Here is a 72,089-nt window from a genome sequence, read left to right as displayed (position 1 = left end):
AAATGAATTCCTAGATCAGATAGGTAAAGAGAAGAAGATAACAACGTTAGTAATAAGACTTGAAGAATCATCATGAATTTGATGAATCAAGATCAAGAATGGTAGAAATTATGAAATATTATTGAAAAAAAGTGAGCGGTGATTAACACTAATGTTTGATACATAACAAGGGTCATTTGTCCGATTCTTGTTTCAGTTAAAAAAATATATAAATTAGTCCTCAAAATATTACTTTCTATTTAAATAAGGTATTAAACTTATTATACTAACTAATTATCTTTAAACTTCATAATCTGCATAAATTAACTCAAAAATTAGTTAGTATAAAATTATAAATAACAAATTATAATACTTATCTTAATACTCCCCCCTTCAAGATGAACATCTTGGAGCAATAGCTTGGATCGAAGATAATTAAACATCGGAAAATCCAAAGTTTTAGTTAATATATTTGTAATTTGATTCTTGGTAGAAACATATGTCAGTTTGATAAAACCTGCTAGATAATGATTTCTAACAATATGTCAGTCAATGTCAAGATGCTTTGTACTTCATAAAATACTATATTTTCAGAAATATGAATTGCAACTTGATTATCGCAATATAATGTGACTGTAATTGGCATTTTAATTTGAAAATCTGTAAATAGATATGAAATCCATTTAATTTCACAAGATGTAGCTATCAAACAACGATACTCAGCCTCAGCTGATGATCTTGATGATCTAGAAACTATTGATTGTTTCTTGGTTTTCCAAGAGATAATAGAATTCTCAAGATAAATACAATAACATGTGAGTGATTTTCGAGTAAGAGGGAAAGATCCCCAATCTGAATATGCATAAGCCTGTAACTTAATTTCATTATCAAATGGATAGAATGTCCCAATAGAAGTAGTACCTTTTAAATATCTTACCACATGAAGAGAAACTTCCCAATGACAAATATATGGTTCATTCATGAACTGAGATAGTTGTTTCACAGCATATGTAATATAATGTCAAGTATAATTTAAGTAAAATAATCTTCCGACCAGTCTCCTGAACCTGTTTGGTTCAGGTATAGATTTATGCAGTTCTTCATGTAATTTGATACCCCTGATCATGGGGGTTTTAGTTGGTTTACAGCCAATTATACCAACATCATTTATTAGATATAGTATATACTTTCTTTGATTCACATGAATTCCATTGGCAACACGTATAATTTCTAGACTAAGATTTTTTTTCAATTCCAAGTTCTTTAATTTTGAATCAATTGATTTTTTAAGTATATAAATTTGATCAATATCATTTTCAGCTATCAATATATCGTCGACATAGATAAGTAGGGAAATAATATACTGATCACAATATTTAATATATAAGAATGATCATATTCTGATTTTTTAAAACCCATTTCATTCCAAATAAAGGATATTTCTGAATTCCATTGTGTGGAAGCTTGTTTGAGTTCATACAAGACTCTTATTTAGCTTACAAATAATGTTTTTAGAGTTAGATTGAAGACCATATAGAATTTTCATATAAATTTCTTCTTCAAGTGATCCATGAAGAAAAACATTATCAACATCAATTTGGTGTAAAAACCATCTTTTAGAAGTTGTTAAGACAATAATGAGTCTAACAGTAATATTTTTTACAACCGGTGTAAAACAATGATTAAAATCAATTTCACTCTTTTGATTGTAGCTTTTAGCGACAATTCTTGCTTTGCACTTGTAATTTAATATGTCATTATCATTCAATTTAGTTTTAAAAACTCACCTACATCCAATTGCTTTCTTTCTTTTAGGTAATTCTGTTAATTCTCAAGTTCTATTAACTCTTAAAGCTTCTAATTCATTATGCATAACTTTTACCCAATCTGGATTTTGTTAGGCTTGTAAATAAGTTTGAGGTGTTGAAGTATGATTAATGTTTGATAAAAGTTAATGTATTGATCATCTTTTAAAAAAGAATAAAAAGGGTAAGTGTTTGGTGTATATTTACTAGATTAATTGTGTGAAGTCTCAACTTGATTAACTATAAAATCATTCATCCAAGTTGGAGTGTGTTTGTGTCGATGACTTCTTCTACAATTTAGTTTAGAAACATTGTGATTTTGTGCAGTTTCTGTTTGAAAAATATTATGATCTACTTTAGTGATGTGTTCTTGCGAAGGTAATTCAAAAATACATTTACTAGTGTTTGATTTGGTTTTTCAGATTCATCTTCTGATGAGGAGATAGACATTTGATCTTCATTTAGAGGTATATTATTTTAAATTATTGGTTCCTCTTAAAAAGGAAAAATTTCTTCATTAAAAGTAACATCTCGAGATGTAGTGATTTCTCCCGAATAAAGTTGATAAACAAGATATCCTTTTTGGTTTGAAGGATATCCAATAAAAACACACTTTATGCCTCTATCTTGAAATTTTGACTTGATTGGTAGAGGATTTGTAATATAACAAAGACTACCAAAAACGTTTAGATTGTTATAGTCAAATTCAGTTTGAGTGAGCATATAAAAAAGGTGTTTTCCATTCTAAAACAGATATATGCATTATGTTTATCAAATATGTAACAGTAAGTAGAGATAATGACAAAAAACTAATGGGCACACTAGAATGTTTCAGTAAGGATTTTGTAACTTGTGTTAAATGTTTGTGTTTACGCTCCACAACTCCATTTTATTGTGGAGTATAAACACAGGTCTTTTGATGAATTATTCTTATATAATTAAAAAGTTCAAAACATTTAGCATTAACAAATTCTACTCCATTGTCACTTTAATTGTTTAAACACTCTATTATAATGATTTCAACCATGAGAAGAATATTTCTTATCTTATAAAAACAAGTGTTTTGTCTTTAAAAAAAAAGTTCATGTACATCTTGAAAAATCATCTACTATTGTAAGCATATAAGTTGTGTTTGTCAAAACTCTTCTTTATAAGGACCTGATAGATCAATGTGTATAAGATCAAACCTGTCTTTTGAAAAGGACAAATTGTTTTGAAAAGACATTCTATGAAAATTTGTAATTAGACAAGTTGAACAATGAGACATTTTATTCTAAAAAGATAAATATAATTTTCAAGACTTTATTAGATGGATGCCCACATCTTTGGTGCACCATCGCAAACTCACTAACATTGAAGGAATTTTCAGAAACAATGTGTACTCTTTCTTTATCGAAATTATTTAAAGTAGAAAATAAAACAAATATTTCCAACTCTTTTTCCAATTTCATAGATTTAATTTTGATAATGGTCCTGCAATACACAATTATTTTCCGAAAAAATGCAGGTTATCTTCTTATTATCTTGTATTAATTTTCTACTGAAATGAGGTTATATTTGAAATCTAGTGCAATAAGTACTTCTTTCAGGTTAAAATTCTCATTTAACCTTAAATCTCCAAATTCACTAATTAATTTGGAAAATCCATCTGCAAAATATAAAGATTTTTTTTGCTCCAACTTATGTATTTGTGTAAAAAGATTCCTATTATTGCATATGTGATTGCTAGCACCTGAGTCTATCAGCCACATATTCTTTCCTTTCTCTAAATGATTTAGGATCATTCTTAATTTAATAGCTATTAAAACATAAGAGTTAGTAGACTTACCTGCTTCAAAGTTTATGCTCTTTCCTTTTAAATTTCCTGCTCCATTTACATTCATCTTCATTTCTTTAAGGAGCCTCTGAATTGTTTTAAATTCTCCTTTAGAGATTTCAACTGGTGCATCTTCATCATTAGAAAATGGAGTGTTTGCGGCATATACTGCATTTCTTTTCCTTGGATTTTCCCACCATTTAGGATAGCCCAAAATTTTAAAACATTGTTTTTGTTAGGATTTGTATCTCCCAAATCCGACCTGTTTGAAAACAATCTGTAAAAATACAAGAAAGAAGAACACAAGAACACACAGATTTATAGTGGTTCACTCAAATTGAGCTACATCCACTTCAGCCACCACCAGATTTACTATGAAGAAGAAGAAGGAATACAGAGTTTTTGCCTCACACTTTATCTCTCTAGAATTCTGTCTTAAAAATGTAAACCCTTAATAATCACATATTTATAGGGTAAACATTCAGGTAATAAACCTAAATAACTTTGGTCAGGCCCAAGCCCAAAACCAAAAAGAAAACCCAATAAACTCTAATTAACAATGTAGAGTTTATTATAAGTGTAGGCTCCATAACTCAACAATCTCCCACTTGGAGACTAACTTCATCATCTCACGATCAGTAGTGGCTTTCCATTCGGTGTCTTAACGAAGAAGACCAACTGAAGTTGCACACAACTTCAGTTTCTCATTTGTCATAGTTTTCGTCAACATATCAGCTAGATTCTCACTCCCGGGAATCTTCTCAAGAGCTAATACTCCATCTTCTAAAGCTGACCGGATGAAATGATAACGAACCTGTATATGCTTCGTCCTGCCATGATAAACAGGATTCTTTGCCAAATGAATGGCACTCTAACTGTCGCATTGCAGCACACTTCCCTCGTAGTCTTGACCCAATTCTCGCAAAAAAGGTTGTAACCACATCATCTCCTTAGCAGCTTCTGTCACAGCAACATACTCTGCCTCACAACTAGAAATAGCAACAATCTTCTGCAATTTTGAAACTCAACTGATTGCAGTACCTCCTAGAGTATAAATATACCCTGTTGTACTCTTCCTACTATCAACATCACCACCATTGTCAGCATCAACATATCCTTCCAAACTCATATTAGACTTTCGAAAACACAAAGCGAGACTCGTACTTCCTCTTAAGTATCGTAGTATCCACATTACTGCTTCCCAATGTTGTCTACCCAGGTTGCTCATGAATCTGCTAACAACTCCCACTGCATGTGCTATGTCTGGTCTTGTGCAAACCATCGCATACATAATACAACCAATGGCAGAGGCATATGGAACAGTGGCCATGTAATTTTTCTCCTCCTCTGTTGAAGGTAACTGATCTTTAGATAGTCTAAAGTGACTAGCTAAGGGGGTAGTAACTGGTTTTGCATCATACAAGTTGAACCTGTTAAGAACTTTCTTCACATATTCTTCTTGTGAAAGCTTGAGAACTTCTTCATCCCTGAAAATTCTCATCCCAAGGATTTGTTTAGCAGCACCCAAATCCTTCATTGCAAACTTTTCAGACAACTCTTTCTTCTTGTTAATCTAATACAAACTTGCTCCAACAATCAACATGTCATCAACATAGAGGAGCAGAATAATGTACGATTTATCAAACCTCTTAATATAGCATCAATGATCAGCTTCACACCTTAGAAAATTGTTACTTTTCATGAAGCTATCGAACTTCTTGTACCATTGCCTTGGAGCCTGTTTCAAACCATACAGACTCTTCTGAAGCTTACACACAAGCTCATGTTTCCTTTGATTTCAAATCCTTCTGGTTGTCGCATGTAAATCTCTTCATCTAAATCACCATGAAGAAAAGCCGTTTTGACATCCATTTGTTGAAGATGAAGGTCTTCTTTCACAACCAAACTCAAAATAGTTCTGATTGTCATCAATTTAAATACTGGAGAGAAGATCTCATTGTAGTCAATACCTTCTTTCTGTTGAAATCCTTTCACAACTAATCTTGCCTTGTACCTCATGGTTTTATCATGTTCTTCTTTAATCCTGAAGATCCATTTGTTGTGAAGTGCTTTCTTTCCATTTGGTAGCTCAGTGAGCTCCCAAGTCTGATTCAACATCAAAGAGTCCATCTCATCTTTCATAGAAGACTCCCACTTAATCGATTCATCAGATTGTATTGCTTCCTCATAACATTCAGGTTCACCTCTATCTGTCAACAAGATATAGTTTAGAGATGGAGACCACCCCTCAACTGGTTTTCGATTCCTTGATGATCTTCTCAACTGTATAACCGGTGTTTACTGATTTACCTCTAAGGCCACGTTCTCAATGATTTCATCTTCAACAACACATTGTTCTTCTTCGACAACCGGTATATATATTCAGTTGAAAATTGTCTCAAATCGACTGTACTAGTCTCTTCCAACTTGGAATCACCATCTGATGTCTTCCCAACACAATCTTTGTAGAGAACTTGTTCATTGAAGATAACATTTCTGCTACGAATGATCTTGCAATTTTGATTATCCCAGAAACGATAACCAAACTCGATATCACCATAACCAATGAAAAAACATTTATTAGACTTTGGATCAAGCTTGCTCCTATCCAACATATGACAAACATCCAAACACTTTCAAATAAGAAATGTTTACCTTTTTATTGCTCCAAGCTTCTTCAGGAATTCTGAATTCAAGAGGAACAGAGGGTCCCCTGTTTATCAAATAGGCAACAGTATTTATAGCTTCTACCCAGAAGGTTTTAGGCAGCCCTGCATGCAATCTCATGCTTCTAGCACGCTCGTTCAATGTTCGATTCATTCTTTCAGCTACTCCATTCTCTTGAGGCGTTCGGGGAACAGTCTTCACCATACTGATCTCATTCTCAGCACAATACTCTTTGAAATCTGAATTAATATATTCACCTCCGTTGTCGGATCTCAAGCACTTAACTTTCTGATTTGTTTCATTTTCAACCAAAGCCTTCCACTTCTTGAAAATAACAAATACTTCAGACTTGTGCTTCATAAAGTAAACTCATACTTTTCTTGTTGAATCATCTATAAAAGTCACATAGTAGTATGATCCGCCAATAGAAGAAATAGGTGCAGGTCCCCACACATCAGTGTGTACCAACTCTAGTCTTTCTTTCTTGAGCTCCTTCCCAGTTTTTAAGAAACTCACCCGTTTTTGTTTTCCAAGAATGCAGTTTTCGCATAACTGATGTTCAACAGACTTCAGTTCTGGAATCTGTCCAATCTTCAAAAGAATTTTCATCCTTTTTTCACTCATATGGCCCAACCTGCAATGCCACAACTCACTGTTCTTCGAGTCATCAACTACAACAGCAATTGTTTCTCTGCAAGTTGAAGTCGTGTATAACGTTCCAGTTTTGTGACCTCGAGCAACAACAATTTCTCCTTTAGTCACCTTCCACGCACCATTTCCACAACTGAAATTGTGACATTCTTCATCAAATTGTGTAACAGAAATTAGATTGCGCATTAAACTTGGAATGTGTCTCACCTTAGTAATCTTCCAAACAGAACCATTTGCCATCTTCAATTTGATTTCACCAATGCCAACAATATCCAGTGGCTCACCATCTGCGAGATAAACTTTCCCACAGTTTCCAGCCACATAGTTCTCCATTAATTCTTTGTGAGCAGTGGTGTGGAAAGACGCTCCTGAGTCCAAAACCCATGAATCTATCGGGCTATCAACAAACAGAAGTAATGCATCAGTGACAGATTCTATAACAACGTTGGCTGCATCATTTTTATTATCACCATTTTTCTTCGGTGCTTTGTAGTTCCTCTTTAAATGACCCTGTTTACCACAATTCCAGCACTCAAATGTCCGCCCAGACTTGGACTGACTCCTCCTGCTCCTTGACATAGATCTGCTCTTACCTCAGTTGAAATTTTTATCATTACCTCTTCCCCTGTTTTCCACATTCAGAGCAGAACCTTTGAATGTTTCACCAGAATCAATTTTACGAACCTCTTCAGCAAGAATACGATCTCTAACTTCAACAAATTTCAGTTTAGCATTTCCAACTGAATTACTAATTGTTGCCCTCATAGGTTCCCAACTATTTGGTAGAGATGCTAACAAAATCAGGGCACTAACTTCATCCCCAAAATCAATCTCAACAGATAGCAATTGATTCACAATTGTAATGAATTCATTCAAATGAGTAGTGACAGAAGTATCATCAACCATTCTTAAGTAAAAGAGTCTTTTCATTAAGTGTACCTTGTTGTTAGCAGATGGTTTCTCATACATATCAGAAAGAGCTTTCATCGGACCCATGGTGGTCTTCTACTTTGCTACATTGTGAGCAACTATCTTGGCTAGCGTCAATCGGACAACTCCCAAAACCTGTCTATCAAGGAGTTTCCATTCAGCTTCATCCATCTTCTCTGGTTTCTCACTCAAAGGAACATGAAGCTTCTTTCCATAGAGATAATCTTCAATGTGCATTCTCCAGAAGGCATAATCTGTCCCATCAAATCTTCCAATCCCATGTCCTATACTGTTCTCACTTGCCATTGTTTCCAATACTCAGATCTAGCCTAGCTGCTCTGATACCAGCTGTTAAGATTTGTATCTCCTAAATCCGACCTGTTTGAAAACAATCTGTAAAAACACAAGAAAGAAGAACACAAGAACACACAGATTTATAGTGGTTCACTCAAATTGAGCTACATCCACTTCAGCCACCACCAGATTTACTATGAAGAAGAAGAAGAAATACAAAGTTTTTGCCTCACACTTTATCTCTTTAGAATTCTATCTTAAAAATGTAAACCCTTAATAATCACATATTTATAGGGTAAACATTCAGGTAATAAACCTAAATAACTTTGGTCAGGCCCAAGCCCAAAACCAAAAAGAAAACCCAATAAACACTAATTAACAATGTAGAGTTTATTATAAGTGTAGGCTCCATAACTCAACAGTTCTTTGGTATGCCCTCTCATCCTATAGTGATTACACATTGTGTTCTTGTTATTCTACCTTCCATCATCAGGTCTTTTTGTCTTCTTCATAAGTCCTCCATTTGAATTCACGAACATGGTCGAATGATGCTAATGGTTTTGAATATTAATCTGTCTTTTCTTCTCAACATTGAGTAGCATGGTGAAGGCTTTGTAAATATTTGGTAGAGGGGTACATCATGAGTATATAATTCTTGATGTTTACAAAAGAATTATCAAGGCCTAATAAGAACAAGTATAAATTGTTATTTTTATAATTCATTATCACTTATTTTTCTAGTTTACATCCAACACATGTGTCTATGTTACTTCTATCACAAGTGTAGTTTTTGTGTGGTTGTAAGTGCAGAAGTTCATCCCAGTAAAGCCTAGTTTTCGAATAGTACTCTTCTAGGTTTAAGTTACATTGTTGAATTGTGTAGATGTTCTTCCTCAATTGATACTGTGTTGGCCCATTGTTTCCTTCATAGTGTGCTTTGATTTCGTCCCATAATTGTTGTGAAGTAAGAGTGCTCTGAAAATGGACTTCATAATCCAAGTTCTTACAGTTGCGTCTCCAAAGTATAGCTTCTTTATTATCACTCAGCATCTTATAAGAACCATCTATAAAACATGTCTTCATCTTGGCCAGAAGTCCTAATTGAACGCTCGTGCTCCACTCAAAGTAGTTGAGCTTTGTAAGAATCGTCGATGTAAGAAGGTTGAAGAAGATTCTCCTCCATGTAGATATAAAGGATCAGTACAATCACGCTTTTTTTCTTAGAATTAGGGCTCAGATCTTCTTTCGGTTCGTCTAAAAGATCGTCGTTATCATAATCAAACGGATCGTAGATTAGTAAATCTTTTGTAGATTGTTTCCCCTTGTGCTTTGATACCATAATAAGATTTGAAGAATCAACATGAATTTGATAAATCAAGATCAAGAATGGTAGAAAGTCTGAAATATTATTGAAGAAAAGTGAGTTGTGATTAGCACCAATGTTTGATACATAAGAAGGGTCATTTTTCCGATTCTTGTTTAAGTTACAATAAAATATAAATTAGTCCTTAAAATATTACCTCCTATTTAAGTAAGGTATTAAACTTATTATACTAACTAATTATCTTTAAACTTTATAATCTGCACAAATTAATTCACAAATTAATTAGAATAAAATTATAGATAATAATTTAATACTTATCTAATAGTTAGTGCAGGGCACTTCAAGTTTGACTCATCCAAAACCACCATAGAAGAGTCAAACCGAACTGAGTGTAGATAAAAATATTTTTGAACTTCCTCATCAGGATTTGACCTGTACACAGATGAGGGAAAAGAAGAGCACGATGTATGACCAAATTTGGACTGGTAGGCTTAAACTACCCAAAACGGATGATGAAGGCTCGAATTGATAGTAAGAAGATTCATATTTATGGCAATAAGGGAGGATGCAATTAGTAAGAGTGTGAAAAAGAATTTTGGTTTACTCAAATTGGAATATCGATCTTGGTCATTTTGTTAGTGGAGAAAGAGTGGAATTTGATCCTAAAAAGATAGAATGCATTTCAAAATGGTCTATTCCAAAGTTAGTGCTTTCTTAGGTTAGATGGTTATTATAAGAGGTTTGTCTATAATTTTGGACTCATAAAATATTTGATGGATGAATCCATTTTACTTATCAATAACCTTTACATAAATTGTTAAAGAAAGGGGGTCAATTGGACAAGCGAAGTAGAGGAAGCATTCGTTAATTTGAAATTCACTTCCCCACTTAGGGCGACACTTCCTTTCAAATTCACTATTCCTTCATTTTTTTTAATCTGTCGAAACAAACCAATACAAACAAACAACATTAATAAATAGATATAAATTTATTTTAAGAAAATTATAAATATATGGTTTAAAATGTGAATGTCTATGGTAATTATTTTTTTTTTTAATTAATTTGTAAAAAACATTTTAATTCTTCCTCTTTTTTTATTGTCTCAATCTCTTTTTTTCTCACAATTCACACATATTTAAAAGGCACTTAAATACTGATTTTTTTAAAAAAAAATTAAAATATATATATACGTCAACAAAAATTATCTGTTTCGAAATTTTCAAATATTTCTTCACGCCACATCATTTTTCGACAATTTAAATTGTATAAATTTCGAATAAAATACTTAATTTACTACGTTCAAACCATATATAAATATTCATTCGTTTATTTATATATATATATATATATATATATATATATATATATATATATATATATATATATATTTGACAAAGTAAAATAAATTATATAAAATAAGAAAATATATTTTTTAATTAAAATTATAATAAATGACCTTATTTAGAGTTCAAGAATAATTGGATGAAAATGGCATATATTTTAGACGAGGAATTGAGATATTAAAAAGTGATTAGATTTAGATTGATGGGATTGGATATAATACTTTTGAGTTCGATGAGATTAATATTAAAAAAAAAATATTAAGAGAAGAAATTTAGAAGAGAGAAAGAGTAAAAAAAACACATGAGAGCTGTCTCATTAATTTGAAAAAATAATATAAAAAAGTTTTCTATTATTTTTCTTATATTTTTTCTTTTTTTCATCATGTAATTATCTCAATCATTTTCTCCATAATTGTTTTTTAAATAATATACTTAATGAAAGAATAAATTATATTTATTATTTAAATAATCTAAACTTATATATTTAAATAAATAATCCAAATAATTTACATCAAATTAAGCTAAGGAGACTAGCCTAATCATGACCAGTAACCTACATATTTATATTTATTGTCAATTTGTCAACTATGTAATGATCTTTTTGGAGGAATCTAACTAACTTTAGTGAATTTTTAGGGTATAAATTATTTAAATTAGAAAGAAATATTATAAACTTGTACATATATATATATTATTGTTCTTTAATTTAATTAATAAGAAATATAATCACTATATTCGAGGAGACCCATTAATGGTCACATGCACCACTCAGATACTATATCTGTAATTGTTCGTCTTTAATATTTAATATATTAAGGATTTACAAAATTAGAATAAAACCATATATATTTCATTATAGAGAATGAAATAATGATTTTAATTATTTTAGAATATTTTGTTATAGTCAAATTTAAAATTAGGCGAAAAGTAAAGAGTAAATAACTGATTTTTTTGTTTACTTTTTTTTAATATGTTGTTAAACATTTTTTAAACCCAAATTTGAACAGATATAAGAGTCGCTCTAGATGAATAACCCTATAAAAAAACGATATATTACATGACAATTGAATCGGCCTTAAGTTGCATCTCTAATGAACTATTATTCACTTAAAAACATTAATTCATAGTCTATCTCATTGCAAACTATTGTTACAAAAATCCATACTTGAAGTCTTCAACCATCATTACAACCATTGTTAAAAAAAAAACATTTCAATTGATATTTTTATCATTCTAATTTAAATAAAAATAATTCACCTCTAAAAAAGAAAAAGAAAAAGAAAATTCATGAAGAACTCCCTCCTTCACACACTTAAAAAAAACTTCATAAAAGAGAATCCTTCAATGTTGGAAAGCTAATATGACAACTAATGTTTTTCCTAAAAACATATTTTCTTGCATAATATAGATTAATCAAGAGTTTTCGAAATTCAAAGAATATCTAGTCAAATCGGGAAATTCGATCAAATGACCCTCAAAAGAGGGTCATTCTTAAAAGTAACTTCAAGGATTTCATTTTGTTGTATTTAACCTTTTTCTAAAATTTGGACAGTTTTACCTTTACTATTTTTTTATTTTTTTAATCCGGCAACCCCATTTTCCCAAATTTTTCACTTTTCTTTCCCTCTTTTTTTCCCCGCAACCGATACACTTTCCCCAAGCCCTAAACAATTTTTTAAGAGTCGCTCTAGGTGAGTAACCCTATAAAAATGAATATATTACATGACAATTGAATCGGCCTTGAGTTGCATCTCTAATGAACTATTATTCACTCAAAAACATTGACTCATAGTCCATATCAACAATTTTTTAAGAGTCGCTCTAGGTGAGTAACCCTATAAAAAAAATGAATATATTACATAACAATTGAATCGGCCTTGAGTTGCATTTCTAATGAACTATTATTCATTCAAAGACATAGTCTATCTCATTACAAACTATTGTTACAAAAATCATACTTGAAGTCTTCAACAATCATTACAACCATTTACAAAAAAAAACATTTCAATTGATATTTATGTCATTCTAATTTAAATAAAAATGATTCACCTCTAAAAAAGAAAAAGAAAAGGAAAATTCATGAAGAACTCCCTCCTTCACACACTTAAAAAACTTCATAAAAGAGAATCCTTTAATGTTGGAAAGCTAATATGACAACTAATATTTTTCCTAAAAACTTATTTTCTCGCATAATATAGATTAATCAATGAGTTTTCGAAATTAAAGAATACCTAGTCAAATCGGGAAATTTGATCAAATGACCCTCAAAAGAGGGTTATTCTCAAAAGTAACTTCAAAGATTTCATTTTTTATATTTAACCTTTTTTAAAATTTGGACAGTTTTACCCTTACTATATTTTTATTTTTTTATTTTTTTTATTTTTTTATTTTTTTAATCCGGCAACCTCATTTTCCCCAAATTTCTCACTTTTCTTTCCCTCTTTTTCCCCGTGACCGATACTCTTTCCCCAAGCCCTAAACAATTTTTACGAGTCGCTCTAGGTGAGTAACCCTATAAAAATGAATATATTACATGACAATTGAATCGGCCTTGAGTTGCATCTCTAATGAACTATTATTCACTCAAAGACATTGACTCATAGTCCATCTCAACAATTTTTTAAGAGTCGCTCTAAGTGAGTAACCCTATAAAAAAATGAATATATTACATAACAATTGAATCGGCCTTGAGTTGCATTTCTAATGAACTATTATTTACTCAAAGACATTGACTCATAGTCATCTCATTGCAAACTATTGTTACAAAAATTTATACTTGAAGTCTTCAACCATCATTACCACCATTGTTACAAAAAAAACATTTCAATTGATATTTATGTCATTTTAATTTAAATAAAAATAATTCACCTCTAAAAAAGAAAAAGAAAAAGAAAATTCATGAAGAACTCCCTCCTTCACACACTTAAAAAACTTCATAAAAGAGAATCCTTCAATGTTGGAAAGCTAATAAGACAACTAATGTTTTTCCTAAAACTTATTTTCTCGCATAATATAGATTAATCAATGAGTTTTCGAAATTCAAAGAATACCTAGTCAAATCGGGAAATTTGATCAAATGACTCTCAAAAGAGGGTCATTCTCAAAAGTAACTTCAAAGATTTCATTTTTTATATTTAACCTTTTTTTTTAAATTTGGACAATTTTACCCTTACTATTTTTTTTTTAATCCGGCAACCCCCATTTTCCTAAATTTCTCACTTTTCTTTCCCTCTTTCTTCCCCCCGCGAACGAATACCTTCCCCCCAAGCCCTCCCTCCAGACTCCCACGCCCAAGCCTGGACTCCCCCAACTACACCATCCCCGACTCCCCCCGACGTTCGCAATAGGACGATGCGCAACCCCTCGAGCACGACTACTACCCGACGATCGCCAAGACGCTTCCAGCCCAACTCCTCGACGATCGCCAAGCCTGGACGCTTCTAGCACGACTCCCCGACGTTCGCCCAGCATATCTCAAGTTAGTTCGACTACTCATCCCTCTCTTGCATGTTGAGTATGAAAGGTTTTAGGGTTTTAGTTTAGGTTTTAGGGTTTGAAATGCTGAGAATGGTATAGTTTGAAATGCTGAGAAATGTTTGTGAATATTTGGTATATTTTTTGCTTATTCTGAATGGTTTGTGAATTTGTTTCAATTGCATGGCCATTGCGTGGCCAATTGCGTGGCACGCCAAGTCAATTGCGTGGTACGTCAAGTCAATTGCGTGGCACGCCAGCAAACTCAATTGTGTGGCACGCCAAATGAATTGCGTGGTATGCAAATGCAATTTTCCTAGTTTTTGTCTGATATTGTGTATATGATATTAATCAACCCAACTGTTTCTTTGCAGATGACACCAACCGAAACCATTATTAATGATTTTACTGGCCGTGTTTCATGGAAATCTATCGGCCTCAGCTTGACAAAGATAAATGAGAGGTTTACTCACCATGATCTTTTGGATAGTGCTTTGCAGACCCAATTCCAGTATATATTCAAAGCCCCGACAAGTGTGGATTTGCATGGGTGTGGGCGTGGGGCTCAAGTGTGGTGCGTGGAGTTGACGTGGGGCGTGGGTGTGGGGCGCGTGGCGTGGCGTGGGCTTGGGCGTGGGGCGCAAGGTTGGTGCGTGGAGCGCAAGGGTGGTGCGTGGGGCGCAAATCCAAAGATAACAAATATTTATTGTATATTTATTCATAACAAATATTGATTATATATCTATTCATAACAAAATCAAAAATTGATTGTATAGATAACAAAACTTGATTGTATATATCTATTCAATTTAGATTAGGGGTCTACAATTTGGTGGAATAACCTTACTGTCCATTTCTTTCTCCAAAAATTAATTTGTTTGATGACCACATTTGATACATCCAATGAGGCAGTAAGGTATTCCAAATGCATAATAGTAAAAGAGTAATGATAGGGGGAGCGAAAAATATGTAGCGAATGGGGCAGCGAACTATGTGGAGTGCTGATTAGACATGCTGACTCATTATTTATTTATTTCTCTTTTATATTTATTAATAATATTCTCTCTCTTCTTATTAATTACATTTTCTCTCCCTCTCTTAAATAAGACGCATTCAATAAAAATATTAATTTTTTATTATTAAAAAACACTTAATAATTTATCTCTTTAATATTTATTATTATAAATATTCTTTTTTTTAATTATTGTAAATGTCACTATAAACAAGCATTTTAATTATTTTTCTGTCTCAATAATTTGTTTTCTTTTATTTATTGAAAAATATAAATTTTATTTTTAATAATAAAAATGACTCAAATTAAAATAAATAATAATTAATTGTGTTATATTTAATTAAAAATATTTACTTGAGTTAATTTACTATTTTATATTAATAAATTATCAAATCTAATTAAAAAGTATCAATAAAATAAACTTACCAAAAAAACATGGTCCAAAATATATCATAATATCTCCTTTTAGAAAATCAAACAACATAATATAATCGATAAATTGTCTTTAATCATCATGCAATAGTAGTTTTCACGAGTCTTCTATCGTCAACATATTGACATCGTCGAAAACTTCATTTCTACAAGACAAATGAGAAACAATATATAATTTAAAATAAAATTAATATAATTTAATACTAAAAATAATTGTCTAAAACATAATAAATCAAACCTTTTTTCGAGCCTTTGTAATCGATTTCTTCACAATTTGTTCAATAACAAATTGTTTTCTCTTTGTGGGTGGACGACCTGCTCGTACTTTTAGTGGAGAGTGTATTGTTTTTACACTAGATATTGTCACTCCTTTACACTAGATATTGTCACTCCTTTAAACTTTTAGTGGACCATGTTTTTTTGGTAAGTTTATTTTATTGATACTTTTTAATTAGATTTGGTAATTTATTAATATAAAATAGTAAATTAACTTAAGTAAATATTTTTAATTAAATATAACACAATTAATTATTATTTATTTTAATTTGAGTCATTTTTATTATTGAAAATAAAATTTATATTTTTCAATAAATAAAAGAAAACAAATTATTGAGAGAGAAAAATAATTAAAATGCGTGTTTATAGTGACATTTACAATAATTAAAAAAAAGAATATTTATAATAATAAATATTAAAGAGATAAATTATTAAGTGTTTTTTAATAATAAAAAAACAATATTTTTATTGAATGCGTCTTATTTAAGAGAGATGGAGAGAAAATGTAATTAATAAGAAGAGAGAATATTATTAATAAATATAAAAGAGAAATAAATAAATAATGAGTCAGCATGTCTAATCAGCACTCCACGTAGTTCGCTGCCCCATTCGCTACATATTTTTCGCTCCCCCTATCATTATAATAGTAAAAACACCATAGTCCCCAGTTTTGGTTGTCTTTGGAACTGTTGGTTGTGGTATTATAGAATATGACATCTTCTCCAAGTTGAACCGCAAAAACCTGGCCTTTTCGATAAAAGTGAATCAATGAAACACGATTAGTAAAATCATTAATAATGGTTTCGGTTGAAGTCATCTGCAAAGAAACAGTTGGGTTGATTAATATCATATACACAATGTCAGACAAAAACCAGGAAAATTGCATTTGCAAACCACGCAATTCAATTGCGTACCACACAATTCATTTGGCGTGCCACTTAGTTGAGTTGGATGGCGTGCCACACAGTTGAGTTGGCGTGCCACGCAGTTGAGTTGGCGTGCCACGCAGTTGACTTGGCGTGCCACGCAGTTGACTTGGCGTGCCACGAAATTAAAACAAATTCACAAATTATTCAGAATAAATAAAAATATACCAAATATTCACAAACATTTCTCAGCATTTCAAACTATACCATTCTCACTATTTCAAACCCTAAACCTAAACTAAAACCCTAAAACTCTAAAACCTTTCATACTCAACATGCAAGAGAGGAAGGAGTAGTCGAACTAACCTGACATATGCTGGGCGAACGTCGGGCTGGAAGCGTCCGGGGCTTGACGATCGTCGGGTAGTAGTCGTGCTCGAGGGGTTGCGCATCGTCCTATTGCGAACGTCGGGGATGGTGTAGTTGGGGGAGTCTGGGCTTGGGGGGAAGAGTATCGGTCGCGGAGGGAAAGAAAAGTGAGAAATGGGGGGAAAATGGTGGTTTCCGGATTAAAAAAAAATAAAAAAATTAATAAGGGTAAAACTGTTCAAATTTTAAAAAATGAAAATTTTGAAGTTTTTTTGAGAATGACAGATCAACATATATGAAAAAAAAGAGATATTTGATCAAATGTTATATTAATTATATATATAATGTTACATTATTATATACTTATGATAATCTTATTATTATTATTATTATGACAATATTAAGTTGTAATGAAAAGAAAGAAAAAGTCACTCTCTTTTCCTTCTATAATGCAAAAAAGACATGATAATTTATCATTTCCTCTCTTTAACTCCGGTCTCTTTGAAGTCTGACCGAAGAAAGAAGACCCATCACGCGCAAAACGCACTTTGACGTTACCAAGAACCGCATCAAATCCCTCCTATTTTCTCTCTCTCTCTCTTCAGATTCATAAACTCAAATCCTCAGTATCTATCATTCCCTAGAACCCTATTTCTCAAATCCATCAAAACCCATGAACCAAATCTCTCAAATGGTTCGATTTACGATATCCTTTGACTCCTTTAACTAAAGCTTCTTCATTTGCTTTATTTTGAACCACTGCACATTCTATGCCGCAGCTTTACACAGTATTAGGGTTTTGAGTTTTCACCAATGGGTCAATCATCCTCCACAAATCAACCCAAATCGATTACCCACCTAATGGACGTCGCCCGTTCTAACATCGCCCAGTCGACTCGGCGTTCAGATGCAGACACAGATGCCGACTTATTAGGTGATGACTTCATTTCAAATCTTCCCGACGAGTGTTTAGCGTTAATATTCCAGTATATTTCTTCCGGCGATCGGAAAAGTTGTTCTCTTGTTTGCCGTCGGTGGCTTCTGGTTGAAGGTCAGAGCCGACAGCGTTTATCATTAAACGCTACCACAGATCTACTCACTAACATCACATCTCTCTTCAACCGATTCGATTCCGTTACCAAACTAGCTTTACGATGTGACCGCCGATCGATCAGTCTAGACGATAACGCGCTAACCCAAATCTCTCTCCGGTGCCGGAACCTCACCCGTCTCAAGCTCCGTGGCTGCCGGGAGATCACCGACGTGGGTATGACCTCCTTTGCGCAGAATTGCAAGGGTTTGAAGAAATTCTCTTGTGGGTCGTGTACTTTCGGTGTAAAAGGTATCAATGCTGTTCTTAAACATTGTCTTTCTCTAGAGGAACTATCCGTTAAGCGCCTTCGTGGCATTGGAGATGGAGCCAGTGAGCCAATTGGCTGCAGTTTGGCATCTTCTTCACTTAGATCCATTTATCTTAAGGAACTCTATAATGGGCAATGCTTTGCTCCTCTCATAACAGGCGCTAAGAATCTAAGAACCCTAAAATTGATTCGATGTCTAGGGGATTGGGATTCACCTTTCGAAATGATAGGTTCTAGAAAGAACACTCTAGTTGAGATTCATCTAGAGAAGCTTCAACTAAGTGATGGAGGGTTAGCTTCCATAGCAAACTGTTTAGATCTCGAAATTCTTCATTTGGTGAAGACACCTGAATGCACGAACGTCGGCATTGTATCGGTTGCAGAGAAATGTAAGTTATTAAGGAAGCTTCATATTGATGGATGGAGAACTAATCGAATAGGTAACGAAGGTCTCATGGCGATTGCTAAGCATTCTTTGAATCTTCAAGAATTGGTTCTTATAGGAGTGAATCCGAATTCCACTAGCCTAGACTCGATAGCTAGTAACTGCACGAAATTGGAAAGATTGGCCCTTTGTGGAAGCGAAACAATTGGGGATGCGGAAGTTTCTTGTATAGCTACGAAATGTAAATCGCTTAAGAAGTTTTGCATTAAGGGTTGTCCTATAACCGACGATGGGATTGAGGCTTTTGCTTGGGGTTGCCCTAATTTGGTAAAGATTAAGGTGAAGAAGTGTAGGGGAGTTACGGGTGGAGTGGCGGAGAGGCTTAGGGTTAGGAGGGGATCTTTGGTTGTTAATATGGATGCTGAGGAAGCAGAAGTTGAAGGATTGGATGCAAGTGCGAGCGATAGTGGAGCTCCGGAGGAGGGTCCTCATGAGCTCACGCAAATTGTGAATCGAGTTGATACAACCACTATTGCTCCGATCGTCATTCCAGGTAGTAATTTTGGCAGATCATCATCGTCGTCATTCAAATCAAGGTTTAGCTTTTTCACCTGTACTTTTAGAAGGTGATGTCAAAGAAATGTTATGATTTTTCAAATTGTGTGGACTTGTTGTTTGTTTATCTTGATGGTTTTATTTTAGTGTTGATTTTACTCAAAATGATCAAAGGGAGAGATTTGATGTATTCACTTTGTTCTTTTGTGTCTAGTTGTTGCCAATGTTTGTAAACAAATTGATTATCAAGATTTGGTCTTTTAGATTGCACTCTCTTTCTCTTGAAAATGTCTTCTTTGATATCTTCATTATAATATTGGAACATTTTGGAAGTTTTATTCTCTTTAAATTTGGACACTTGGTATACCTGTTTACAAAGAACTTCATGTGTAGGTCTTCAATTGGATTCTCATTCTTTATAGAAACTAATATTTTATCATAGTTACAATTACTTGTTTGAATTTGGTACAAAAATTTTGATTGGATTAAATTAAATATTTTCAAGTAAAAATTTGATGAAAATTATCATTTTCAAAAATTTTGAACTTGGGTAATGGGTGAGTTTATCCTAATTCTAATCCAAACAATTTGGATTGGGTTGCATCACAAAATTTCACCCATCCCTACTGCTCCACCTGCTTCAATGCTCCATTATCATAAGAGATTGGTTTTGAGAATGATTTAATTTTTTAGTTTATTTGAGAAAAGGTTAAGAATCATTTTTTTATTTTATTTTACACATTTATGGAATGGTCTAAACTTTATTTTGGAAAAATGCATTATTAATTTTTTTAGTTTATATATTTAATTTTGGTGTTAAAAACATGTCAAGAGAGTCAAATTTGATCAAGTCAAAACATGTTAACAAATCAAAATGAAGTCAAATGTGATCCAAGTTGAACAATAAAATAAAAAAATAAAAAATAAAAAAAATAAAAAAAAGTATAAAACGGGTTAAATGAGTTAAAATACTTGTTAAACGAGTTAAAAATAGGTTAAACAATTTAAAGACATAAAAAAAGGTAAAACGAGTCAAATACATGTTAAGCGGACTAAAAATGTGTTAAACAAGTTAAAAACGAGTTAAACTGATAAGAGACGTGTTAAACGAGGTATAATGAGTCAAATTTGTTAAACGAGGTAAAAACGTGTTAATCGAGACAAAAATGTATCAAACGGATCAAAACGTGTTAAACGAGTCAAATACGTGTTCAACGGAACAAGAAAAAATAAAAATAAAAATTAGTTTTAGATACTCAATCCATACCCAACCCAAACCGTATTAGGGAATAATATAGGCTGATAGCGAGAATTTGGTGTCATAATTGATGTCGGAAATGTGTGACAACATGTGATTGGACTTGAAAAATGAAATTTATCTCTCCTATTAGATTTAAGTTCAATCACGTGTTGGCATATCATTTCTGACATCATTCCCGACACTAAATTTCGGCTCCCTCGTTACTTAATGATGGTAAAAAAATGATAAAACTTTTCTTAAAAATTTGACTTTACCAAATTATATTTGTTCATGATATAAAGACAAAAGAAAGGAGTAACTCTAAACCCCACTAAAGATTAATTGAAAGACCAATGATCTCCATTTGATAGTTCAAATGGAACAAATCTCAACTAAGAGCTCTGAATGAGGCTAAAAAAAGGAAAGCCACTCTGCATTTTCTCTTTTCTTGAAGAAAAAATAAATATTTGATTCACAAATATACAATTCTCCCTAAAGGCATCATTTGAAAACACAAACATATTTGATATCATTGTGAGATCACTTTCGAAAACATAGTCTATAGGAACTTGTCTTATCCATATTCAGATCTAGATGGTGTCCGATTGTGCTCGAAGGAGACTATATAAGAAATAGCATCGAAAAGATTTCCAGCTAGATACAACTTTCATTCGAATTGTAACTGGATCTGGATTATATCCTTGACGATTTCTTAGCTGGATTTATACAATAGATAGGACCGACCGTTAATGTAAAAACAAGAAACTTGTTTCATGAAAATTTCATTCCTTTTATTTTTCTTACAAGCATTGTGAGTAGTTAACAAATTCATATCACAAATTCTATACTAATCTATGGCTCACAATTGCCATGTATAAAATGTTTTGATGTTTCAATCTATGAACATAACACCAAGAAGGATTTGATGATGACATTCAAGTGGAAATTTTTAAACTTTTCTTTTTATATGAACAACATGTCTTAAAAAATGCAAAATAATCCCATGATTGGCCAAGAACACAAGAGTTTTTACTTTACTTCTCACCTGGATGCCTTTGTTCGACACGTGTGTTTGTTGTTTTCGCTTCACGCTTATGCTTGATTCTCGAGCTCCGTCTCAGTTTGTGCGATCGATTTTTCGAAGCTGATTTCTCCTTGTTCTCCTCAATATCAACAGCAAGTTCAGGTGGGGCATCTGGCCATGGTGTGTGTTTTGCCATCACTGTGATTTCTAATGGAGGATCAATAATCCAACTGCATCAAGTTTAAATTCAATCTTAGCTCATTCATTAGATTGCCCCCAAATGGAAATCACCAATGAACTCATTCAATCTTATCCATAGCTACTACTATCACAAATGACAAATCACATGGGAATAACAAGACATAACAACTAACCTTGCAGGAAACTTGCTGTCTGCGCGAGCTTCAACTCGAAGCCACCATAGAAAAATCTTACGCCCGCAGCTCCCAAGAGGCTCCACCATAGATTGATCCTTTACCAAAGACAAGGGACTCTCCAAGACCTTGCCATTCTCAGCTATGTCATCTAGATCATTGATCCAATTTGGTTTATCTTGTGCTTCATTCCAAATCAATCTTGAATTTAGAACAAAGCCTGACCATTCCAGCTTCCTAGGAAGTACAACTCCCCTTCCACCGATATAATTCGCGGTTCTTGTATAAGGGAGTGAATTAAGGGTATGCCATCCCACTAAAGATTCAGATGAGTTACAAGCCGGACCCTGTACAGGCATATGACGATTTCCTTCCTCCTCCTCATTCACTTTCGGAGTTGGATCGTCTGGATCACTCGAATGTAGAAGAATGCCAACAGAAACAGCACCAATCCATTTAACCTTTTGGATCTCATCAAAAAGTTCCAAACTATGCATATTACTATCATCAGCAAACATCAAAATCCCATCTAGTCTTTCTCGTTTCACAATTCTGCTCAATAACAAACATTCTAGATTAAATCCAAATAGAGAAAATTAACAGGTCAAACTTAACACTCACCTCAGGGCATGAACTCGCATATCCGCTTCCGTATTATGCCGTTCCTCCCACGAAATCGGCATCTTCATGTCGAATCCAACATGAATAATCCGAAGTCCTGACTTGCCAATCAGCGAAGCAGTCTCGTTTGTAGTTCCACCAGCTTCAACAACGATCCATATAACATCATACGGTACATTCATCAAGGAATGCATTACGCCAGTCAAATGTAAAGCCTGGAACGTCCTAACGTATGTAGGAGTAATAGCAATGATAGTCCTAGGGTATTTTACACCAAATTGAAGTCTCTGCTCTCTCTGAACTCTCTCAATTATACGATGAGCCTTCATAACTTCAACTGGATCTGGATGCGGCCATGGCCTGATCAAAATTCCATGTCTCCCAACCACAACTCTACTACTAGGAATAACCGTTTTGTTAGCTAGAGATCCTGTATTAGTCTGAATCGTTAATGCTCTAGCGATCTCGGAAGCTGTTCGGAATGGAGAATTGTAGAGATTGTTGATTGAAGAAGTGGAGAAGAGAAGGAAAAATACAAGACGAGAGAATCTGTATCCAAGGATTAGACTAATGAGGCAACATATACCATGAAGGATTAACCAGAAAATTGCGACAGGAGATTTGATTGATCCGTCAGATGAAGAATCAAGCGGAGTAGAAGCTCTTAAACTGTTGATTCTTCGTGGATTGAGGTAATTTTGCTGTAACGCCGACAGTTTCATTGTTTCTCTTTAGGTACTACTCCGATGATTTGTATCGTCGGAGAAGATTGAGAGAGAGATTTGTCGACGAAAATGGAGATTGTGAGTGCATTTGGAAGTCTGAGATGTGACCTAGCTATGGCTTCTGTAGAGAGAGAGAAGAGGCGGAAGATGGTGGCAACTGGCAGGTGGCCGGTGGGTGGGGTTTAGGTGATGAAGTTGGTTTTACGAATCATTCTTTTTTTTATTTGAAACTTCTTTTTTAAGGAAAAAAAATCATCATTTGAAATTATAAAATGATCGGGATGGGATTGAAAATGAAATTAAGGTCACGAATTTCACGTTATCTCATCTTTGTAGGAAGAAATAAAGAAAACATTTCTGAACTTGACATTTTTTTTAAAACCTTTTCTTTTTTAACTGCACGTGAATATGTTCGGGACAAAATTCTCCTGAACATAGTCATTTTAAAAAAAAAAAAAAATTCTTTGTCATGTTCGGAATAAAAATCTCTCGAATATATCAATTTTCCCGAAGAGAAAAAAATTGTTTATCTCTCCTCCATAATAGGACTATTTTTCTCGATTTTTTTCCTCTCATGTAAATGTTACAGCTAATGATGACAATTTGAAACTGCATCGCGGTAACCGAACCGAATTGTCCCGTTTGAGCGGTTTTCCTCAAAATTGAACGGGAATGGTATTTGTGTTATTGCCTCGACCTACGCCTCATCTCACAATGATTCTGCCTCGAACACTATAAGCATAATTAAATATATAAAATCACAAATATATTTATTTATTCACTATATTTTATAAGAATTATAAGTTTATTTTCTTATAATAATATAAAATTTTAATATATTACGATATATATTATATTAAAAAAATCGGTTATATAATTTTATTGTATAATTTTTTAATTTTTTTTTAATTTTATAAACAGTGCCTAGCGAGAATTCCTCAAAACCCAATAGAATAAGAATAATATTTATAAAATTTCCAAAATAAAAACAAGACGAAAATGATAAATGCATCCCGCCCTGAACCATCCTATTTCCCTCCCTTGAGCTCATTATTGCACAAAATAATCTCTTATAAATTTCATATTCATAAAACGGCTAAAGGGTGATAATAAGGTCACTATCTTGTTTGGTTTGATAAGTTAGTACTAAGTTTTAATCATAATTATTTTCTTAATGTTCAAATTTGATATTCTAACCACCATGTTTTATTATTATTTTTATATATAGATATTATATGAGTTTAATTATTGTCATTTTTTATTCAAAAGTCAAAATCAGTAGTTTGTTAGAAAAAGATTGTTTTTTATAACTTAATTTAAAATTTTATCAAAAGATTCATATTTTTTATTCACTTTTCACCTTAAAAAAAGTTTTACCTAATTTAATTATATATTTAGTAAAAATAAAATTAATCTCACTTTTTAACAAATTTTAAATATAGTTATGATGATAATAATAACAAATAATTAATTTTCAAATAATCTTAATTGAAACATGATAATTTATTTGAATAATTATTGGAAATAATTTATATTTGTATTTCTCAACTCATGATATTTGAAAAGAAGTCAATTGTAAAATTTCGGACATTTTTTAAATCTTACAATTTGGAACTTTTTATCGTTAAATTATTAATTTTTATTAAAATTCAATAATTAAATTAATGATATTGATATTTAATTTATTTATTTATAAATACAATTTAAATAATAAGTTAACTGTAACCGTTTTTTATATAATTTTAACAATAAAAAATTTAAATTATGAAATTTGAAAGAATAAATTCGAAATTACAATTACCTCAGCTATCAATTTAAAAAATAATCTTAATAACGCATTATAATTATAATATTTATAATATAATATTAAACCGAATACATCTTACTTTAAATCGTCATATAATAAATAATTTAATACTAACCAAAAAAACTTTCAATTTAATTTTAACAAATTTTAATTAAATGGTAACTATAAATTTGTAACAAAAATTGCTCAAGAATTGGGTAAAATAGGATTCATGTGATCATGATGGAACCTCAATCCCTGAAATTTACTAATAATATTGTACAGACAATTATTAAAATTGACCTAACAATAAACTATAATATTTGTTCAACAAATTTAAACATTAAATATTATTTGACTCACTATCATAATTATTTTATCCCAAACTAACTGGAATCCTTTTTATATATTTTATAATGTAGTCTTTATATAATAAAATAATATTACTAGTTCAATGTATACAATATAAACACATTAAAAAAAATTATTTCATAATGCGATCGAAAATAATATGACATTTGAGTGAACTTAAAATTTAATAGGAGAGAAATTTTAGATTTCAAGTTGGCATATCATTCATACCACCATTCATTAAATCAGATTCGAATCTAACACTAAAAACGCAAATTCGAATCTAACACTAAAAACGAAAGCATTTCCAAAATAGATCAATATGTGAAGACTTTTCAAAGGATGGCAAATAAAACATTATTGTAGGGTTTAAAGACCCATGTCATCGTTTTAAATTAGCAAATTCAATATGAGAATGACACCCTAAGTTTCCAAACACATAATTGCAAATAAGATATATGTTTATAAATTGATCCATCACAAAGCAATGTGAAAAGAAAAGTTAAATCCCCTACTCCAGTGCAAAAAGGATGAACACATACTATAAATCAAGTAGCTCTACAAAATAAAATACTGTTTTACAAGGATGAATCCCATCATAAAACTTTGAAATTACAATCTGCTTATCTAGTCTACATTCTGAAAACCTGGTAGAAGGGAAGTGATGAAACCAAAAACAATCATCTGGATTTCCTTAACAATGCCCCACCACCGATTGTTGTTTCCACCATTCTCGTCTTCATCAGCTTCTACAACCTGCGGCTGCTGCTCATTCTCACTTGCGGGTACAGCTGCCGCTCCCTCTGAAACATAGTAATTTTGAAGAATAAGATGAATATATGCAAATTAATATACATAAAAAAGAGTAAAAAGTAAATTAAGTTATTCAAACACTTGCCAACTCCATTGACAATCTCAGAACATTATCTCGTCAAAATCAACATTTAAATGAGATACTTAGACAAAGAAAAGTGTTTTCAAGAAAATTTATTGACATTTTCTCGTCCAAACCCAAATTCAGCTACAGAAAGTGTTTACAAAGAAACCCTAGTATTACAATCATGCCAATTGCTAAATTGTAGGAGCACTAACTTTCTGCCGATTTCTCATATGAATCTAGATTAAGATGAGATCACATTTGAAAATTGAATTTAGTCGTACACAAATTCCAAAGTTTATTAGTGGTATCATCTGAATCTTGATCCAGATATTCCAAATAGGCCCAATTTATTCCCTGTGGAATTATCAAACTTGGCTCTTTCCAAGTATCCTTTGTCTTACCAAGAATGTGGTTGTTTGCTTTCCCAACCAAAATGGATTTATGTTTATCTAAGCAGTTGTTTTATCATTAATTACCACCTTTCTAATTTTTTCTATAAATTGTAGTATACTTTCTAATAGTTTCATCGATCCAAAATATATGAAATCTCATTTCACTTCAAATTCTACATTCCCCAAGATTTGATAAGCGAAGCATTTGTTAGTGGTTTTAGGGTTTTACAACTGATTTAGCCTACCCATGTGAACTAATTAAAAAGATTTTTTATAGGAAGTGAATACAATGCATATGTATCTAATAAGTCAAATCAGAAGACGAAAATGAAATTTTCTATCAAACTTATAAAGATCTCCATGTTTACCTTAAAATATCTAATATACTGGTAAAGAATATACAAACATAGAACACACCTGGAAGAACAACATTCTCATTCCCCAGTCCTGCAGCAAGTGGTGCAACTTCAGCCCTAGCAGCTGGCCTTGGTGGTGCTGCCGCTCTCTGCATTCCTTGTGAAAGCCACCGTATGAATGGAGAAAGTGCACCTGTTTGATATCTAGAGAATACAAGGGCTAAAGTTCAGGTTCAAAACTTTGTAGATTTGAAAATCTACATTTGTTATGTTTGTCGAACTTAAAAGAGTAACTTATCATGATCCAAAAATAATCGAGAAAATATATATACTATAATTTGAATCATGAATAAAATAATTTGTATGACAAATGAAGCAACAAAAATTACACTATAATCAGGATGATGATAAAAAAAATGATCATGATCCAAAAAAAGTCTTATATCAAACAAAAAAAATTAATTTCAGTTTTAACTTTGGAGATTCTCCAGCAGATTGTGACAAAATCGCCAGTCCCAAAATGTATAGAAGAGTAAAAGAATCACACATATCCCAAAACACACTTAATGTGTTGTTTTAACACCATTGAGTCTACACTGAAAGGGCATTGTAGTCATATTAGACTAAAACAAATTAAAATCAATCATCTTAAATTAAAATCAATCATACATTTTGGTAATGTAAGAACACTAATGTTTTATGGCTGAAAGACAAAACAGTAATATATTTAAAAGGAAACAGATGAGTCATAGAGACTTACAAATAAACAAGGGAAGCAAGAAACACAAGGAGAGCAAGCCTTTGTCTTGACCCATCTTGGTTGAAGAGAAATATGACAGCTGCCAATTTCAGAATAAGTAACAGGTCGAGATGGATAGCAATTTGGATTCTCCTGACAACAACTTGCCTTTGAGGCACTGCCTGTTGCTGCTGCTGTCCCTCTCCTGCTTGACGATGCTCGTCACTCACCGTTGGATTGCTCGAGCTTCGCCTTCTGTTGACGGGCAAGCCCCCAGAGGATTATATTAGCATGACAAATTATAGCCACTATTTGAACAGACTCTGTTAGAATTCTTCGCAATAAAATGAGAAACTGCTATTTTTTCTTCTCTTTTGTGGTCATTAGACATGTATTTGTAGACAGTGAGTTCCAAGAAAGAACATAATTTCTCATAGACAAGAATAAGGCCTTGTTTAAGGTGGGTTATATGAAATTAATTCAATGTAATCCACTATCCAATCAACAATGTATTCATCAACCAAAATACCATTATATATTTATACCCTAATGTATTTTTACCCAAATAACCAAATTTTCAATAACCTGCATCAAACAGGGCTATTTGAAAATAACCACTTGGTTATTCAAAAGATCAAACAAGGCCCAAAGGTAATTTTCTATCCTTTCAGAACAATTCATTGTGCTTATTTTGACCTTCAACTCCGTGTAAGGAGCATGTAAGCAGATTTGCTTTATCTGCAAATTGTATGAAACCTTTCCTCGCACCAAACACTATATGCATGAATGCTTCACTTGTTATGCACTTGAACTAAAGACCTATTCGCCAGAATGCAGAACAGAATTCTCCACCAAACAGCAAACTTTTGGAGAGCATGCCATTTCACTATCAAAAGACTATCTAATGAAGTAACATAATGACCGAGAAAGAAATAAGATGACAACAAATATTGGAAGTTAAAACAACAAATGCCAATATAAGTCGTAATGATATATGAAGTAGAAGTACCTACTGGACTCAGTCGAATAACCTGAAAACTTCCAACGTAATAGAAAAGTTGCAAAAGTTCATGACTACAAGGTCATGGATTCGATCCTTCATGACCATTTTAAAGAAGAAAGTTCCTTAACTCTCCAAAACCTATAGCCTTGACAACAACTTACATTGGTACACTGTACGTAAGAGGGATAAGATTGTTGGGCAGAACTCCTCCTATAGGTCCCGAAAATGGAAGAACAGGAACAGCATAAAGTCCTGCTCCTCGGTTTACCTGTTCATCATTCTGAACATGGAACAACCCTGGAACAAGTACAGGGTAAATTACTGGTAACATCTGTATATTACCATTTGGTAGATGTTCAAGCCCATGACGTGCTGGAATCTGCAAGAAAACAAAGTTATGAAGGCCCTTGAAACTTATAATATATTTGTAATGCGCATCTATTGTATGCAGGATAAAGCAAAGAGAAAAGATAGATTTGTTTAGATAATAGTAACCTTGCCAGTGTTTCAAAAATTTAAAATATGGGGGCCAAGTAAAGGTACACAATTATATAGTAAAGAGAGTGACTAGTATTATATATTCCCAACAAGAGTTATGATACATATTGAACTTTCTTCCTCATTTCTAGAGGGTAGCATAGACAGCTAGTCATGCTAGAGTGTAGCATAACAAGCGAAAAGAAGTTATTATATTATCCACATGCTTTAAATACAAGTAAAGTATTCTAGGATAACTCAAACTTCATTGCAACTAGGAACCTCAACGAGGTATATAGGGATAAGTATTAGATTTACAATAACTTAACCTTATAACAAGATAATTATTCATAAATTCAATATCATCATATACATTCCCTCTTAAGGTTGGTTGTACATGTTGTACAATCTTAACTTGTTGTTAACTTCTTCAAATTTGGCTTAGGCATTCCTTTGGTAAGAATATATGCATGTTTACTCAATGTTTGTGTGTTTTTCCTTCTTGTGATGAATTGTGTTCATCACCATACTTATTGCACATTGATTATCACATAGAACTTTGACGGGTAGTTCCCTCGGGACTTCTCATTCTTCCAGTAATTTTTTAAGCCAACAAACAACCTTGACACATACTCGACTCTTTACTACTTTTTCATACTCCTCTAAGTTACTAAATTTCCCCAAACATAGGAGCAATAGAGAGTAAGATTAATCTTGTGTAGAATGTTAGTGGCATGATATGCATTAGTGTAGAGATCAATTCCATTTTCTTGGCTTTTGCCGACGATAAACCTTACCTGTTGCAAATTTTAGGTATCTCAATATCCTTTATATTGCTTCCATATGTTCCTCAATTGGTTTGTTCATAAACTGGATAACATAACCTACTACAAAACAAGTATATGTCGTTTGTGAGATAGATAGATACATCTTCCCATCCATTTATCAACTAGTGGGCTGTCAAGACTAGCTCCCAACTTCCTGATAACTCCCTTTTTCAACTAGTGGGCTGTCAAGATCAGCGTCCAACTTTTTGTTGGGACCCATATGAGTATTAGAAGATCTACAGTGTACTTTCTTTCAGTTACAACAATTCTTCTTTTGATTAACAATCTCTATACAATGAAGGTACTTTAAATTTCCTAAATCTTTGATTTTGAATTCCTCTTATAGTCTCTACTTCAAAACTTGCCTCACTGTCTCAAAGTTGCTTGTATGAATTATATCATCCACATAAACAATTAGAAAAACTAGTTAATGCACTTTAGATCTCTTTATGAATAATATATGGTCTGAGTGTCCCTGTTTTATCCACGTTTAGTCAAAAATTTAGAACTTATTAGATCATGTTTAGTCTGAGGCTATATAGAGATTTCTCTAGTTTTCAAACCTGATTATTTGAGTTTTCTCCATTATCACCACTAGGGCTTATTTAATACTTATGCCATAACCCCCTAACCTAATTCGTAACAGCTACACCTCTTGTCTTAAGTTTATGAGTAATCCCTTAAGCTTTAATAAGTGTGTTATGTTTCCTGTGAAATTTTGTGAAACTAAACTTATTGAAGCTGATAACAACACTGCATAAAGAAGAATATGCTATCCTTATCAGATCATTCCAGAATGCATCCTTATACAACTTGAATGAACATCTTAACTTGATTGCTTTTCTAGATAAAACCCTATAACCATATTACAAGGGCCATCTGGGTAAACTCTAGAGAAAATTGGACTTATATATACAATGAAGAATTGGGGAACTATATATACCAAAAATGGATCTTATAAAGAATACTGTAGCTGGGTTTACTGGGGATAAAGTTTGTGTCAGCTCAGTTTCAAATGAATTGAAATCAAAGCAATTCCAAGAAAGCAAATGAGGTAATAACACCCAATACATGCTAATACTCCACATTTTGAGACAAGTTAGCTAACTATCTTGAAAAGGAGACGATCGAATTGTTGAATGGAGAAGTTACCTGATCAGCTGGAACTGCTTCCGACATGGGTTAGACAGAGAGAAAGATGGTTCCCAACTTGTGATCGCCGAAGCCTCGATAATGGTAACCAAAAAAAGCGGAAACTTGGGTGAAATCCCAGCAAGCGATCGCCGAAATCTCGAAGACTCGAAACCAGTAAAATCTATAGAAAGGAAATTCAGACCAATAGAAATGGAAAATATTTGTCGGTTTTTATTAAGGATTCATTGTCAAATCTATCCCTTAACTTATATATGATATTCATCTATACCCTCAAACTGAAAAATTGTTTAGTCTTATGAGAAGAGAAATTGGGGGAATCGATAAGAAAATGACGTGGTGTAGCTGAATTTTTTTTTTTTTTAAATTTTCTCATATTTATTACTTTTTCATCCAACAATAAAAATGACACGTCATTCTTCCTATCATTCTCATCCCCAATTTCTTTTTCTATCACTCTTTCTTTTACTAAAAACTAATACCATTAAATTGTGTTTTGATTAATAATAGAACTAAAAAAATATTTTATTATAATTATTTGTCTGAAATTGCTCAATTTATATATACATTTTAAAATGGTTTGATATAAATACTTTTTAGTTGGAATCAAAGGTTTGATGCACACCCATTCAACCAGCCTATAGGACAGCAATGTTTAGTATTGGTATGGTCTTAGTATGCATTGGCAGGTCGCAATAAATTGCAATTCATCACCATCTGCCTTTTATTTTAATTATTTAAAAATAATTTTGTTGATTTCGTTGGAAGGCAGGTTTTTGTTGACTTCGTTGAGAGGCTCGAGTAGTTATTACGACAACTCCAAACAACTCCAAAAGGATAAATTGCATTGGAAATAATAAAGTAGTGGAGGCGTAATTGATGTCAGTGTGAGCAAACGGGTAAAACCGATCAGTTTTATCCGATCCGAATTAAATCCAAATTAAATTAATCCAATCCGTAATCCAAACTATACGTCATATGGATTGAATATGGTTTGGAAATCCAAACTAATATATTATATTATTTTATTTTATTATTTTTTTAGATGTGAACTTGAAATTGTTTAATAATATTTATTTATAATTTATTTATTTATTTTATTTGTATTTAATGAAAAAAATGAAAAAGTGAATTAAGTATATTATATATTTTAATTATTTTATTTTGGATTAATTAAATTATTCAAAGTTAAGTTAATCTCCTTTAATATTTTCTTATTTAATTACTTAATTTTGATTATTTATATTAAAATTTTAGTGTTATAATTAAAATTGACTAAGTTATGCGAAAATAAGTTAAAAATATATTATATTAAATTGAAATTTATAGAAAAACATATTAAAAAATATATTTTTATTTAAATTGTTTGGATAATTTGAATAATTCTAATCCAATCCGAATTTAATCCAATTCAAACTCAATTCGAATTAGTATTTTTAATTCGGATTAATACACCCATTCGGATTGGATTGTTTCAGATTCGGTAACCGATAGAATTACTTAAATATATTTTAAATTTAAATATCTTTTACTTTTGAGCTTTTTAATTTATTTTAATTTTTCTATTAAAAAATAAAATCACTAAGGATCAATTGAGAGTACCAATTACTCCCTTTTATATTATAACACCCCTACTTTTGTTTACAGTATTGAAAACATTACTATTAATTCTTTGAAAATGAAATAAGACTTGAAACAAATGGTTAAGAATCATAGGAATTTTGATTTTAAAACAGTTTAAGAGAAATGAATGCAACATTTCTAGAATCTGCCTTAAAACACATTTACACAAGAAAAAAAAAGACTCAAATGGTAACTGCAAATTCAAGGGTCAGATATAAGTATTTTATCATCAGTTTCCACTAATCAACAAATGGGCTAATAATATAACAATCACATTCAATTCAAATGTCACAATATTTATGATTATCAATCACAATAAAGATATTTATATTTAGTTGAATCACGAAAAATTGCGATTTGTTCTAGAGATTTGACAACATCACTTTTCAAATTGGTTCGAATAATATCAAATCACACCTCATGAACTGGAAATCTGTCTTTATTAATAAGAAAGAAGCAAAAGGAATAAATAATAATACAACATATCCAATAGTTCAACGCTATCAAGAAAGAAGGATATGCTAGAGCGATTAAAAACTTTTACAAACTACACCTAGCCTGGCTTATTATCAAGAAAAACAAACAGTGTTCAAATCGATCTCATGAAAATGAAAACCAACCAAATTTTGTTGTCGAAAGACAAATTCCAGTTTTATATTGTTCAACCGACAAAGAGCAAAAGTGTTCATGTCAGCATGTGAAACACATAGCCATCAGATTCATGTCATCTATCTTACTGTACAAAAGGCATTTCTGTGCTTGAGAAGCTCTTTCCGCATATTTGAAGTATCTACAAGATGAAGCTGTCTGCAAACTGCATTTCAAGAGAGAATAAGAAACATAAGAGAAAAATCATCTCCTAATAACCAGCCCCTCCTACAAACTAAAAGAAATAAAGATTGAGAGTTAAGATCTGATTTCAGCTATCATCTATATTCAGAAGAAATGCAAGATGTAAGCCATATCAGATGCACACTTTAGACATTCAAATAAGGCATTGTTTCATGAAAAATAACCTCTTATCTCATCATCAATCTAAAACATCAACTCAATTACCCTTTATATTTCAAAACATTTTAATCGTTTAACCCAAAAAAATCCGACTATTTTAAACGAAGAAAACTACCAAGCTCTAAGAGAGGATGAACATGCAAGTGAGATTTTTTTTTTAATTAGATAGAGGAATCATATAAATGGGTTTTATATTGAAAAATTGAAGAATAGTTGATAGAGATTCAGCCAATTGCATCCATAGGGACTGACTTTATATTGAAAGCTAACCTTGTTAATCTTAGGCTTGCGAAGAGAATAATCGATAATGTCTTCCACATAAAGATTCTAAGTTCGCATAGATATCGCAGATTCATTTTGCTCTATCGTACAAGACTCGTTTTGATTACTCAACTTGTGCCAAGCTTGTTTTACTTATGTACTTCTAAAAATGGCTCAAATTACTTCACACCGTCATTTCTTGGTTAACTCCGTTATGTTCTTATATCATCTCTATACAATTCATACAATTCCTTCCTTAATCTCTTTCTTGACTAGAATATTATTTTCTAAGGTCCATATCAAGACATCAACGGAGTTAAAAGTGAAATAACGAACCTACCGCAAATTGAGGCAGCAAAACGAGCTTTTTGATGCAGGTTCAAGAGGCAAAATGAACTTCTTTCATAAAAATAAAACAATAAATCATATAGACAGCTGTCAAAAAGGCCCCTATGTTTGTTACCAGTTAGATATCTAAGATAAATAATGTTGGATCAGCAAGCTGAGATAACAAACAAGACAAAAACCAAAATAAGCTTAGTTGATGAAAGAGATCCATGAGCTCACCCTAGAAACAATTTCAGTAGACATACATCTTAATCTTCTTCATCAGTATGCTTAGATGCAACTTCCTGAACATTCACTTCCACATCAACCTCCAAAACAGGATGTGTTGGAGTACTAGCTGTAATCAACAAAAAAAAAGAAAAATAAATAAAAATAATGTGGGGTCTTAAAGTATTTACATAGATACATATATGCATTTGACTTGTAAACATTCTGGTTTCTTAACAAATAATTTAAGAGGTATCTTCACTTAATGTCAATGAGAAGATAAAACATTGGATATTCCAAGTAAGGTTTAATTACATTATATTAGAAATATTCTTCAACTATAGAAACTTAAACGATGTGTGGGCTGTTTTGGTATACCTATTTTACATCTTAATCGTGATCCAAAAAAATCTACACTAATATAATTTGATTCTGATCTACGAAATAATTTATATACCAAATAAAACAACAAAATTACCTTATCCAATATAATGATCCAGAAAAAAATCCTTTATCAAATGAAAAAAAAAAAATCACTTCCAGTTTTAACTGATGATTTTCTAATGCGATTATGATTGTAACCAGAGATCAAGACAGTACAAATTTCTAGCTCATACTCCCCTCCATGACCACATGTATTTGGGCCAGGTGAAAAGTATAACTGCTCAACATACAACCCAGTAAAGAAAGAAAAATATTCCTATCAGGCCAACCATTCTCCCCCCTCTTTCACCCTAGTCCACCAGTTGAACAAAATTGAGGTTAAAATCCTTTTTCTTCATTATTATTATTTTTTTTTGAAGTGGTGGAGAGGTGGGGAGAAGAGAAGGGTATTGGGAGATGTTAAATACAACTCACTTATAGAATTTGCTCTTGTGTGGATGCACACTGCTCTTGCTACCTGGATTTATTCTTCAATATTTTTGTTGTTTTTCTTATCTTCAAGAGTGGAGTGGGAACAATTTTCTTCTTGAACTTGGTACATTTTCGATTTAAATGTTAGTGGTTAACATTTGTTATGTTTACAAAAAATCAGAATGATCTAGAAAATAATTTGTTTAACAATGTAAAATAACCTGATCATGATTCAGAAAAAAAATCTCTACACCAAATAATACAAAAATTTACACTATAATTTGGATCATGATTTGTATACCAAATCAAACAACAAAAATTACAGTCTAATTTGGATCATATATATGATCCAAATAATAATATGAATCATGATCCAGAAAAATACATATAGCAATCGAAAAAAATAAATCACATCCAATTTTAACTTTGACGACGATTTTCAAAGATAAAATAATAGTTTACAAATAGGCTCGTTGTGTAACTTGTGTTCTTCAAAATTAATTCAACTAAATCAGTTTCACATGGAGTTCCACATCTGTTTAGACTGACAGTGGAAGTCAGCTAATTCATTCCCTGCATGTCTAAAAGTACATTATACTGTCCTTTGATTATCGTTCCCTGACTCTATACTTGTTTAAATTTAAATTATATATTCTTATTCAGTTGGGATAAAAAATGAGATGGAGTGTCCTAATAGCAACCAAGCGGTAACAACAAGAGCAATTTTCTCTGAAATATTAGAACTTGAATATATAACCAAGTTATTATCAATGTCATAATTCATCGTTAGCAAGTAAAGTAATGTCCCAAAAATTCACCAGATAAGAATCAACTAAGACCCCCCCTAATCCCTAAAAATACACAACATCAAGTAGAAGATGAAATCATCAACTCAACCATGCACAGACAAAATCTACTAACAAAATGCACAACAAGTCACACTATCAGTCCTGGAGAATCAGAATCACCAACTAATCAAAACATCAAGGTTCTTGTAGTCATTCATATCCACAACCAAATTGATCTATTTAATTTTCTTCAGCGTAAGTGCATTTCCATTATTGAGAATTTCAGATATCAGTTTGGTTTCTCTATATGTACATGAATTATACAAGAACATTAACAATTCTTTTCTTGTTTCATCTCATTATGAAGGCTATTCAGATTAAAAGATATGAGTCCGAGTAATGGCAGCTTGTATGCCCTCAAGGTCCAAAAACTGAAGAAGGTAGTTCAATCTTGGCATTTAATGTTGTGGGTTTAATATTATGACATGCTAAACGTTGGCTATTCTCATCCATTAAGATATGACTTTGAGAATATAGGACTTCCTGAAAGAGATAATGGAAGGTCTAGTGCATCATTGAAAAAGGCATTTGAGAGGTCCAAGAGATACTCTACGAATGGATAAAAGGTCTTATTTATCAGATTCTATGAGTGTTGGAACATGATGAATGTACAACAGTGAGGGCACAAAGATGAATGACTTTTCTTTTTTTTTGAGACCAGGGTTTTTTTTTTCTATAGGAGGTTAGCACAACATCCCACCTCAATCAATGTGCTTTCAGTTTCTTTTCTACTAATGGTCAAATTAAACATAGGTATTTTCAGACACTTGTAGCTCATGAACTATTGTCTGCAAGTCATCTAAGACAGTGCTTTAATGAACACACCATAGTTGAGTCCCCAACTCTCTTTTCTTCTAAATATACCCCAGGTCTTATAAAGGCTTAGGCCATTCTCATCTCATCTATACTTCTTCTACAAACCCTTGATCTGTAGGCTGGTATGTAACAGTTTATTTTATCTTGCACCAAATACTTGGTAGTTCATTGGGAATAAACATTTATCATTTTCTGATCCTACAAAGTATATTGGTGATACACTCTCTCCTTAATGAATTAGTGTATGCTTTCAGGCTATGCATGTTTTTGGGAAATTGGGTTGTTTCAATGGGCTAAAGAATTGCAAAGAAAGGTTAATGGCATATCCCTGCTGAAAGAAGGCATGTGACTCTCAACAACTTCCTCAGATTCCAATTCTCATGTTTCTTTAAAGGGTTTAATCCTATACATTTGAAAATATAACCCAATTTTACTTCAAACAAAACAAACAGATGAAAATGAAAAACATCAAAATTTTACCTTCAATGAAGTAAGTGGAGGAAGGCCAACCTCGTGAGGAGCTGAGAGACATGGACTCGTCGTCAGTGAGGGGATTCGTCAGTCTCCTGATAATTTCAACAATACCAGAAGGGCGATGAATGGGAGGGACCCAGTAGGAATAGCCTGGCATGAATGGGAGCCAGTCGGGTGCCGCCCGTTTGACGATAATTCCATGGATAACATCATCAAGCCTACGCATATCCATTGCCTCGACATCTCCATCAGACTCTAGGTCTACCTCGACCAATTGGGCTTTCTCAGATCGATTGGATCGGCTTCTATGGGTCGTGAGGCGATGAGATAAAAGAAAAGGAACCGCGAAAGAAGAAGGGCTGGATGCACAAGGACATAGAGTAAGGGAGGATAGTACTCTTGGAAGGAGACGCGCCATGAAAATAACAAGCAGAGAGAAAGAGAGAGAATGGGTACGAGAGAGAAGAGAAGGAAGATCGAAAACCAAGACACCGCCTTTTACTGTCCGGTCCTATCCATTCCAGCTTATAGCTTTCTTTTCTTTTTGGCTAAGAAAGACCCTTTTTTTCAATTTCTCTTTCAAAAAAAATATCTTATCTTGTAAAGATTTTATTGTCATTTTCAAACATACACATATGTTAAAAGAGATATTTTTCTTATCATTAAACATATGTTTGAAACATGTTATATACTATGGATAGACTCTCATCTTCAATTATTGAAACTCAACTTTTAATTGAAGTGGAGTTATTAATATGGACATAAAATTTAATCCTAAGTTGAAATGAGGATCGTTATTATTGGCAGGACCAGACCATCTAAAGCCACCCAATTAGGGACGGACCCAGAAAATAGGATTGGGGTGGACTTAAAAAAATTTAACCTAAAAAATTTTTAGTGTTAAGCTTAAAAATATAACGAGAAAATTCAGAATAAAACTAACGAATAAAACTAACGAATAAAAGTAAGTTTTACATTAAAGTATATTGAAAATTTTGAAGAAATTAGCGGGTGTAGTCAAATTTGAGCCGTCAATTTTTTTATTTATTTTTGGTGGACTTCAACCCACCCGAGCCCCTACATAAATTCGTCCCTGCACCCAACCCCTTTTCATGAAACTTTTATATTAGTGTTAGTTTGTTTAGAGTACACAATTAGGGATCATTTATCATTTAGCCCCACTACTTCAGAGATATTTTTTACTATCATTCTCGTCCTGTTCGGTTTCGGAGAATTCTCGCGGTGCAATATTATACCTAGGGGCGTATCTATGTTAGGGTTTGAGTGAGCTGAATCCACCCTAAAAAACATTTTATTTTTACGGTTAAATTATTACCTGACCTCCTAATTTTTTAATTTACTTCATTATTTCCTTATCTAATTATTAAAAAATTGACCAAATCTAATTAATTCACTCATTTTATCTCTAATTTTTCTGTTATTTTCTTAAACACACCCCAAGTATTTTTAAGCTCACCTCAACTCAAATTTCTGGATCCGTCATTTGTTATACTATATCTTCTAAAAAAAATCAAAATATGCATTTTATAAAATTATATAAACGAATTTTTTAATATTATATATATTGAAAATTTATATTATTATAAAAAACTAGGAAAATTCTCAATCGACCTCTATTTCTTTACCTTATTTTCAATTCGACTAATAAAAAATTATCTCATTCCAATTTATCCACCAATCACAACTCTCGAAGACTTTACTTTCACTTCATTAAACAACTCATCTTCTCACATATTTTATAATATAGAACCCGACATCATATTCTTACTTCGGCTAACTATACATCTCATTCAGAGACGGATCCAATAATTAAAATTGGTTTAAATTTAATTTTTTTTGAATGGGATTGAATAATATAATGAGAAAATTATAGATTTAACGATGTATGAATATGGGTTTAGTCTTTTTTTTTTAGATTTATAAAAGAAAATACTAAAAAAAGAAAATAAAAAAATGAAGGAGCCATATTTCTTTTCTACTATAAAATAATATTATTTTTATAATGGCCTAAATCTCGATACTCTGAGAGTGAATCATTCTTATATAGAAGAGAATATTAAAAAAATATATATTATGAAATTGAAATAAATTTAATAAAGTAAAATTTTAATTAAATTTTTATATAATTAAATATAATAAAATATAATAAAATATTTCAAATTTAATTTGTAACAGGTAAATAATAATAAAAAACTTTTCAACCATTAAGGTGGACTTATAAAAAATAAAAAATAATATTTTGAACCAAAAATATTAAAAAATAAATAATATGTAACTGAAAAAATCCTAAGATATAATTTAGAAAAAAAAGTGAAAGTAACTAAATAATAATAATATTATTATTTTTGAAAGATTAGAATATACTACTTTAATATTAATTATTTAAATAAAATGTTTATTTATTATAAAATATAATTTTAATATAAAGAAAATAAATAAATTTGAAAGATAAAAAGTATCCACAAATTGTAAAATACTAAAAAATTGTATAAACAAATTTTAAAACATAATTAAAATTCAAATTGTTAAGTTAAAGTATTTAATCAATTTATAGTGTATAAATAAAAACTGAGTTGTGTTAAATTAACTTTGTGCAGATTGAAAAAAACTGGAAAGAAAAGTTGTCCGGTAATTGATCAAACTTCGGTTTCTACAAAGAGACGCTACCGGTTTTATATCCAATTCGATATTTCTCCAAATCGGTATTATATGAGATCGGTGCTATATCAAGAAGAGTTTTTGGTTTTATATAAGTTTGTTATTATGCAAAGGAACACGTCCGGTATTTTATATAACATCGGTTTTATATTGGAGCGCGTCTAGTATTTCACAAGATCGGTTTTATAAAGACGCGTCCGGTATTTTACAAGATCGATTTTATGTTAACACGCGTTCGATATTATATGAGATCGGTTTTATAAAGAATCGTTTCCGTTTTTATATGACTTCGGTATTTTATGGAGCGTGTCCGGTTCTTATATATGAGATCGGTATTTTATAAAGAGGTGCGTCCGATAGTTTATTCAAATCGGTTTTTGGATAAACGTCTCCGGTATTTTACTAACATGATTTTATACTAAGCGTCCCCGACATTTTATCACTTTAGTTCTACACAAGACGTGTCCGGTATTTTACAAGATCGGTATTCTAGATAAACGTTTTTCTGTACCTAATCAATTTTAGCTCCTGGTTAAGAATTCGTTATGGGAAGTCTGATACGGCAATAGAATCAGACCTATAAAAGACTGCTATGAACCAAGACAAGTCAAACCCTCTGAGTTATACGTTCCTCATACATCGTAATCCCATTAATGAAAATTTAGCTTTCTATCATATAGTACAAACAAGATCAAAGGAGGATCCTCTCTGATGTTCTATTTTGGAACTCAGTCAATCAAATTAGGACTGATGTCCTCTGAAGCAAATATGTCCGTTATGTGTCCGTTGCAGTTTGCCTACTTAAGAAGACAGAGGACAATTTGCTTCATAACCTTGGAAAATCTTTGAATACACCTTTAACATATCAGTTGAAACCGGTTCATACTTGCACTAATCAGTTATTAACTTTCCTTTGACGGTTCTTACACCGGCATTTTCACTACTCTATCAAGTTCTCAAGTCCTAAGAGCTTACAAGTTTTCTAGAGTGTTAAAGTTGTATTACATACTGCTTATTCTGCGTGAGTATTCAGTGTTGTAAGTTGACATAATTTGTTTCTGTTCAACAGAGTGTTTGTGTGGTAGGAGTTCAAAAACATGCAGTGTCTAAGTCCTTGTTGTCCGACTGAGTTTGTACAAGTGTTGTATTCAAACCAAATCTTCTAGTGAATATCCTTCTCAAGGTTGAGAAGAAGGGATGACATAAGAGTTTTTTACTCTGAACATCCATAAAATCTCTTGTGTCTTGTGTTCTTTTCTTTCAATTCCATCTATTTGTTGCTTCAAGTCTAAACAAACAGTTTCGCACTTGAACTCCGTTCAAGAGTTTATGACGACTTATGAAGAATATAAACGGATATTAATTTCTAATAGAGTTAATATCAAACAAAGTGTGTAAGCGTTCAACGTAGTTAGATCCCGTCTCTATCGTTGATTCCGATTCTAACAATCATTCAAATAAAATAAAAATAAAATAAATATAACCTCTTCTTTCTTTCTCTCTCTCAAACAATGCTTAAATAAAATAAAAAATTATGAATGAGCTAGGGGTGGGCTTAAGCCCACCTCACCCCTTGCTTTTGCTTTATCCGTCCCTAATCTCATTACACATTTATTCATTCCAATTGATCTCTCATCTCGTTATCATATTTTCACTTTGACTAATTACTCATCTTATTCCACATTTATCCATCAATTCACAATCGACCTCTCATTTCGAGACTTTGTTTTCACTTCGTCAAACAACTAATCTCCTAACATATTTTACAATATACAACCCGATATTCTTTATCCTCAATTCGGCTAACCATTCATCTCATTCCACATTTATCCACCCCAATAATCGACCTCTCATATGTGACATTACCTTTTCACTTCGGTCAAATCAACCATCTCCAACATCATAAATCTTTTTTACTCTTCACTTTAGTTACCAATCCCAACTAACCTCTTATCTCGTGACCCATCTCCTCACATATTTTACAATATACAACATGCCTTTTTTATCCTCACTTTTGATAACTATCCATCTTGTTCCATATTTATCCACACCCTAATCAACCTCTCATATTGTGTGACTTTGCACAATTTCATTTCGGTCAAATCAACCATCTCCAACGTTATAAATCTCTTTTACTCTCACTTTGACCCATCAATCCCCCAATCGACCTCTCATAGCGTAACCTTACTTACTTCGATTAACCAAAACTTATATTGTTAAAAATGTTCCACGTTTATTAAATTTGGTGTTGAATTTAAAATATAAAGTCTTATTAGCCTAGTTGGTTAAATGTTTGTACTTGTTTGTTAGTTTGTAAGTTTGAAAGATACATATAACATTTTTAATTTTATTTTTAACCATTTTAAGTTTATAGGCGGGTCAACCCACAATCCAACCCAAATATCAATTTACTCTCACATATATATCAAAATTAACCACAACTCTTCGACCCGATAATCCAAACACTTTGAAATTAAACATTATTATTATATATATATATTAGGCTTAAAACTCTTATAAATATGAAGAATAAGTAAATAGATTGGCGATGTTATATATTTAATTGTATTTATTAGTGTTCGAGGGTATACTTAGAGTGAGATCGGGACGGAGTCGAGACGGGGACACAGATATCATCTCCACCTTATCCTAGTCAACTACCGATCAAACCGGGGAAAAACCGTTATAATGAGACAATTCGAATGGAAAATCGCAGGAAGAATTATAATTCTTATCCCTAATCACAATTGTCCTTGTCTTGGTTGGTATTAAGTTTGTTAAAGAATAGTGTTAGCTTGGTTTCAAACTCATGTCATATTTATGTTATCTTTATTGAATATATTATTAATTTTCTTGTTATTGTTTGTGTTGGATGTTACCGATTTTTTTTTTTAATTTGTGCTCGTTTACTGGGAAATTTGATGAAATAACCCTAATGACCATTTTTTGGAAAATGACGCAGACTTGATAAAGTTTGCAAAAATGACATATTTGGCTTGTCTAAAGACGAAAATATTCCTTCATGTCATGCGACGATGGTGTTCGTGACGCGAAGGGGTGCGTCACATCATGTGAGGTCATTTTTGCAAATATTATCAGGTCATCTCTCCGCGTTGCGTGACGCGAAGGAATATTTTCGTCCGAAAAAGTCATTTTTACACTTTATTATGCCGAACCATTTTCAAAATAATGTCATTATTAGTCCTTCTAATAATACTTTTTGAGTGTTTTTTTAGAAGAAAACGAAAGTTGTTCTACACTTTAAACATCAAAATCAATACATATTCCTTTATTTAAAAAAATGAGAGAAGAAGTTGTGTTATTTTTTTTATAGGGAATCATTAAACCCATAAAAAGGAAAAAAAATTCTAAAACTCCTTTGATGCAACATGTAAGATTAAGGTAATTTTGAATGTAAATTAAGGTAATATGGAACAAGTCAGTCAAAATAAAGAAACTATTTATCAAATAAAAAAATAAAATCGATAATTTAAAATTAAAGTAATTTATAAACTAAGTAAACTTGTAATTAAATAATAAGAATTTAATTATTTAAAATAATTTATTTAAACGTAACTTGTTAACCTCTTTTAGAGTTATAAAATTATAAAAATTAATTCAAAATTTTATGTAGATTAATTCAAAATAATATAATTTTATTATGATTTACTTAAAGAAAACAATTAAAAAATTATGACTGTTTTAATAATTTTAAATATTACAAATAATAGAGTGAGAATAATATTATTTTTAATTAATAATTTGAATACTTGAATTACTAGATTGAGAAAATAACAAAAGATGAGAATTTTTTTTTTTTGAAAATAGTCTCAATAAGTTATTTTAGTATTAAATTATTTGAAAATAGTAAAACTTCACTTAAAAAATTAGATTTACTCAATTTGTTTTTATAGGATAGAAGATCTATTTGATAGCTTTGATCAATTTAGACATAATATACCAAAATTTCAATAAAAAAACTACTCAAAACAAATTATAACTAAATAAATTTAATAAACTAATTTAAGGAATAATTTAGTATAACTAGTTTTTCAATTTTAATAGTTAGAAGTATATAAAATAATTATAATAATATACTCACTAGTGTGACATTAAAGATGTATAAGATTATATTTCATTGTAAATTCATTAAGATATAGTAAAGATAAAAAAATCTCTCCCCAAGTCTATTTGCAAACCAATTTCATAAAAAAGTTCAATAATCATCAAAACTATAAAGGGGATCAAAATGTTCAAAACTATTTATTGTAATATAGTCTGCATTTTATGTAAAGTGTCTATTGTAAAATACACATTGAGATATGAAAAGGGGTGGCTAACTCAATACACCATACATAGGGCATCTTTCAAACTCTTACAAACCAATGATACATTGATTGATTGATTGTTATACACCTTAGACTAACCAGACCCAATCGAACGACACCTTTTGAAAGGCGTATCTGGATCTAAGCCGGATTAAAATTTCAGATGTACTATGTTTTCAAATGGAATGTCATCCCGATCAACATCTAGATGAAAAAAAACAAGATGAAATGTTAAATGAAACCAATGTACTAACATATCAAACTTGATTTCTCATTTTTAAACTAAACAAATGATCATTAGTAAATCTTTCAGCTAGTTCAAACAATTTATGTCAAATATACCATGCTAATTATTTCTTTTTCTGACCCGAATTTATTCCCGGGGTGGCTAGCATGACCCCTTCAATTCAGAATCTAGAAGAGAAACAACCAATAAATCCTAGATCAGTCCAAATGACTAAGTTTTTCAACATTGTCTATACCTTGATCAAAAACACAAATAAAAAGTGTTTTCAAGAATGAGGATTGTCTTGGTCAAATAAAAATGTCAAAACAACTCCGTTTTTAGCCAGCCATAATAAATACTAAACTGAATAATTTATATAGTAAAAGAAAACTGTGAATATACAACAAAAAAAGAAAAAGTAATTCATCTATGCATAATTTTAGTAAATACTAAATACTCTGAATACACCAAATAGTTATTAACATAATAATAATAAAGCCTTTGAACTCTATTTCCTAAAAACTGAAGAAGAATTAGGAAATAGGATTACTTAACTGGCAAGAGATGTTTGAAGAGATCAATCCTTCTCCTTTAGCTCAGTTACAGGCAAGTAGATAATATTGTGTTGTTTTTCCTTCGATACTTGAGCTTTGTCTGAAGTAATAAGATATGGCATTCCAAATAAAACCTGCTCTAATGCCTCCACTTTGCCTTTCATTTTACATACCCTCTCCAGCTGAGCTTCAGCATCCTCCTGTTCTTTGCAATTAACGTTAGTGTCTATTTTCTTCTTCCCTTTCGAGAATGATTTCAAAGGTTTCAAACTAACATCATTGCCAATGTTTACGTCAACCTGAAAAATGTCAACAATCACGGTTAGTAAAGAATCTCTGAGTGTCCGTGGGATTAATTTTTCATTGGCTTACCTTGGTTTCATCAGTTATTGACATTGAACTATTTTTATCACCCTTACTCTTCGGAGAGTCAGTCGGGGAGTGAATGCAAATGGAATGGACGGCAGTTGCAGATGGAATATCACAAATGACCAATGGATGGTTAGTTTTGTCTTCTTCTTCAGTTCGGCATCTGTAGTCCTCATTCAATTCAGGATTACTTTTCTGTAATTCGTCGGTTTGGTCACACTGCCCAAACAAGAAGGCAAATGATTACACTAGCTAAATAAGTAAAAATAAACGTTGATTATTGAATTGTAAATAGAGAATTAAGGGAAGAACAAGTCAAGAAACTGTATAGGGCATGAGATTAGTAATGGAGTACACTACAACATAAGAACACCAACTTAAGGAGGAATGCATATCTCACATTTCTAGATTTAAGTGCCATGTATCGTGCATTCTTGAACCATTTATTTACCTGGGCAACAAACATTAAAGAATGAGAATATGTAAAGATTCAAAGTAGGAACATACTGAATTTTTTTCTTAAATGTAAAGCAAGCAGATATGCATTTTTTTCATCTCAATATTGATTTGAGAAAATTTACATTTGCTAAAAATCACAAGGACCTAAAATATTCAAAGAAAATAATCTAACTCTAAGCTCTAATCCTTAAAAAATATTATATACCAAATGAAGTAAAAAATCACACTATAATTTGGATCATGATCCAAAAGATGATATTTATACAAAATGAAGCAAAAAACCACAATATCTTGATTATGATCCAAAAAATCTTATATATAAAAAAAATTCTTTCAATTTTAACTTTAAAGATTTTCCAATGTGTTCCGTGATTGTGATAGAGATTGTAACAAAATAACTAGATATGCCCAATGTTTTCTAGTGCTGAGTACTGGGTTATACTTCACGTTTGATAAGCTGTACCTTTAAAATGAATTCTTTACCTTCTCAGATTCAAGGCCTAGTTGCTTGGAAAGGACTTCCTTAACAGCTTTGGACGGAAGTTCATTATCAGCAAACACCATGCGAAGTTTCTGGTACATACCGAGAATGTAAACATTCTACAAGAACAGCCAATCACATGCAAACCATTAATTAAAAATTGAAAATGAAGCATCACTACCTGAACCGCATCAGGTGGGATCCTGAGAAATGACCGTCTAGCTTTTTCTTCAGTACATATTTCTTTTCCATCTTCAGAATTCAAAATGGGAAGCTTTCTGTTGCTTCCTGAGAGAGTCACAAGAGTATTAGCTGCATCCGACTCCTTTTCTCTACGAATTTTCTTAGTAGGGCCCCAGTCCTCATCTTCACTCATCATGTCATTGATGGGAGCATCCTTCCCAAACATTTCCTATGCAAAAGAAAAAAAAGAGTAATAACAACATTGAAGCTTGTATAAGTCTACATATTCATGTACGGGTAACGCTCATGAGGAAAACCCCATGGATGATTATAACAAGCGAATCGAGTGGGAGAGTCGCATGCGTAGTGAAGGGATATTATTATCTATGAGAAATGGATTTCAACTTTTGGTGAGGATTCATCAGAGAAAATTATTTCTGAGATTGTGCGGGAGACAGAAAAAATGGAAAGCTAAGATCGCTAAATCAAACTTGACAAATAAAAAACAAGACTATTTAGCGGTGACGCGGTGTTAACTATGATGGGAGAGAGACAAATGAAGCAAGGTTATATATCGCTAAGGAAGTACATATTCCTATTGACCTAAGCTCATTCGAGAACATCGAATTGGAGCATTAGTTCTGACGTTGTCTCTTGACTTCTTCGAGGTCTTATTCGCTTTCATTTCGATATACTTTGACTAACTTATGACATGTGATGACTTGTATTTTAATGGTTTGGATTTCACCCACGAAGTGAATCATTCTGACTTAAGAGTGCTTCGAATACTTACATCGTATAACTTCTTATAGTCAACAGCTCTTCGTTGTCGAGGGCCAGTTACAAGATCACCTACAGCTGTTTGATCTGAATCTTCGTGAATAACAGAATCAAACATCTTCTGACTTCTGTTGCTTCTCTCTGTTTCCCTTTCTGATTCAACAAGGGCTTTGCCTTGGAATGAACCTAAACTACAAAAACTGTTTCCATCATCAGAATCACCTGCTTCAGAGCCCAGTCTGCTACAACTTCCGCTGCTTGCTATTTTTTCAGGATCATAGTCATCATCCTCAGGATCATCAGAAGGCCATTCTTGTTCTGAATTTTGCAAAGCATCTCCACCTTCAGATAAAGAAGCTTCTTCCTTGAAAATATCCTATTCCTCCAACACATAATATATTTCCATTTTAATTCAGTTAAAAGAGAACTGAGAGTAAAAAATAAAAATACAAGCTGCAACAACAGCATTGAGCCTATTTGGAACTGGTATGTAGATTGCTTTTTTTAATAATGATCCAGATTATAGTTTGATTGTGTTGGTTTATTTGGTATCCAAAATTATTTTCTACACTGTGATCCAAATTATAATGTAATTTTTGCTTGATTTGGTATAGAGAATTTTTCCTAGACCATGATCCAGATTATTTTCTAGATCAATGTGATTTTTGGCAAACATAACAAATGTAGATTTTTCCAGGTCATTATAATGACAAAATTTGATAACAAAACAGTTAATTATAGCACAAAACGAAGCATGAATTGTCTACATAGCAATAAACCTGCCAAGCACTATCCAGAGGGAATCTTGTTCCAAGGTGAGCATTCACTGTTTCTAGGATCTCCATCTTACATTCACAAAGCCTACAAAACCATCCTTGATCTCCGGGTGGAACTGCACAATTATTTGCAAGATTAAGCTTAACATGAACCTACATTAATACAGTGAAAATATGTTATGAATAATATTACAAAAACTATGGGAATTTTTTTGTTAAACTAAAGAGGATCTATTTGATAAGAAAAATTAAGTTCTCACAATTATTTTTTCCTTTTTTTGTAACCCGGGTGTCCAAGCTAGCTTTTCGCACAACTCGACTAATCCCTGGAGGAAGCTAGCACAACGACCCAACATGACCTCTCACTTCAATTTGGCGCTTCCAATGAGAATCAAATGTAAGAACTAAGAACTCAAGGTAGTGATCCCCTTACCATTGAGCTACACAGGATGGATAAGTTCTCATAATTATCAAGTTCACTATTAAGAAGATACTCATGTGTTTCTACATGATATCGTTCCTTTAGTCAGAACCTAACCCCACCAAATGCCACAACAAGTGGAGGACCTTGTTGTTTTTCTTATCTATGATTCTTTTTCCATCTAATTCCTATAAATCAGGTTCTCCTTTATTTATTTTTCTATGTTCTCCCTCAATGTTTGGAATTTGTCATAACAGCTTTACATCTTACAAGGTTTCTTTTATATGTTTGTTTCTCTTCATTTCAGATGATTTTCATTGTTAGGTCAGTTGAATCCGGTTTCAGTTTTTACTATTGAAGTTCAAGCCAACAATTTGTGGTAGCTGATGTATTGTCAGTCCACAACAACTTCCAAGACAAGACAGAAAGTTGTTATAGCTCATATTTCATTATGTTTTAGATGAAAATTTAGCCAACAGCTTGAGCTTGGAGTTGTTCAAGAGCCTTTGATGATCAATGTTAATTTGATGTTACATATTTCCTAAAATGGTTACCAACTTGCATTTGAAGGAGAGTACGGAAAGGTTTAGGTTTCATATTCTAATATAAATTCTAGTGAGCTATATAAAGCATTCAGGGTTAATAGTTATTTGATAAAATTGAAAATTATGTACTATATATATTAAATGAATTAGTATAAAACATTATAAAAATCAAATCTTAAATCTAATTTTTAAGTATATTCAGCCAATTGTTGAGCATTGAGATTCCAACACTTATATTCAACTCTATTCAATGAAATTGATCAATCTTTTGATTAAACTAAATCAACCTAATCGAAAAACTAGAAAATGAACTCATTTAGACAAAGTGACGATTTCACCTATCAAATATTCTAGCAATCAATAAAAACCCATATTATATCATCTAATATTCTAACAAACATCTATGCAGGAACATTAATTCTAAGACTCACTATTTTCAGTCAACAATGGAGGCTGAAGGCATTTTTGGTGAAAACCACAATTGCAGGTCCCATCACAGAGTATAATATCGTTATCTGGAAATGCTTCTCTTAATTTGCACTTTGCACAGATTATCTACACAAAAATAGACAAGAAAAATCAATGTTAATATTCTTATCTAGTGATACATACCAGTGATTGTGAGCACATCCACACTTCCGTTTGCTCGCAAATGGAGTGCTCCTAGATGTCATCCAGGTTAAGCATAACAAATGGCCTAGATAATTACATAATGTAACAGCTACAAGTATTGATTGATTTCTAAACAGACAAAACTATAGCAACATATGTTTGGACAATGATAGTGTACCATTTCAGTATCAAAAGGTTTAACTTTTCTACTCAATCAAACAATTAGATTGTGATTTTATTCACAAGCTATTCAAAGAAATTTGAAGATGTACAATGAGCTTTTACGTTTTCATGGTGAACAGATCCATCTGGGGCAATTGCAGAATCCTCAATAGAACCTACAGCACTGAGCAAATGTAACTGACGTATTGCTTCTCTGATTCCAAGTTTGCATTTCAAAATCTGCTTGCTAGCTCTTTGAAGCTCCCTGTTTGGCTTGATCTTTTCGCGACTGGATACAAGAGAACAAAATGCGAAAAGAAAAATTATATATATAAACACAAAGTGTGCTTCCACAGTTAATAAGCAATTAGAAGTTAAATGCACCTCTACCTACAGAATGTTTTTTTTTATATAAAAAAAAGAAGAATAAGAAGAAAGAGTTGTACCTCTGACCTTTCCAACCTTCCCCAGAATAAGCATCAATGAGGTTTTGCTCCAGCTTCATTTTTATTAACAGGTACCTCGTCCTTTTCTGCAACCGGAAAGATTCATCTGCCTCTGAATTAGAATTATGTTTCTTTCTCCTTCTCCTTCTCCTTCGTTTTCTTTCTTTCACTTTTTGAGATTCAACATCTCCATCTTCTGGTTTGTCAATCTTCTTGGAACTATAAACTGATGTTTGATTGTTTTGAGCTTTAGAAGATAAGAATTTTTTTCGCGTGGGAACTTCTTTATGCCTGATTCGTCCAACCTCATGTTTCGATTCTTTATCAACCGAAATGATAATATCTTTCTCAGGTAACATCACTGAACCAACAACTTGTCTATGGGACGTAAGTTTGTCAAATATGACTTAGTTTGCAAACCCGACTGCTTAATTGATTTCTCCATCTTTGTTGATCATGACTAACTGTATTCCTTCAAAGTAGAAAGAATGACATATCCATTAAGACCATAAAAAACAAACCCACAAATCAAACAGAAGAATAATAGTATACATCATATTCTTCTTCCCAATCCATACCTCTCCCAATAAGCAGTTACAGATTCAATTGAACTACCAAGGAGTAACCACCATTGCCTCCCGAACAGAAGTTACACAGAAAAGAAAGAACCTGTTCAAGAATCAAGAGACAGGAGTGCAGTTGTTGACTGTGTAGCACACATAAGAGAAACGACGATTCCCCACTGTGAAAGAGAACAGATTGAAAACAGGGAAGAAGAAATGGGAGCCCTAACCAGAACCCAGAACCCAGATCCGGATATCCAAAAGTAGTTTCTCTGAATTGAAATAAAAACCTAATAATGTTTACTTGAGGTTTTTACCATTGAAGAAGACGATTCTATTAGCGAAACATCTCAATCAATCTCCATAAGATCAAGTTTGAATCATCTGCTAACTTGCTGATCGTTGTCAATTGAACAGAACTTCAAGTGTAGAATCTGCAATGTAATGTTAGTATCAGAAAGGAAGCAATTAGAGAGAAGAAGATGAAGGAGATAGAAGAACTTTTATTTTTCTAGAAGAATGAGTTACAAAGTGAAACACATTGAATGTTCATTTGATTTTTTTTTTCATGATAAAATATCTAAACTAATTATATTTGGTAAAAGAATAATCTTTTTACCTAAAAGTTTCATTTAATACATTATATTATTTATATAAAATAAAAAATAAATTTACTTTCACTTTTTTATTTTAATAATTTTTAGAGGTGTTTGTAATTATATAATTATTATAAAACATTAATCTTCACATTGACTTAATCTCTTTTGTAATAAAAAAAATGAGTATTAATGGACAAAAACATTTACGAGATCCAATCGTAAATTTTAACTAATATCAAATTTGGTATTACCGCTTCACATCTTTATTATAATTTTAATTCACGTAATTATATGGTAGTCTCGATAAATAATTATAATTTTTTCTTTTCCGAAGTTATTTTGGCTTAAAATAACTAATCAATTTTTCATAAAAATATAAAATATACTTGTTAAATAATATATCTCTTCTTAGAAATACTTGAATACTTCACTAAAAAAACATACAAGTATTTATTTAGACTTTAGTATTTGTATGGATTCAAAATTGTATACCTAATTCAAAAGAGACTAATTATACCACAAATAAACAATATAGCATAAAAAATAAAGAATATGAAAATAGCCTAACAAAAATAATTTTATTGTCAACTTATTAATTGACAGAACAATGATGATATCAATGAGCTAAAAAAACAAATAATGTGTTACGCAACCATATCTTAAACGTCAAAATTTCAAACTCACATTTATTATAATATTTTGTTTTTACCTAAGAATAAGTTTACACATCTCATCTTGTATGCAACTAGTGAAGAGACCATATTTTTTGACATATCTAGTGCACAACAAGATTTCAACATAAATAAATTCATTGTCATGTACTCTAGAGTAGGTCTATACACTTAAAAGTGGAGAGATTGATGTTAAGGATTGGAAAAATATTATTATTTAGGATTCAAATTTGGGGAGTTTGTATTATTTGAAATTCAAATTTTGATAATATTAAAGATTTTTTAATTTTAAAGGTGCTTAGTACATGTTTTAGTTATATATACATATATTTGAAAATAAGAAGTTAGTATTATTTTTCACCGTTATGTCATCCACAAACTTAAAGTACTCTAAATAAAAATCGAATCGGTGACATTTAATCTTTTAAACCGTTTTTTTTCCATCAATAAAATTAAAATTTAACTAGTTTAAAGTTCATCAAGGTATCCAGCGGGAACACTAGAGTGGTTTCTCAGAGGAAGAGATGATAACTTGATTAAATCCCATAAAATGGATAGAATTAAGATTAGTTTTGATTATTACATTTGTTATAGATTGATTGTTCCTTTCCTAGTTGGTAGATTCCCATTTTTTTCAAACTTCAAACTGAAGTCTATAAATCTTGCAACAATTCAAATCCTTTAGGTAAAGGATTACAAAGAAAAGAGTTAATTACTGTAAAATTAATAGTTCTATATTTTGTCAATATATAACTGGGCACTAAGTGTAAGTCGAACATTCATTAGAACTCTAATTAAGAAAAGAAAATCCAAGAAAGTGAGAAATTATAATTTGAGGTTTATATGTTTGTAAGTATTACAAATTTACAAATCAATTTATAAAATTAAAATAATTATTTTTATTTATTTTTGAATAAATAAAATTAAAATAATTAATCTCATTATCAAAACCCAATTAAAATAATTAATTAAGCTAATTATTGTGATATCCATAGTCTAATTAATTAAGAAAAATAGACAAGATAATAAAAATAAAATTATTTGAAATAAATGTTGTACTCGTTTATCTTAAAATAATTTTAAAAAATAATTAAGGATTCAAAGAAATAATTTAGGATGAAATGAGGTACCTATTTCATCTCCCAAAATTATTTATTTAACCCTAAAATATACAAATAAATAAATAAATAAAATAAATTAGTAAAATATTGACCATATTTATTTTTAATATTTTGTGTATTTAAAAAGATCAAAATTAAAGCAAAAAAGTAAAAAAATAATCAATTTCAAATAAACTCTTAAGGATTTAATAAAATATATATCAGTAATCCTGTGCAACCGAAACCCGAAGGATCCACTATAGCAGGAATTGCAACCATCAGATGAGCGCTAGATTTTCATTTAACGCCTAGGAAGCAACCGCGTAGCCCGTTGTAGCCGAGGAGAAGCGCGCGCGCGAGGCATCAGATTGGATAACGCCCCATTAGCCAGGACGCTAACGGACCGCCTAAACACAACTACGCTGGACGGAGCGCCAACGAAACGCATGAATATGCTCAAAACGACGCCGTTTTGAGCGCTACCTTTGTCTCCAACACGATGCCGGAGCAGATAAGATCAAAGACCCGTGTTTGATCTTATCTTTTTGGAACTCCCTCGTTAGTCAACATTTTCGGCTAATTTAAAGCCCAGAATGATCACCCTACCATGATGATCACTCCTTCCTATCAAAATAGGAATGATTCATCCCTATTCCGGCGACTTAAGCCAATAACAACTAAAATCCATTAATGACTTTTGGCTGATTCAGGCCATTTGGAGACTCTACCGACTTAGGGTAGCTATAAATAGACCCCTTAGTCATCCCCAATCCAAGGAATCAACTCCCCCTTCAAATTGAAGAAAATCAAAAACTCGCAATTAAAGTTTACAACTTTCGGATTTTTTGAATTTTCTGTTTGAAGCCTTAAAGTTGGATCTGAGCATCCCAAAAGATTCCCTAAGGATCAAGGAGTGTTCTTCAATCCTTGGTAAGGTTCCAATCACCCTCTAATTCATATTCACAGTTTGAATTTGAATTTTTTATATTTCAAATTACATAAGCTTATATGCTTGTTGTTTATGGTATTTTATGGTTGAATATTGATCATAAGATCATTTAGAAACTATATAAGATAGAACCGATCAATCGATCTAAAATTCATATTCACCCAAATTTGAATTTTAAAAATCCAAAAATCGGGTTTGTTGTTCTTGAGTTAATTATTTTGAATCACAGCTCAGAAAGCATCCCAACATGATGGTAATGATGTTAGACAACTATTTGCATCATGTTTGATTAAAACCAAAAATTTCAAAATAAATTGAAATTTTGATTTCTTGAATTGGTTCAAATAAGCAGCCAATGTTCTTGTTTTGGTACCAATCAAATATATGTAGTATAAGAAAGCTATTTGATAGCTCCTTACACTTCAAAACAATTTTAAACAAAAACCCGATTTTTTTATCACAAACTATTTTGAACAAATTGATCATCATCCAGGTCGATTGATGCCTTGAGGTGATGATCAACATGTTCTTAGATGCTTTGTGAAGCTACCCAAACCCTTGGATCAAAGAATCCAAGTTAAAAAAATGAATTTATAAAACTGAATCTTTGTGTTCTTGAGGATCAAGGCTTGCTAGCCTAGGACCGAGAGACCCGACGAGGATCCTTGGTCCGAACCGAAACCTAGGACCGAGAAATTCGAACCTAGGACTGAGACCTATGACTGATGTTCTTAATATTGGACTGATGTTCTTGAGTTAGGACCAAGAGATTTGACCGAGGATTATCATCCACAACCGAGAATTCCGACCCAGAACTGAGAGATCTAACTTTGGACCAAGCGTCTCAAACTTGGGACCGAGAGTTCCCAAACCCGAGACCGAGAGACTTAGCCGAAAGCTAGCCTAAGACTGAGAGGTTTATACACCTCGATCGATAAACTTAGCCCAAAGCTAACCCAGGACCAAAAGGTTTATACACTTAGACCGGTAATCTCAGCTAAGGACCGAGAGTCCTTAGCACCTAGATCGATGGACGTCAGCACCTAGACCAAATATCCTAAGCCTCGACCCAGACCCATTGTCTGTTGACCTCTACCGAAAATTCTTGACACGCAAACCAATATTAAATTTCTCGAACCTCGATATTTTCACGGAAACCGATGTAAAAGGTTTTTTTGGGGGGGGTTAACAATGTTATATTTTGGAATGTTTTATCCCAAATGAAAGAAGATTGTTATACCAATATTCATTTATGCTTGGAGTTGTTATAATTGCATTAAACTAAAGTAATTAAGATTTTAGGGTTGCATAGTGGAAACTATAAACATAATATTACGCACATATATAAACATGTGGAATTGGGCCTAAGGTTTTGAAGTCCAATTTGGCGTGCCTCAATGTTATGTACAAAAAGAGGAAGAAATATATGTGCGATTATTTGTTGAATTCAAAAAGACATGAAATCACTTAATGGTGAAGATGTCAATCAAATCTTATTATTATGAAAATGTCAACTAAATCACCATGAGATCATATTATGGTGGAGATGTCAAAGATATCACATGATCTTTACCTTAATTATGAATTCTGAAAGCCTATATATATATATTGTAAATGAGAAGAGTGTGAGAGACTAAAATCTAGAACAAATAGAGAGAGTTAGAGTTTGTAATCTATATTATAACTCTATTGAATCGATTATCCAAAAGTGGGACGTAAGACATTGTTGGTCCAAACCTAAGTAAAATTCTTGTGTCGTTATTTTTCGTTCTTTCTTACTCTTACACTATTGTTCTACATTCCATTACAATTACTATTATTCCGTTTTCAATCTTAGGGTGATAGTTTTTCACCAAAACTGGTATTAGTGTCAAGTTGGGCAAAGACAATCGCGGTTCAATTTTTTGGTGAGTTTTCATGATTCGGTCAATTATTTTTGAAGATTTGAGATGTGGTCAACTTTTAGGATTGATATCGAGAAGTTTGATGGGATGAAGGACTTTGGATTATGGAAGATAAAGATGATGACACACTTAGGCAACATGAGAGTTGCTAAAACACTCGAGGGGGAATTGCAATTACCGACCTCGATGGACATGGAGAAAAAGAAGGAGGTGTTGGAAAGGGCCTATAACACCTTGATTTTTAGTCTTAATGATAAGGTGCTGCAAGAGGTTGCTAGTGTCACGACAACAACATAGGTATGACTTTAGTTGGAGTCTTTATATACGATTAAGACACTGTTGTCTCAGATCTACACCAAGTAGAGATTCTTCAAGTTTAGAATGGCTGAGGGGATAGACTTGTAGATGCATCTTGACGATTATGTCAAGATTCTCCTTGATTTGGAAAACATCGGGGAGAAATACAAGGATGAGGATAAGGCACTGATGCTTTTGAATTTTTTACCGAAGTCGTATGAAACGTTCGTAGACATACTCGAGCATGGGAGGGAGGAGCTTATCCTTGATGATGTGATGAGTGCTTTGAGATCGAATGACCAAAGAAGAAGAATGAAGAGAGAAATGTAAGTGGAGATGGACTCTTGGTTTGAGGGAGAATCGAGAGGAGAGACAATAAAAGCAAGAAGAAGAGGCGTTCGAAGTCTTTTAGGAAGAAATCTACTAAGTCTTATAATTGTGACAAGGAGTGGCACTTTAAGCGAGATTGTCCAGATTTGAGTAACGACGGGAAGAAGAGCAGAGAAGTTGTGATTGTTCAAAAGATCGAGAATGTGTACGAAAGTGTGGATGTTCTCGTTTCTCCACTAACTAGTCCGACAAGCGTTGAATTATAAATTACGGGTGCTCGTTCCATATGACACCTAACGAGAGTTGGTTTGAGTAATATGAGAAGATTTCACTGGGAGAGCTTTTGTTAGGTAACAACAAGTCTTGAAGGATGATGGGGATCGGAACAGTGCGTTTAAAGACTCATGATGGAATCGAGAGGGTATTGACGGACGTATAAAACATTCCGTACCTTTGGAGGAATTTAATCTCTCTCAGCTCACTAAACCAACTGTTTTTGCATGGAAGGGTGTGAAGAACATATTGAGGGTCACAAAAAGTTCGCTAGTGGTAATGAGAGGCGTACGAGATAAGAGTTTTTACGTCTTTCAAGGCAGCACCTTAGTTGGTGATATGGCGGCAATGGCGGAGCCTCGAGATGTATCACCCACGAGTCTATGGAATAAGAGATTGGGGCACGTGAGAGGGGTTCGAAGGAGTTGAGTAAGAGAGACTATTTTGGTAAGGAGAAACTTGATGATTTAGAGTAATGCGAGAACTAAATATACGGTAAAGCTACGAGGGGTGAAGTTTTAGCGGTTGATTGAGGTGACTCTGAAGATGCTCATTTATGTTCACTCAAACTTGCGGGGGCCGACGAGGACTGCAACTCCAGGTGGAGGTCGATACTTTATCACCTTCATTGATTATTTTTCGTGCAAGATTTGGGTGTACGTCTTGAAGCGTGTAAAGAGTTTCACTACTTCATGTAAATTTTCATGAAGTAGTGAATTATTTTACACGGCTCTATCAAGTGATTTACATGAAAATTTACATGAAGGTGTCAATCGTTTTACATGAAGTAGTGATTCATTTTACATGACCCTATCAAACGATTTACATGAAAATCTTGAGACGCGATTCACAAAGCCCCGTCAAATCATTACATTATCTACTTTTTAACATCCTCTATCGTAAATAAAAACGGTTTAAGTTGGACATATGAATTAGTATGAATAAAAGTATTTTAAAACACTATATCACAATCTCAAAAATCTATTAACACTATATGAATACTAGTTTTATCTACCGATACTTCATAAATACAGTTATAAATGCGTTACCTTTCAGTTTTATCTTCAGATTTCTTCATCGATTCAGTAAACGCAACGATTTGCTTATGTGATTCCTATTTATCAAATGATAGATAAACGTAAAGCTTAAAAAAGTAAGAAATAAACCGTAAAGCTTGAAAATAACACTAAAATGAGAAATAAAACTGAAACGACTATGATTCAAACGTACTATTTCGCTTTACAAGAGCTTCAGTTGAGGTGCTTAGGTTGACGGAAGGAAGAGAGCTCGCGATTAAACAAAAGACAAGAAGAAGAAACTAATCTTACGAGAGATGCGATCGAGTGTAGAAAGAGATGCTATTGAGCGTAGAGATAGAGGATGCGAAATGAAATAAGAACAGTGCGAACGGGAAACCCTTTTTCATTGAATTGTTTTTATTATTTTTCCATGTCGTACCCACACAGGCAATGTATGTATTTCACTCATAAAGTGACACCTATACACAAAAGTAAAGAATCACTTCCCTCATTTGTTGATTTTTTTCTCTTTGTACATGTGACATTTTCTTAATGGATCAATACACTACCTGTATGGGTAGAATCGAACTATCTCATACAACGTAGACTCGTACATGTCACGTCAGATTCGCTGTCCGTTACCCTATCATAGCCTTTAATTAATGAATGATGTCGCTGAGTACTCCTTACACTAAAATGCAAGCATTTAATTATATATATATATATATATATATATATATATATATATAATTGAAGTAAGTATTTCCATAAAATATAAACATCACAAACATTATAGTTAATTTCATGTAGATCATATCATGGATGATCTGAAAAGTGGTATCGACCTTGGAAATATTTTTGGAAAAAATCTAACATCAAATTAAGTCATGATCGACATCAATTAACATGACTTAATCAATATAAATTATACAAGAAAAAAATGCAATGTGAAAACCATATCGCTCAAAACTCTAGCTAAATCTATGTTCTCAAATGACCTCTGCTCAAAATTGAATTTACTTAGCAAATGTATTACAAACATGTCCGGGCTTTACTCCATTTCCTCTTATTAGTTAACATCGTTTTATAAATATTTATTTCCTTAATTTCTTAAGCATTTGTTCGATGGTTCTTTCTTCTTCTTTTTTTCCTTTTTCACGCTCCATACGAGCTTAAAAATAAGTTTTTCTACAACGTTGAAAGATTAGTCATAGTCACTCCACCAAAATGGAAATCATGAAAGTTCTTTTGGAAATTGTTCTCCCGTTCACTCCATATTTTTCAAACAATTCTCTTACATAGAACGCGAATTAAAAGGCCACAATTAGAAAAGTATTCAATTCCGGTAAGTGATGTATTTAGCAAGATATTTGAAAAAAAATTATCCCCTCTTCTAACCTAGTGACAAACAGATGTGGATATCCCCGCCTTCCTAAGGTTTTGAGTTCGAACCCGTCAGACGACAAGTTCTGAACCTGGTTAACAATTAAGTGTGTTTGTGGGCTATATGCTTAACCCTTGAGGATTAGTCGCACTCCACAGAAGAATCGGAACCCAGCGTTCTCAAAAATTTGAAAGTCATTGCCAACAAATTGTTGAGTAATACATTGTGTTAAGTTCTCTCTTACAAGACCTCTAAGGCAGCCGCCATTGTAAGAACCTCGTACGAAAGTGAATTGCTATTGCACCCGCAATGTTCTTCACCACTCACCATCCTATTTCTTCTTCTCCTTTTCCTCCTCGACTCTACATCCCCGATCAAACAATTTATAGCTGGTAGCGTTACCATCAAACTTATTTCAACAGCCGGTGTCTTCACATCATGACCATGCTTAGCCCCACCCGATGATTTCATGACGAGCCATTTCTCTATCTTCATGATCTTCGGGGAATCCATCATAATATTGTCCCACGGGATCTCAGCCCTACCAAGGAGTTGCGACCCTCTAAGTTTCCCAATCACTGGTACCACGCTCCTCCACCGAAGCTCCACCACTATAAGCATCGTCTCATTCATTATAAAGTTGTTGTCATGACATTCGAGAGAGAAAAATTGGTCCCAAACAAGAGGACTAGAACCCAACAAGATTTCACGGGTGTCTATTCGAACTCGACGGTTATTTCCTGCGGGGAGAAAGCATCTCACAAATAATTGACCCTCGGACTTCATCTCGACGTTCTTTGCTCTAATAATTCTAAGATCACATTTTATAACACCTCCCATTGTGTTGATCTATGTTTAAATGGATGTATTGATCCAGTTATATATATAGTTGAGATGTGGTTATAATTTAATTATGAAGAATGGGTGGGGTTATTAAAGTAATGGAAATGGATAATTATTGGGACATGTCACTTGTGTATGAAAATATAATGGAGATCCTATAAGGTATTATTGGTATGTTATTATAATTAAACATGCAAGTGATGAATCTTTCTAGAGGATTTGGGTACAAAATCTTTATTAAATAAATCCTTTCAAATCTGTGAAAAGCCAAATCTGTTTATTTGGACAAACCGGCCTTTGAATTGGGTTCATATTTTAATATTATCAGAATTTGCGTATCTATGTTATCTATACTCTAATCGAATTAATTAATTAATTAATTGGCCTTTGAAGTGGTAATTTATTTATCCATTATGGATTGCATATATTTGTCTCAGATATGTACATACTATAATCTTCAAAGAATTTATGTGATAGTTGATTATTGTCCAAATCGGTTTGTCACTAATAAATTAATTGTGGATAATTATTGGGGTTATTTCTCGCTAAATGATGATAGATTTTAGTGGAATAAATAAAAGTGATTTGTTTAACTTTTTTTTTTTAAGTTGTATGATTAGTTAAATATATGGGTTGGGATACTAGGAGATGAACTATCATTTACTTTAATGGAAGAATAATAACAACACCGCACAATTACGAAAACAAAAAAAGTAAGTAAAAAACGCAAACACAAGTTTTATAGTGGTTCAACAAAAAATATCTACATCCACTTTCGAAGCACAAGAGTCTCTCAACTTTATTAGAGTCGAAGGCAAGGTCCCAAGAGACTCCGCCAAAACCGATGTACCATTAAAGAGGCCAAAAGACATATGTTTCACTTTCACAGCAAACCATTCGACGTGAGCAAAATTAGTTATTTCGGTAAAATATGGGATACTAATCAACTCATTATCTTCAATCCCAAACGACAAAATACTCGAATTTCTTGAACAAACCTCCATAGTAGAAACTCAAACTCCCATACAACTTGACGAAGATGATAATGCATATTATTCTAGCTAAACAACTTCTTCCACGTAAATTTTCCTGTTAACCATGACAATCAAAAACAGTAATTTAACCTTGGACTTAATAAGTTTAAAATCCGAATACGCGCCCAATCTCCATTTCTCTAATGTCTGTACATAAAAACCCCTAGAATATTTTGTTGGGGTTTGTAACAAAAAAACCAAGGATCTTCTTAGAAATCAAACATGTGATAAATCAGTTCTGAAGTCGTCTATAATGAACAACAGATTTACCAAAACTAAAATAGCACAACACAATAACAACACAATATACGTGGTTCGGTTAAAATCGACCTACGTCCACGAGAGGGATAAATTTCACTAAATCAAAGAAATATCAATAGTAAAAACTTACATACCCATCTCTCAAATGAAAGAAGTGATTACCCTAGGAATAATTGGGATACTCCACAATCAAAAGCTCCCACAACCTCTTTCTTTGGATCAACCAAAAAATAAAAAGGAACCAGAAAAAACCTTAGATTTACTCACTCTCTCTCAATCTTACAGTGTCTTAAGAGAAAAATACAAAAAATATATTTATACCCCTAACTTGTTTTTATAATAGAAAACCCTGACCCGTTTATAAACCTGAAAATTAAAACTCGACCGCAATGACAAGGAACACCTCAACAATTCTCCCCCTTCCGAGCCATGAGAGAATGTTGCTATAAACATTCATTATTGTGATGCCCCTGCCAGTACCATTCCGGCTTTGGCATACCATATCTCATGTTTGCCCCTTGATAATCCCTTTATCATCATATCTGACCCGTTCTAATCCGTAAGCACTTTTTCCAAGTATAACTCCTTCTCGAGTACTTCACGGATCCAATGGTACCTTATTTTGATGTGTTTTGAACGAGAGTGGAAACTTGGATTCTTTCTCACATGTATAGCATTTTGTGAGTCACTAAACGCCAAAAACCTGTCTTATGATATACCCATTTCTTTCAATAATTCCTTCATCCATCTCATTTTCTAACAACATTCAGTAATGACAATATATTCAAGTTTTGTAGTAAACAAAGAAACACATTTCTGTAGACGAGTCTACCATGATACAACTCCTTCTCTAAAGGTAAACAAATACCATAAAGTTGATCTCATTGTGTCGATATCACCACTCATATCTGAATCAGAAAACCCTTTAGTATGTGATTTTCTAGTACCATAACACAAAGATACTTGGAGGTCCCTCGAAGATATCTCATTAGCCATTTAACCGCTTCCCAATGTACCTTATTGGGATTTGAAAAGAAACGACTAACTACTCCAACCGCATGAGCTATATCCGGTCTTGTGCAGCCCATTTCATACATCTGCCTATTGATGAAGAATGGGAAACCTTGCAAATTTCTTGTCTTTCCTCTTTATTCCTGGGAGACATTGTCTTGTTTATTTTTAAATGTGTAACTAATGGACAAATAATTATCTTTGTCTTGTCCATATAAAATCTTTTTAGAATCTTCTCAATATCTCTCTCTTGAGACAACCATAACCTTTTCTTCACCTAATTACAAATGACATGCATTCCAAGAATTTGTCTTGCTTGACCCAAGTTTTTCATCTTAAAAGACTTGATCAAATCCTTTTTTAACTTGGCAATCTTGAGCTTGTCTCTCCCTACAATCAACATGTCATCAACATATATGAGAAGTATAATAAAATCATTAGAAGAAAAAACTTTTGCACAAAGATACAATGATCTGTAGACGTCTTCATGTATCCATGGATGGTGATAAACGACTCAAACTTAAGATATCAATGCCTTGGTGCTTGCTTTAAATCGTACAGACTTTTGATAAGTTTGTACACCTTGCTTTCCTCACATTTCTTATTGTAACCTTCAGGGTGCTCCATATAAAAATCTTATCCAAATCACCATGGATAAATGTAGTTTTGACATCAAGTTGTTCAACCTCCAGATCTATACAAGCAGCTAGACCTAACACCACCAGAATGGAAGTCATCTTCACTACTAGTGAGAAAATCTCATCATAATCAATTCTATGCCTTTGGCCAAAACCTTTTACAAACAACCTAGCCTTGTATCTTGGCTTGCTATTATCACCCTCTTGCTTGATCTTGTACACCCATTTATTTTGTAATACTTTTCTGTTTTTTGGTCTCTCAACTAGCTCATATGTGCCATTTTCAGTAATGACTTCATCTCTTCATCCATGGTAACTACCCATTTTTCCTTTGTGAGCATCTTAGAGAGCTTCTTTATAGCATACATGCTCCTCACAATCAATTAAAAGGACATACTTTGTAGTAGGGTACATAGAACTTGATCTGTTCTCCCTAGTAGACCTCATAAGTACATCTGTTTGTTGATTCTGTTGATTTCCATCTTCTTGTTGAACTTCAAAGTCAACCTTAAAATTATCACTAAAATCAACTTATGTATCATTTCCATGGCCTATAGCTTGACCCTAAGGGAATATCATCATGACTATACGAGTCTGAAGCTACATGTGGCATTGTCTTCTCAATATCACGAGACAACTCAAGACCAGGAAGATCATGTATGTACGCAAGTTTTCCATCATCTTCAAAATTCTAAATAGTCTGATATTCAAGGAATACCACATCTCTGCTTCTCAAAACCTTTTTGTCAACCGGGTCATAACATTTGTATCCCCACTTTTCATCACCATAACCCAAAAATATGTATTGATTAGTTTTACAACTAGCTTTGACCTTTCATCTTTTAGAACATGCACAAAGGTTTTGCAACCAAAAACATGTAAATAGTCATAACTGACATATTTACCTGACCAGATGCTTTTCGCACACTTATTATTCAATGGCTTGGAGGGAGAATGATTTATCGTATACACTGTAGTTCTCATGGGTTCAACCCATAAATTCTTAGCCAACCTAACATGGGAGAGAATAATCTTTATTCGTTCCAACATTGTTCTATTCATCCTTTATGCCACTTTATTTTGTTGTGGAGTCTTGAGCACAGTCTGTTCATGTCGAATACTATACTCTTTGCAATAATCATTAAATGAGCCTATTGTTATTTTTGGCACAATTAGAATCCCACATCGGAAGATGATGGGAGTGAAAAAAGTTTCTTAGTATATAAAAGAAACTATATTCACAATTAGAATAAATCCCACATAGGAAGATGATGGGAGTTGGGGAAGTTTCTTAGTGTATAAAAGAAACTCTCCCCTCTTTAGTTTATTGCAACCAATATTTGTATCTCTTCTTCTTATTAATTGATAGACTTAGTGCTTAGAGACGTAGACAACAATTTGGCTGAACTCTGTTATCAAAATTTGTTAGTGTGTTCTTTCGGTTGTTTTCTTCTTTTGTGTTTCTATTAGGTCTTTCCAACAAGTGGTATCATAGTCGAAGGTTCGTCCTTGGCATGACGGACGAGTCTTCAAAAGGGGCGTCAACTCCTTCGTCATCCTGGACGAGGACACCGATGTCGAATTTGAAGTTTGAGGTGGAAATATTTGATGGAACTAGGCATTTCGGCATGTGGCAAGGTGATGTTCTAGATTTTCTTTTTCAGTAGGGTCTAGATGTTGCTATTGAGGTCGGAAAGCTAGATGATATAGAAGAAAAAAAGTGGAGTATCATGAATCGGTTGGCGTGTGGAACAATTCGATTGTGTCTATCTAGAGAGCAGAAGTATGCTGTGAAGAACAAAACTTTTGCATAGAAACTATGGCAAGCATTGGAGGACAAATTTCTGAAGAAGAGTGGTCAAAATAAGCTCCTAATGAAAAATCGGTTGTTCCAGTTTGATTACCAATCATGTACTACTATGAATGAACATATTACTAAGTTTAATGAATTAGTAATAAATCTATTAAACCTTGATGTTAAGTTTGAGGATGAAGATCTTGCTTTGATGTTGCTATCGTCCTTTCTTGATGAATTTGAACACTTAGAAACAACGTTACTTCATGGGAAGGGAAATGTTTCTTTTGATTTTGTAAGTTCTGCTTTATATAGTCATGAATTGAGAAAGTAGGATAAAAGGAAAAGTAAAATAGGTACAACAGATGAAGCATTGATGGTTAGGGACCGTCAACAAAGCAAATCAAAAGGGAAAGGAGAAAGATCTGAAAGTAGAGTTGCCAAACATGAATGTGATTTCTGTCGTGAAAAAGGACATTGGAAGATTAACTGCCCAAAGTTGAAGAAGAAAGAGAAAGATCAAATGTTGCAGAAAACAAAGGTGATGCAGATTCAGAATACTCTTTATCGATGTCACACACAACATCACATCCCGACACGTAGATATTGGACTCAACTTGCACTTATCATACGACACTAGTTTGAAGGTGGTTCTTTGACTTTAAGGAACTAGATGGTGGAGTTGTTTACATGGGAGATGCTAATACATGTAAAATAAAAGGGATAGGTTCGATCAAGCTAAGAAATGATGACGGATCCACTAGAATTATCAAAGATGTTCAGTACATACCGAATATTAAAAAAAATCTCATTTCTTTAGGGGCTTTGGAGTCAAAAAGCTTACATGTGAAATTGGAAAATGGAGTTCTTAGGGTAATCTCTAGAGAGTTAGTGATGTTGAAAGCTATCAGGAAAAGTAATAATTTGTATTACTATCAAAGTAGTACAGTTAATGGGACAACAGTTGTATCAACTTTTGGGAGCAGTAACGAATTAGAGGCAACAAAGTTATGGCATATGCGATTGGGACATGCTGGTGAGAAATCTATGCAAACACTTGTCAAGCAAGGATTGCTGAAAATTACAAAAGTTTGTAAATTAGATTTTTATGAACATTGTATTATGGAAAAATAAAGGAGAATAAAATTTGGCACTACTATCCATAACACCAAGGATATTTTGGAATATGTGCACTCTAATGTCTGGGGACTTGCCAAAACCCCATCTCTTGGAGGTAGACATTATTTTGTTACTTTTATTGATAATTTTTCTAGAAGAGTATGGGTGTTTACTATGAAGAACAAAGATGAAGTGTTTGAGATTTTTCTTAAATGGAAAACTCAAGTTGAAGACGAGACAGGAAGAAAGACCAAAATTCTCCAGACAGATAACGGTGGAGAATACAAGAATGATCCATTCCAGAAGTTATGCCAAGAGTGTGGCATAATTCGACACTTCACAGTCAGAAAAACAGCACAACAGAATGGAGTATCGGAACGTATGAACATGACATTGGTGGAGAAAGTTCGATTTATGTTGTCTAATGCTGAGTTAGACAGAAAATTTTGGGCAGAAATTGTGTCATACACTCAACATTTGGTAAATCGCCTACCATCATCTACACTTGGTGACAAGACTCCATTAGAGGTATGGTCTGGAAAACCTGCAACTGATTATGAATTTTCGGCTCTACTACATATTATCATGTAGTTGAATCAATGTTGGATCCACGAGGAAAGAAGACTTTTATTATGGGATTTACTACGGGAGTTAAAGAATATCGTCTCTGGTGTTTGGATGCAAAGAAAACTATTATTAGTAGAGATGTTACTTTTGACGATTATTCAATGTTGAATAAGGTAACACTAGACAAAATTGATTGTACTCCGTGATAGGTGGAGTTTGAGCAGATAAAGATAAGCCCAACACTAAGTGACTCTCCAACGATAGAAGAAGAGTCAAATAAGGAAGAGGTTCTGACCCAAGAACCTTCACAACAACATGAATCAATTGCGGTGAACAGACCAAGACGAGTTATTCAAAAACTAGGTCGGTTTGTTGACATGGAGGCCTATGCACTTCTAGTCGTAGATGATGTTCCATCCACTTTTTCAGATGTCAGTCATTGTACTGAAAATGGAAAAAGGGATTGAGACATGCAAGTTGGTGCATCTACGAAAAGGGAAGAAGGTTATTGGTTGTAAATGGATCTTTGCTAAAACAAAAGAATTTTCTAAAAAGTTTGATGTTCGCTACAAAGAAAAATTGGTAACTAAAGACTACGCTCAGAAGGAAGAAGGTGATTATAATGAGGTACTTTCTCCTATTATTAAACACTCTTCCATTGGAATTTTGTTGGCCTTGGTAGCGCATATGAATTTGGAGTTAACTTAACTAGATATAAAGACCGCATACATACACAGTCATTTGAACGAGGAAATCTACATTTATCAACCATATGGATTCAAAGTTGCTGATAAATAAATTTGGGTTTGCAAGTTGAACAAATCATTGTACAGGCTAAAGCAATCGTCGAGACAATGGTACTAGCGAATTGACAAGTTTATGATAGAGCACAAGTACACAAGAAGCAGATTCAATTCATGTGTCTATTTGCGCAAATTGCAAGATGAGTCTTACATCTATCTACTCTTGTACGTTAATGATATGTTGATAGCATCAAAGAACCAATATGATGTTGACAAATTGAAGGCTCAATTGGGTAAAGAGTTCGAGATGAAAGACATGGGAAAATCTAAATCTAAACATTGTTTAGATTTGGTAAACATATTCCGCGTTTGAGTCGGCGTTGAAGAGCACCAATTAGAAGTGCTGAAGAAATTTTTTTAATATTGAAGATTAGTATTTGGATATTGTGCCAAGGTGGAGATTTGTTGTTTTTTTGCATAATTAGAATCCCAAATCGGAAGTTGATGAGAGTGAAAGAAGTTTCTTAGTATATAAAATAAACTATATTCACAATTATAATAAATCCCACATCGGAAGATGATGAGAGTTGGGGAAGTTTTTTAGTGTATAAAAGAAACTCTCCCATCTTTGGTTTATTGCACCCAATATTTGTATCTCTTCTTCTTATTAATTGATAGCCTTAGTGCTCGAAGACGTAGGTAACATTTTGGCCAAACTCCGTTATCAAATTTTGTTAGTGTGTTCTTTCAGTTGTTTTTTTCTTTTGTGTTTCTGTCAGAGTTTTTCCCAACACCTATGTACTCTCCCCCATTATCTGACCGCACCCTCATCAGTTTTATGTTTGTCTCTCTTTCAAACAGCTTGTGAAAGACCTCGAACCTTGCTGCAACCTCATCCTTGGACTTTATAGCATAAGTCCAAACCTTCCTAGATGCATTGTCGATAAAGGTTACAAAATAAGAAGCAACACTTATGGTTTTAATCTTCATAGGACCATAAACATCTGTATGGACCAGCTCAAGAACATTCTTTATAAGTTCCACATTTGACTTACTGAAGGAGACTCTGTGATACTTTTCCTTCAAGCAATGCTTACAACTTTTAAGATAAGAATCCTTGAGATTTGACAACTCATTCCTCTTGATCAAAACATTCAATCCCTTTTCACTAATGTGACCTAGTCTCTTGTGCCACAACTCATAGGATGACTCCATCACGACAGAATACGCTACATCATAGACAATTTTCAAATTTGTCTTATATAAGGAATAACATATCTTACCTCATGCAACAACCAAGGAACCCTTACTTAGCTTCCATGCTCCACCACTGAAAACATTACAGTAGCCTCCATCATCGAGCTTACATGCAGAAATAAAATTCATTCTCAAGTTAGGAACATGTATTACATCTCTCAAAGTCAAGAAACAACCCATGTTTGTCTCGATTTTAACATTGCCAATATCAACTATCTTGGACACAACACTGTTACCCATGCGAACCTCACCACGATCACCAACTTTGTAGGACTAGAAGTAACATTTGTATGGAGTAATATGGAATGAGACACTTGTGTCAACAATCCATACTGTTTCATTTGAAGACGTACTAAGACATGAGTCTTGACATATAAAAGCATATGTTAGTTCACCATCCGAAGTATAAGTAGATGTATCCACACTCTCTTCTTTCCAGCACTCGTTTCTTCAATGACCCATTTTTCCACAGTAATGACAACCACCATCTTTCTTTGGAGCTCTACACTTTATCCTACTCAAACCACTTATATTATCAGTCACCAACATATCAGACTTAGAAGGTTTATCCCTCTTTTGATTCTCCTTATCAAGTAAGGAACTTGTTACAAATGCCATGTTGAATTTATCATTTGGTGTTGAGTTGTTGAGAGTGACAATAAGTGTTTCCCAACTCGTAGGTAAATAGTCAATGACTAAAAGTGCTTGCACCTCATCATCAAAGTTTATCTTCATACTAATTAGCTAATCAAAATATTTTGAAATTCATTCAAGTGCTCACAATTGATTTATTATCAATGTACTTAAGGTTCACCAACCTTTGTACAAGTGCTGCTTTATTCCCTACTGATCTCCCGACGTAGAGAGCTTCAAGTTTTCTCTACACACCACACGTCATAGTCTCGTGCTCAACATGGCGTACACCATTTACATCAATCCATGAACGAATAAAGCTACACACCTTTCTATCAATCTTTTTCCAATCAGTCTCTTTTGCACTATGAGGTCTAACACCCCCATTTTCAATTTCTTCATTCAAATAATCTGAAACTAATAAATTAATAATCATTAGTTTCTATTACATATAGCTTGTACCATTCAGACTCACCATATCAGGTCTAGATTTCATCATTATTACCGTCTTAACAAATAACGAAAACCCCATCAAAGAAAACCAATTGATCTCCTCTTTGAATTTCATTGGATAACTAGTAGATCACTCTACTTCAATGTTAAAACACGCAACTAATCAATACTACTCTAATACCACTATTGGGTTTTGTATTAGAAAAACCACGGATCTTCTTAGAAATCAAACTTGTGACAAATCAATTCCGAAACTATCTATAAAAAACAACAGAATTACCAAAACAAAAATAGCATAACACAATATACGTGGTTCAGTCAAAATCGACCTACGTCCAAAGGAGAGATAAGTTTCACTAAATCAAAGATATGTCAATAGTATAAAATTATATACCAACTCTCAAAACCCTATGAATGATTGAGATACTACACAATCCAAAGCTCCCCCAACCTCTCTCTCTAGATTAGGAAAAGAATAAGAAGGAACAAAAAACTCTAGATCTGTTCACTCTTTTAACCTTACTATGTCTTAAGAGAAAATATCAAAAATATATTTATACCCCTAACTTGTTTTCATAATAGAAAACCCTAACCCATTTATAAACCCGGAAGTTAAAACCCGATCGCAATGGCAAAGAACACCTTAACATATTTCTCAACATAGTAAAACTCCACATATCACATGGTAAACCATATAAACAAACCCACATATCAGATATAGATGACAACCTAAGAAGATTTGGGATATCAAGCGTTATATTTACAAGTTGAATCTCATCTAAAGATAGTTCCACAATTGGCGAAACTAACTACACATCAAAAAATATTCTTGGTGGTTTCACATAAGGGACCTTAGATGAAGGCACCAAAATTGCTGCACAGTTCATAAGTTTATTTATTTCCTTATCCAACAAAGACAACAACAAAAAATAATCTATAGGTAAAATTAATAGTTATATTCTTATGCCATATAGCCTCTACATACTTACCACAATTATTAAATCCGGACCAAAATTCATTATTTTCGGACATTTCTACGGTCCAGAACCCAAACGTCTATTGATGTATTCATTCACACTATCGCCTTTCAAAGCAACTGTAAATCACGAGCATTGGCCATAAACTCTCTACAAACTCCGGGGCCATATTCAACCACGTCGACAAGATTTAGATCTAATAGCCTAATGAACAACTCAATAGTTTTAGGCCCACACACAATTGACTCTCTCAGCGCTTTCCATACCACTTTCCTTAGTTTACCTACAATACTCGCAAATAACAACCCCTTACTGTTCATCTCACGCATTCCGTTGGAGACGACGACGTGGGGTCTCCTAAGTCGAGAATGAGATTTATCTCCTCAACGACCTAAATGACATTGTAATGATGAGAAATAGACCTACCCACAGCCCTCCCTCCATCACTAACATTTTTTTCCGAACCATTATGCACAACATCCCCGGACCTGGTCGCTAGAGACGACCTTAAAGGAAGTTGAGAATGTCTGTTGGAAACAAACGACCGACACGACCAGTTGGTTCCCCTCTACTCTTGCTTGAGGAATTGCATAACTCTTTTTTCCATCTACATATCTCTAGTTTCCCTATACTCTTTCTAGAGGAGTTGCATAACTATCTTTCCATCTACATATCTCCAGGCCTGGTTGGTAGTATGTTATTTCATAAACCAAGAAATA

The 72,089-nt window shown here is 32.8% G+C and overlaps 6 protein-coding genes across 9 annotated transcripts; 1 reads left to right on the top strand and 5 right to left on the bottom strand.

Moving 5' to 3' along the window:
* The first annotated feature begins 17,768 nt into the window (after positions 1–17,768).
* On the top strand, positions 17,769–19,814 carry LOC124938463 (F-box protein SKIP2-like). Its single transcript, XM_047478907.1, has one exon. It carries the CDS (start codon positions 18,052–18,054, stop codon positions 19,612–19,614), a length of 1,563 nt encoding a protein of 520 aa, XP_047334863.1. The 5' UTR covers positions 17,769–18,051; the 3' UTR covers positions 19,615–19,814.
* Positions 19,815–21,531: 1,717 nt separating this feature from the next.
* LOC124938092 (beta-1,4-xylosyltransferase IRX14-like) lies at positions 21,532–23,731 on the bottom strand. Its single transcript, XM_047478464.1, has 3 exons — positions 22,799–23,731; positions 22,178–22,729; positions 21,532–22,033 (listed from the first exon to the last, which is right to left on the bottom strand). Exons 1-3 carry the CDS (start codon positions 23,518–23,520, stop codon positions 21,814–21,816), a joined length of 1,494 nt encoding a protein of 497 aa, XP_047334420.1. The 5' UTR covers positions 23,521–23,731; the 3' UTR covers positions 21,532–21,813.
* Positions 23,732–26,148: 2,417 nt separating this feature from the next.
* Positions 26,149–31,673, bottom strand: LOC124940689. The gene is made up of 5 exons (XM_047481221.1): positions 31,487–31,673; positions 29,192–29,409; positions 28,049–28,282; positions 27,350–27,492; positions 26,149–26,463 (listed from the first exon to the last, which is right to left on the bottom strand). Exons 1-5 carry the CDS (start codon positions 31,511–31,513, stop codon positions 26,288–26,290), a joined length of 798 nt encoding a protein of 265 aa, XP_047337177.1. The 5' UTR covers positions 31,514–31,673; the 3' UTR covers positions 26,149–26,287.
* Positions 31,674–33,532: 1,859 nt separating this feature from the next.
* Positions 33,533–38,461, bottom strand: LOC124940472. Of its 2 annotated transcripts, none has more exons than XM_047480996.1 (3): positions 37,936–38,461; positions 34,975–35,066; positions 33,533–33,923 (listed from the first exon to the last, which is right to left on the bottom strand). In XM_047480996.1, exons 1-2 carry the CDS (start codon positions 38,345–38,347, stop codon positions 34,978–34,980), a joined length of 501 nt encoding a protein of 166 aa, XP_047336952.1. In that variant the 5' UTR covers positions 38,348–38,461; the 3' UTR covers positions 33,533–33,923; positions 34,975–34,977. The 2 variants fall into 2 exon arrangements, with proteins under 2 accessions (XP_047336952.1, XP_047336951.1); XM_047480995.1 differs by having other exon boundaries at positions 34,949–35,066; positions 37,936–38,460.
* A 6,397-nt stretch (positions 38,462–44,858) lies between these two features.
* LOC124938233 (pathogenesis-related homeodomain protein) lies at positions 44,859–52,015 on the bottom strand. 3 transcript variants are annotated; one of them, XR_007099399.1, is made up of 13 exons: positions 51,529–52,015; positions 50,951–51,422; positions 50,628–50,793; positions 50,162–50,285; positions 48,768–48,880; positions 48,002–48,364; positions 47,207–47,437; positions 47,028–47,117; positions 46,486–46,536; positions 46,089–46,304; positions 45,718–46,015; positions 45,279–45,350; positions 44,859–45,140 (listed from the first exon to the last, which is right to left on the bottom strand). XR_007099399.1 is itself a non-coding variant. In XM_047478639.1 (12 exons), exons 2-11 carry the CDS (start codon positions 51,307–51,309, stop codon positions 45,740–45,742), a joined length of 1,989 nt encoding a protein of 662 aa, XP_047334595.1. In that variant the 5' UTR covers positions 51,310–51,422; positions 51,529–52,015; the 3' UTR covers positions 44,859–45,140; positions 45,718–45,739. The 3 variants fall into 3 exon arrangements, 2 of the variants coding, with proteins under 2 accessions (XP_047334595.1, XP_047334594.1); XM_047478639.1 differs by lacking the exon at positions 45,279–45,350; XM_047478638.1 differs by lacking the exons at positions 44,859–45,140; positions 45,279–45,350 and having other exon boundaries at positions 45,518–46,015; positions 50,951–51,414; positions 51,529–52,014.
* An 8,264-nt stretch (positions 52,016–60,279) lies between these two features.
* LOC124939301 lies at positions 60,280–60,879 on the bottom strand. The gene has a single exon (XM_047479786.1). It carries the CDS (start codon positions 60,877–60,879, stop codon positions 60,280–60,282), a length of 600 nt encoding a protein of 199 aa, XP_047335742.1.
* Between the last annotated feature and the right edge of the window lie 11,210 nt (positions 60,880–72,089).

Source organism: Impatiens glandulifera, chromosome 5 (assembly GCF_907164915.1).
Source record: "Impatiens glandulifera chromosome 5, dImpGla2.1, whole genome shotgun sequence".
Taxonomy (NCBI): Eukaryota; Viridiplantae; Streptophyta; class Magnoliopsida; order Ericales; family Balsaminaceae; genus Impatiens; species Impatiens glandulifera.
Note: the sequence above shows the minus strand (reverse complement) of the source record. Positions and strands in the feature narration are given on the sequence as shown.

Excerpts from the sequence above, each read along its gene's own strand:
- LOC124939301 (XM_047479786.1), bottom strand. The coding sequence starts at position 60,879 with ATGGGAGGTGTTATAAAATGTGATCTTAGAATTATTAGAGCAAAGAAC.
- LOC124940472 (XM_047480996.1), bottom strand. The coding sequence starts at position 38,347 with ATGGCGCGTCTCCTTCCAAGAGTACTATCCTCCCTTACTCTATGTCCT. Across the intron at positions 35,067-37,935 it reads CTCCACTTACTTCATTGAAG|CTAGTACTCCAACACATCCT; the intron begins GTAAAATTTTGA and ends TGTTGATTACAG.
- LOC124938092 (XM_047478464.1), bottom strand. The coding sequence starts at position 23,520 with ATGAAACTGTCGGCGTTACAGCAAAATTACCTCAATCCACGAAGAATC. Across the intron at positions 22,730-22,798 it reads ATGCGAGTTCATGCCCTGAG|AATTGTGAAACGAGAAAGAC; the intron begins GTGAGTGTTAAG and ends GTTATTGAGCAG. Across the intron at positions 22,034-22,177 it reads GACAGCAAGTTTCCTGCAAG|TTGGATTATTGATCCTCCAT; the intron begins GTTAGTTGTTAT and ends AACTTGATGCAG.
- LOC124938233 (XM_047478639.1), bottom strand. The coding sequence starts at position 51,309 with ATGTTACCTGAGAAAGATATTATCATTTCGGTTGATAAAGAATCGAAA. Across the intron at positions 50,286-50,627 it reads GATCTGTTCACCATGAAAAC|ATAATCTGTGCAAAGTGCAA; the intron begins GTAAAAGCTCAT and ends ATTTTTGTGTAG. Across the intron at positions 46,016-46,088 it reads CAATAACTGATGAAACCAAG|GTTGACGTAAACATTGGCAA; the intron begins GTAAGCCAATGA and ends GACATTTTTCAG.
- LOC124940689 (XM_047481221.1), bottom strand. The coding sequence starts at position 31,513 with ATGTCGGAAGCAGTTCCAGCTGATCAG. Across the intron at positions 28,283-29,191 it reads CTTACGTACAGTGTACCAAT|AAGGCGAAGCTCGAGCAATC; the intron begins GTAAGTTGTTGT and ends GCCCGTCAACAG. Across the intron at positions 27,493-28,048 it reads CTTGCTTCCCTTGTTTATTT|ATATCAAACAGGTGCACTTT; the intron begins GTAAGTCTCTAT and ends TGTATTCTCTAG.
- LOC124938463 (XM_047478907.1), top strand. The coding sequence starts at position 18,052 with ATGGGTCAATCATCCTCCACAAATCAACCCAAATCGATTACCCACCTA.